We start from the raw sequence: 71,141 nt of genomic DNA, 5'->3' as shown, positions 1-71,141 counted from the left end.
TATACATTTCAGGTAATATCCCCAACAAAAGTTTTAACTCAATACGTTGTTTTATCACCTTTTCCAAACATATCTTTATTTTTGTCCAGTATTTCTTTGCTTCTCCACCTGTCCACCATGTATGATTGGTGACTTGGATGGAGCAAAGATACAAATTGGACTCTATCGACAAAGAAGAACAATTTTATGAGCAATATTTTGGATTACAAGAGGAAACTAGTATAAGTGATAAAGGAGAGGCAAAACGATGAGAGAAAAATCAACCTGTGCTCTAAGAGTGGGATTGGCCATGTTTATCAGCATGTCTAGATAGTTCAAAGAAGATAATTTCCATAAATTAGCAGCAAGCTCTGTTCTAACATTTGCTAGCCTTAAACCCCAACAAGGTTCTTAGTCCTTTGGCCAAATTAGGATCTGAGCCTAAAAGATAGATTAATCTATTTTTATTTATGTAAAGTCCTTGACTTATGACTACAACTGATCCCAACATTTCTGTTGCTAAGTGAGACATTTGTTAAGAGAGTTTCGCCCCATTTTATGACCTTTGTTGTTCTTAAGTGAATCATTACAGTTGTTAAATTAGTATCCCATTTGTTAAGTGAATTTTGCAGCATCCTCATGGACAAAATTCAGACGCTTGGCAACTGACACATATTTATGACAGTTAAAGTGTCCTGAGGTGATTTTTTGCAACCTTCTGAAAAGCAAAGTCAATGGAGAAACCAGATTCACTTAAAACTGTGTTAATAACTTAACAACTGTAGTGATTCACTTAACAATTGTGGCAAGAAAGATTATGAAATCTCACTTAACAACTCAGTTAGCAAAAGAAAGATGAGCGTTAATCAAAGATGCCTAGCTACTGAAAACGTTAGTCAAAGAGCCTCCCTTTTCCTGCCCCCTTCAAACTTTAGCTTATTTTACTGATTTTTATGCTTCTCCTGGAAATTCCTAGACTGGCTGAAGACCTGTGGACAAGAAGAGAGCAACTAAAGGCTGCAGTGTGCAAATGCCTTTAGACAAGAGTATTTTGCCTAGTAGTTAAGGTGTTGGCCTAGAAATCAGGAAAGCTTGAATTCTAGTCCCATCTGGCTGGGTGACTTTGGGTTAGTCACTCTCTCTTAGTCTGAGCCATTTGGACTAAGGGTTGAGGTCAGTGGTGGAACTCAAATTTTTTACTACTAATTCTGTGGGCATGGCTTGGTGGATGTGGTGTGGCTTGGTGGGTGTGGCTTAGTGGCCGTTGCAGGGGAAGATTACTGCAAAATCCCCATTTCCTCCCCATCAGCTGGGACTCTGGAGGCAGAGAATAGATGGGGGCAGGGCCAGTCAGAGGTGGTATTTACCAGTTCTCTGGCTGCTACCGGTTCTTCAGAACTGGTCAGAACCTGCTGGTTACCACCTCTGGTTGAGGTTGTGCAGGGGGAAAAAAGCAGGAAGGATTAGATACATTCACCACCTTGAATTGTTTATAAACAGTAACAGTAAAAATTCAAATAAGTAAATAAAAATAAATAATAAGATATTTTGGTTCCCAGTCACCAAACATTCGGTTGCCGGAGCATCCATATTCTGCAGGTACACATGATAATCAAGAGCCAACCAATAATGGAGCGGAGGGGAAAGTGAAGATTTATCACTTTATTTCTGATCAAAAGCAAAAACCTCTACTGAATTTAATAATAGCAAAACTGAAGAGCTAAAGAAAAGCACTGAGCAAGATTGGCATTCTATTTTCAGGTTACAGGTAATTCTAAGCATAGCAAAAGGCTTGGTTACAAGTTCCTTTTTCATCCTAGCACAGGTATAAGTAAGAATTGCTCAGTATGAATAGCACATATTCAAGTTGTGCTGTTTGGCTTAGAATAATATGTGTACATGTGCTGTTCAGGTATTTTTAGTATGACCTACATGACCTAGATTCTTGCTTGTCCCTCAGCCCAAGCTGCAACAAGCTTCTAGATACTGTTCTAACCACATCCTGTTCACCTAGCTATAGTTTCTTTGAAGGATCTGCTTTCAGCATTCTGTATCAAGCATGCAGATCTTGTTCTGTTCTAGCTAAGCTGCTGGAAGCTTCCTTTTCTGAGTTTCTATGCAGACAAGATGAAAGAAGGATGAGAAGACCCAAAGATGCTTTTTTTTCCAAGAGGTGTTTTTTATTTTTCTTGAAGAAGTTCCTTCCATTCCCTACCATCCAAGTCAGAGCTGAAAAAGCTTCTTGGATGAGAAGCGAAACGCCTTCAGAGAAAAAAAAACAAAGAAAGTCCAGTTGTGACTTGAAAAAAGCACCTTTGGGTCAACCGTGACCTGGATGCAAGCAAGGGTGGGCTTCAAAAATTTCAGCAACAGGTTCTCTGCTTGGTTGCTGGGTGGGCGTGGTCATAGTGGGCGTGGTCTAGTCAGCCTCCTGCATCATGGCAGAGGGGGCGTTTTCGCCTTCCCCAGGCTCCAGAAGCTTTCCTTGAGCCTCTGGGAGGACAAAAACTGCTTCCCCCGGGCTCCTGAGGCCCTCTGGAGGCCAGAAATGGGCCTCTTTCTGGTCTTCCAGAACTTACAGGAGGCCTGTTTCCCGCCTCCCTGAGCCTCCATGCGGTCCCTGCCTTACCGTAGTTTTCAGATTATAAGATGCACCTTTTTCCCTCAAAAAAGAGGGTGAAAATCTAGGTGTGTCTTATACACTGAGTACAGCATTTTTGGCCTCCTGAAACCCCACCCCTTTCATCAAAATGGGCATGCATAGCCTTTAGGAGGCTTTCAGAGTGCTCCTGGGGGCTGGGGAGGGCAGAAATGAGTGAAAAACCAGCCATTCTTTGCTCATTTTCCCCCCCGCAACCCTCAGAAACACTCTATAAACCTCCTAAATGCTATACATGCCCTTTTTTATGAAAAACAGGCCCATTTTTGTGAAAAATGGGCCATTTTGGGGAGGTCTGCAGAGTGCAAAAACTTTTTTTTTAAAAAAAAATTGCCTCTTCAAAATCTTGGTGCGTCTTCTACTCCAGTGCATCTTATACTCCAAAAAATACGGTACCTCCCATCCAAAACGGGCCAGGGTGGGCAGGGCCAGCTAGGGTTGGGATTTGAAGTGGCCATAACGTTAGCTGCAAGTTCTAAAAAACCCGGGCAAACCTGTAGCAACCCCCCCCCACTCCCCGCCTCGATGACTGAGAATCTCCATAGACAGATTGGGAAGAATTGAAAAAGATAGGTTGTTTGTTTTTTATATGCAATGCTTTGAAGATTGGGGTCTCAGAACCTCATACACTTCAAGAAACAACCATTTCTAGGAATTGCCCTATGTTTCATCCTTGATGGCAGAGGAGCCTGTCTCTGAAGAAAAGATGTTTTGGAGACTAATGAAGTGAATCCTTTGGGATACTTTCCCAAGAGAAACCAGATATATAAGAGAGATCCTCATGATCTAGACTCTTGTCCTTTCTTCTCCCCACTGAGTACATCCCATACACCAGCTGCTTTCATGTGCATGGAAGGGTGCACTGCAGCCAATGAAATACAGAAAGAGACAACAGAAGACGGGGGTGATAATGGACAAGCAATTATCTAAAGAGAAGAACTTGGCCAAATAGGTATTATTTAAATTCTTCCATGGCTTAAAACAGAAATGTGAACATAGGGGACCATTGTGTAGCCTTCTGCTTGCCACAGATACAAAAAAAAAAGGTTGTGTGATATCTATTCCTTTTTTCTTTTTTCTAATAAGGAGGATCAGGAAACTAAATAACACTAATAAATATTTATTTATTTTAGCATATTTACACAAGTGCTCCATGTCACAAACATGTGACTCTGGGCAGCATGCAACACAACAGTGAAAAACTCCATCACAAATCTAAATCTAAACAATCATCAAGTGTTTTGCACACACAAATACGGTTATGCTTGAAACAGACAAAATACTTTAGGAATGGTCTAGGCAGGAATTACTTGTGGTGAAATTTATAGAAGGGACGTAAATCACAAGTATGTATCTACAGTAGATATGGGATTCTTTAGTTATCCACCAATTTATAATTATGGTGAGTACTCTTTGGATTTTTTCATAGGGTCAACTTTCTGGAAATAAAGCTGGCTCAGGAAATCCTTTGGTTAAAGGAAAGAATATAAGTAGGTTTGTTTCCACATAGAGACACCGCTTATGAGTTTTGTCCTTGAAGTGGAAAAAAATAAAACGTTGATTTTTGTGTTTTACTGATTAGACTGATATGTTTTTATAGAAATAGTCAGTTTATATTATTAAGGAAAAACAAAACGTTGTGATGTTAATGCTTTATTTTACCGCAATAGTGGAAGTCAATGTTTCTTCTTTACTTTTCCCCCAGTTTTTCCTCATTTTTTTCTCTCCCTCCCCCCCCCCAACCACTGTGTCCTCCTATTTACTTTTGTATATTATCTTATAGCCTAATAAAAATGTTAAATGATGAGGAAATGTTTCTCCAAATCTTGACACATTTGTTGGATTTGACCAGACACTTGGCTTGATGCTCTATTCAAATGACGTTTCTCACAGATCTTAAGTGACGGATTCCCTCCTTTTCTGTCTCTCCTGGATTAATTTTAAAAAAAGTGAAAAAAAAGAAAAGATTACTATTTTCCTCATATTTGGGGCTAGAAAGGGGGAAAATTCTTGTCAACTTCACAAAGGATTTTTTTTAAAGGCTGTTCATTCAGTGTTCTAATTGCCAGTATAAAAAATGAACTTCTTGAGAAAAAAATGACAGTGGGGGACAAGAACCAGGGATCAGAGCAGTGGTGAAATTCAATTTTTTTTTTACTACTGGTTCTGTGGGCATGGCTTGATGGGCATGGTGTGGCTTGGTGGGCAGGGCAGGGGAAGGATACTGCAAAATCTCCATCCCCATCCCAATCTAGGGGAAATATACTGCAAAATCTGCATTCCCACCTCACTCTGGACCCAGCCAGATGTGGCATTTGCCAGTTATCTGAACTACTCAAAATTTCCGCTACCGGTTCTCCAGAACCTGTCAGAACCTGCTGGATTTCACCCCTGGATCAGAGGAGCTAGGATATTCCCGTAACATACAGTAACTGTTTGCCAGTTACTGACAAGGAACTGGAACACATTATACAAGCCAGATAGTATCAGTTGGGCAGGTGAAAGACAGGAAACCGCCTTTGAAAGACAAGTGGTACTGGCATTAGTTGCTGGTTTAATGTGTATTGATTGTAATAGCATGCATTCTCATTCTCCAGAAACCATGGGTGGCTCATGTTTTCATCAGGAGAAGCTGGAAGAAAGGAAATCAAGGCTTCCATAGGTTGAATCGTGGCTGCTGTCAAAGTTAATTCTACCCCAGAAGAATTTGGAATCTCTTTCTGGATAAGACTGCTTCATAGGCGTTTGGAGGGGAAAAATTGGACCATTGAGAGTTACAGATTCAGTAGCATCCATACAAAGGTCAAAATGAGGACCCAGTTGATGAGTTCTTAAAGATCTACCATTTTTCATCTTAAAACTCTGTTAAATCTTTAAAGTTAAAAGGAGTACTTTGCAGTGTAATTCCAACTCCGATCCTAACTCAGCTTTGAACTAGCAGATCAGCAAATTTTAATCCTGATAGGGAAAAAAATATATTTGTAGATCGGAGTAGAATTGTGGGGTCCTTGGTGCTCTCTGCAATTTGTAGTTTTCTGGCAAACATTTCATTACCAAACTAGGTAACATCATGAATGCTCTTTGCAGATGTTAGCTAGTTTGGTAATGAAACGTCTGTCAGAACAACCATCAAGCTCAGAGAGCACCAAGGATCCTACAAACTTTAGTCCATGTGACATTTCTCAGCAAAAAAAAAATTTTTATCTACAATAATATTGAGGGATGATATTCCAAACATTACAGAACTTGGGTATTCAGGTGTAAATTCTGCTATATGTACTATATGTTGAAAGATGGTGACAGCAAATAGCACCAAAGTCCAGGAATTCATTTTGGTGAGCTTTGGAGATGGGCAGAAGAAACGCTTCCTGCTCCTCGTTTTTTTCACTACTCTCTACATCCTTACTTTGGCTGAGAACATCATCATTATCACCGTGGTAGTACTGGACACCATCTTGGCCCGTCTTCCCATGTATATCCTCCTGAGCAACTTTTCCTGGCTAGAGATGTGTTACGTGAGCACAACAGTGCCTCGTATGATCTTGGATCTGACCTCACCAAACGGGACCATCTCCTTCCACGCCTGCTTCCTTCAGTTCTACATCTTCTTTAGTCTTGGGGCCACTGAGTGCTTTTTCCTCTCAACCATGGCCTTGGATCGCTATTTGGCTATCTGCCACCCACTACGCTACCCCTACATCATGTCTCCCCGTTCCTGCTATGGCCTGGTGGCTGTCTGTTGGATTCTTGGCTTTCTGTGGACTCTAATCCCAGTTGTTCTGATCTCCACGTTGGATTTCTGTGGTCCCAACATCATTGACCATTTGTTATGTGATCCTGGACCCATCATTTCCTTGGCCTGCTCTCCATTTGGAAATATGCTCCTTCGCTATCAATTTGCAATGAGCGCCCTGCTCATCTTACTCAACATGTTATTTGTTGTGTTATCCTACAGCGCTGTGGGTCTCACCTTAATAAAAGCCACTCACCAAAGTGGCAGTAAGAAGGCCTTCTCCACCATATCCTTCCATCTCATGGTGGTCACTCTTTTCTACGGTTCCGTAGCAGGAATGTATGTAGTCCCACCTGCAGAAAGCCAGTCAGATATCACAAAAATTGTCACTGTCTTCTATACTGCCATTACACCTTTTCTCAATCCCATGATCTACTGCCTGAGGAATGATCAGATGAAGGAGGCCCTGGGCAGAGTGAAAAGAAGTAAGGTAACTGTACTGAGATTTAACACAAATAAACGCTAGAAAACTATAAGAAAATAGAACAAATATAATTAACCACCAAGGCTATTGCTGGCCCACCTGAAAACCATCACAGATCCTCTATTATCCCCCTTGCAATTTGGCTACCAAGCTAATAGGTTCGAGGTTCGAGGTTCGAGGTTCATTTTATTTATATGCCGCCCTATTCCCAGCGGGACTCAGGGCGGCGCACAAACCCAAGGAGGGGAAGGAAAACACAAAAACTACAACAAAAAGTACAGGGCATTTAAAACAACCAACAGCCACACAATTCGAGAGGGGAAGGGAACTCATCGACCCCAGGCCTGCCGACACAGCCAGGTTTTAACAGCTTTTCGGAAGGCCTGGAGAGAGGTGAGGGTCCAAATCTCTGCGGGGAGCTCGTTCCAAAGGGCCGGAGCTGCCACAGAGAAGGCCCTCCCCCGGGTAGCGGCCAGATGTCATTGGCTAGTAGACGGAACCCAAAGGAGGCCTAATCTGTGTGATCTAATGGGTCTTTGGGAGGTAATTGGCAGCAGGCCAAAAGATGATGCTGATATGACTCTGCATTACATCCTATAACATCTTGAATCTCCAAAGACCTATGCAAAGGTCCCCTTTGTAGACTTCAGCTCAGCATTCATTACCATCATTCCAGATATTCTCCTAACTAAACTAAATCAGCTAGCGGTACCTGACCACACTTGTAAATGGACTATAAGCTTCCTAGCAGACAGGAAGCAGCAGGTGAAGCTAGGCAAAGTCACATCAAATACTGTACAATTAGCGCAAGAGCCCCCCACCCCACCCAAGGGCTGTGTGCTCTCTCCTCTTCTCTCTATATACCAATGACTGCATCTCAAATGATCCATTTGTTAAACTACTGAAGTTTGCAGATGATACAACAGTGATTGGTCTCATTTGAGACAACGGCGAATCTGCATACAGATGGGAGTTTGAACAATTAGACTTGTGGTGCACCCAGAACAATCTTGAACTAAACACACTCAAAACCATAGAAATGGTGGTAGGAGAAACCCTCCTATACTACCGCCTCTTACAATACGAGACAACACAGTATCAACAGTGGAGACCATCAAGTTTCTAGGATCTATCATATCTCAAGACTTAAAATGGACACCTAACATCAAAAATGTCATCAAAAATGCAGAACAAAGAATGTTCTTCCTGCGCCAACTCAGGAAGCTCAGACTGCCCAAAGAGCTGCTGATTCAGTGCTACAGAGGAATTATTGAGTCTGTCATCTGCACCTCTATAACTGTCTGGTTTGGCTCTGCAACCCAACAAGACAGACACAGCAAGGGATAATTAGAACTGCAGAAAAAATAACTGCTACCAACCTGCCTCCCATTAAGGACCTGTAGACTGCACGAGTCAAAAAGAGGACTGTGAAAATAGCTACAGGGCCCCTTATATCATGAACATAAATTGTTTCAACTTCTACCCTCAAAACGACACTACAGGGCACTGCACACCAGAACAACTAAAAACAAGGGCAGTTTTTTCCACCATGCCATCACTCTGCTAAACAACTAATTCCCACAACACTGTCAAACAATTTACTAAGTCTGCATTACTATTATTCTTCTCATCCTTCCTAGTACCTATCTCCCCAACTTATGACTGTAACTTTGTTCCTTGTATCTTTACAATTTAAATTGTTTTGTTTAGCTTTCTAGTATGATTTGATTGTTTATTTATTATCCTATGACTATCACTGAGTGTTGCACCTTATGATTCTTAATGAATGTATTTTTTATGTACACTGAGAGCATATGCACCACAAACAAATTCCTTGTATGTCCATTCACACTTGGCCAATAAAGAATTCTATTCATTCTATTCTAAAACAAATGTGGTTGCAGTTTGGAAAACAGGAGTATCATTTTCTCATGAAGACCTCATCCCCATCTCATCCATCTCTTCACTCTCTTAGTTTAGTAGAGTTTTTACTAATATTTTGAGGGGCACAATGGATCAGAAGTTAAAGATGATGAGCTTGACAGCTAACAGCACAGGTTTGAGACCAGAGCGCTGCACCACAGGGTGAGCTCCCATTCTTGCTCCCAGTTCCTACTCCTCCCCAGCAGTTTCAAAGCATGAAAAAACAAGTAGATAAATAGGTATCACTTTGGTGAGGAGATAAAGTGTTCCTTGCACCTTATTCCATAATCATGTTGACCACAGAAATAACTTCAGAAACACTGGCTCCCTCAGCTAAGAAACGAAGATGGGGACTCTCCCGCTAGAGTCCCGACATGACTCAAAGGAGAAACCTTTATTTTTACCTTTAGAATGTGTAGTTTTAGTGTTTTAACATTCTAATTATATTTTTACCTGTTTTATAACTTGTAAGCCACCCTTGTAAGGGAGATGTGCAGCATAAAAATTTAATAAATAAATGAAATAAATATTCTCATGAAGTATTTTTCATGGTCTAATGCAGGGGCCCTCAAACTTTTTAAACAGGGGGGCAATTCACGGTCCCTCAGACTGTCCCAGGGGGGGGGGGGCGGACTGGTCTTGTAGGTGTGGCTAGATGGTCATGTGACTGGGGGCATGGCTAGGTGGTCATGTGATTGGGTGGGTGTGGCTAGGTGGTCGTGTGACCGGATGGGAATGGCCAATTTAGAAGTCCATTTGGATGCTTGCTGGATGATAAGGCTGATGGTGAGGGGCGGGGCGAAGGGCAGGGATGAAGCCCACCACTTCGTGGGGCAGATATTTTGCATTGGTGGGCCATAGTTTGAGGATCAGTGGTCTAATGTAAAACCTTACTGAGAAATTAAAAGTGTATTTCTTTATGTTTTTAGGCAATCTTTCTTTTTTCAGAACTGATTTCTATTTCAGGTTGGTTTATAACCAAACTATAGAAAGTCTGATAGCCAAGATTCATTCATGCTTTTTATAAAACCCCTGATTATCTTTTTTTTTTTTGCTTTACCTTGTTGTGTTATGTCTGAAAGAGGGAGAACTGCTGATAAATAACCTATTATACATTCCTCTTCTCTCTGTCATTCAACTGTCACTTTCTCTTCCTGCAAGGATATGAAAAATTTATATGTATAAATGTATCTTAATGGTTGTGTAGCTCTGAAAATGGGTGCATTAAATCAAAAGCAAAGTATACTTAATATAAGTATAAAAATACTTTTAATTAAATGTGCAATATTCAGCTATGGACTTCTACATTTTGTGTTGCTCTTTCAAAATGCTTGCCTCTTTTTAATGAATTTATATATAGCTTGATTATCTTGGTGTGGAATAAATAAACTATTGTTATTGATGGTGACAATGATACTTCTTTTTCGTGTTTTCCTTTTGTGCCTTTTTTTTTTAGCTTGGAATTTTCTGTCTGCTGTTTTTAAAGTTTTCAATGATCGTCCATCAGTTAACCTGGGCCTATGCAATGACAGCCGTTAAAAGTTACGTCATTGCATTATCGAAGCATTGATGATGTTACGTAGTTGGGTAATGAAACGTCTCCAAGAAAATAACCAAGTTCAAAGAGCACCAAAGACTCCATAGTTCAACCCTGAACTACAAATATTCTATTCTATTCTCTTCCATACCCTCCATGACCAAACATGTAGTTTGATTTCAGGTTAGTTTATACCCCACCATTTACATCCCATAATATTATTACTTCTGAATATTAGGTATTGAGGATTATTTCAAAATATGTCTTTCTAGAGTAGAAGGAGATATGGCTAGTATTTTAGGTTTCTGAATTGAACTTTTCTTGCTATTCATCTTGTGGAAATATTTTGTCTTCATCAAAAGAAGAACTGAGAAATTGCGAAGATTGCAAACAGAAGATGATAGCAATAGAAATAGCACTTAGACTTATATACCTCTTCACAGTGCTTTCCAGCCCTCTCTAAGCAGTTTACACAGTCAGCATATTGCCCCCAACATTCTGGGTCCTCATTTTACCCACCTCAGAAGGATGGGAGCAGAGGTGGGTTGCTACCAGTTCTCACCTATTCGGTGGAACCGGTTCGTCAAATCTACCGAACCGGTTAGAAGAGGTTCCACCAGTGGATCCGGAAAGCAGGCCACACCTACAGAAGAGGTTCCAGAGAATTTTTGAAACCCACCACTGGTCCTTGGATATGATTATTCTACACTATCATGCTCATATTTATGAAACTCAGTGCCTCTGTGAAAGGTAAGGATGACTACTGCATTTGCGGTGCAATCAGAACATTGCGTGTGTTGAAGTTGTTTTAACGCAAACCAAAGATGCCTTTTAAAAAATAAATTTACATCATATTCTTATGCATGCCAGTGCTGTGTCTGAGGTAATTTAAGGTGGTTCTGACAAGTGTCGTTGGCATCTTCATATCCAGTCACATGGGTGGAAAGCCACTCCCATCCAGTCACATGGGCGGCAAGCCACACCCACAGAGTAGGTTCGAACAATTTTTGAAACCCACCACTGGATGGGAGGCTGAGTCAACCTTGAGCCTGGTGAGATTCGAACTGCCAAATTTGCAGTCAGCAGAAGTAGCCTTCAGTGCTGTATTCTAACCACTGCACCACCACAGCTCTTCTGATACAAAGGTCTAATACTAAGACCCCTCCTTACAATTCTTTTGAAGGGGAGGGAAAGGTTATTTTAATGATATATTCTAAAATACCTCAGGCATAAGGCCAGTAAACAGATTGCCCAGAGCTACCAAAAGCCAGTTTGATCTAGGCCTAGAGACTAAAACATATGAAAAACAGTTGCAGGGTTTGGGTTTGGTTGGTCTAGAGAAAAGAAAGACTAAGTAAATGTTCCAGTATTTGAGAGGCTGCCACAAAGAGGAGGGGGTCAATTTATTTCCCAAAGCACCTGAAGGCAGGATAAGAAACAATGGATGGAAACTAATCAAGGAGAGAAGCAACCTGGAGTTAAAGAGAACCTTCCTAACAGTGAGGGCAATTAACAGTGGGTTTCATCACTGGAGGTTTTTAAGAAGAGACTGGACAGCCACTTGTCTGAAACGGTATAGGGCAGAGATGGTATTCAGCCAGTTCTGACAGGTTCTGGAGAACTGGTAGCAGAAATTTTGAGTAGTTCAGAGAACCGGCAAATAGGCTGGCCCCGCCCCAGCTGCCTCCCTGCTGATCTTCTTCTGTTGCCCTGAACAGGAGAACAGAGCTAGAAAGCAGGTTAGTGGGGTGGGGAGGAAATGCGGATTTTGCAGTATCCTTGCCCTGCCACGCCTACCAAGCCGCACCACGTCCACCAAGCCATGCCCACAGAACTGGTAGTAAAAATGTTTGAATCCCACCCTGGTATAGGGTCTCCTACTTGAGCAGGAGGTTGGACTAGAAAACCCCCGAGATCCCTTCTAACATTACTCTGATTAAACTAGTGGTTAAGGCTCTGGGCTAGAGACCATGAGTTCTAATCCCACTTTAGCCATGAAAACCAGCTGTGTGACCAGTAATTTGGGCCATTCCCTCTCTCTCAGCCCAATTCACCTCATGGGTTTTTTGTTGTGGGAAAAATAAGAGGAGGAAAGTGTGCTGGGTATGTTCACCACCTTGAGTTATTCGTACAAATAATAAAAGTGGGATATAAATAAATAAACTTGCAGCAAATGTTCAGGCATTTTAATTTCAGCTAATGAAAAAGTACATATACATGGATATATGTGTGGCAAATCATAAATTGAACTGGACAATTTATATTTACATTTGATTATCTGCATATTTTATAATTTCCCAGCTATTATCAGAGTTCATACACTTTATTTAGCACTGAACATCTGGAATGGGAGCCATTGTTTATAACCATGGTTTATTGTAAAATGGTTCCTTTATGCATGCTAGCCCACGAATCACAGGGTTACAAACACACAATACAATACTCTAAAGCAGAGAAAAACACCTGATATGTTAGCATTGAGTAGGAGTTTGGTAACAGCAATTTGGTGACACCATCAGATGATTGCTGATCATATCTGAGTCATTCTAAAATCCCTCAATCTGAAATAGAATAACTACCCAATGGTTGCCTGCCTTCAGTCTGATTGATTAATAGCAATATATTGATGGACATTGTAAAAACGTCTTTCTAGTAAACAGATGGAGATGGAGAATCTGTAAATTATGAGGAGTAAAAGAAACTATGGACAAGATACAGTCCTATACCAATGGTGGGATTCAATTTTTTTTACTACTGGTTCTGTGGGCGTGGCCTGGTAGCCGTGGCAAGGAAAGGTTACTGCAAAATCCCCATTCCCTCCTGATCAGCTGGGATTCGGGAGGTGAAGAATAGATACCTAGCTACTGAAAATATTTGTCAAACAACCTCCCTTTTCCTGCTCCCATCAAATTTTAGCTTATTTTACTGATTTTTATGCTTCTCCTGAAAATTCCTAGAGTGGCGGAAGACCTGTGCACAAAAAGGGACCAACTAAAGGCTGCAGTGTGCAAATGCCTTTAGACAAGTGTATTTTGTCTAGTAATTAAGGTGTTGGCCTAGAAATCAGGAAAGCATGAATTCTAGTCCCATCTGGCTGGGTGACTTTGGGTTAGTCACTCTCTCTTAGTCTGAGCCATATAGACTAAAGGTTGAAGTCAGTGGTGGGATTCAAATTTTTTTATCACTGGTTCTCTGGGTGTGGCTTGATGGCCATGGCAGGGGAAGAATACTGCAAAATATCCATTCCCTCCCGATCATCTGGGACTCAGGAAGCAGAGAATAGATGGGGGCGGGGCCAGCCAGAGGTGGTATTTACCGGTTCTCCGAACTACTCAAAATTTCCACTACCGGTTCTCCGGAACAGGTCAGAACTTTCTGAATACCACCTCTGTCCTGTACCAAACAGTATCTCAAATAAAACTGACATTTCTGCTCCTTAAGCATGATAATTATATCCGATATTAGTAATTTAAACTTTCATTGTGCTCTAGTCCCTAATTGTTTTACTTATTTTTATACATGAAAATCAATAGCAATTGTGTAATTTTACATTTCAAAGATACTAGAAGGGGAAAGGGCCTGATCTCTTGACTAACGTCCAGACCAACCATCCACGAATCACCGTCCCTAATTTTCCTGGAATAGTGTCCTTTTTATAGCATCTTTCATCTCCTTGTTCCTCAAGCTGTAGATGAGTGGGTTGAGCAAAGGGGTCAACACTGAATAGAAAAGAGTCACCACTTTGTTGCTTCCTCCTGAAGCTTCCGGGGCTACATAGGTGACCATGATGGAGCCATAGAAGAGGCTTACCACCAGCATATGTGAGGTACATGTGGAAAATGCCTTCCGTCTCCCAGCGCTTGAAGGCAGCCTCATTACAGTCCGGAGAAGAGTAGCATAGGAACAAACAATGAAGAGGAAGGGGCCAAAAATAGCAATGGAGCTTAGGCTGTAGAAGGCCAGTTCTGTGCCTGGAGCTGGAGTGCATGAAGAAGCCAAGAGTGGCCCTGGGTCGCAGATAAAGTGATCGAGGACGTTGGAGCCACAGAAATGGAGCTGGGAAATCAAAATGATGGGGGCCAGAAACCAGAGAAAGCCAGAGGCCCAGCAGGAAGCTGCCAGGAAGCAGCAGAACCTTTGAGACATAAGCACTGGGTATCGCAAGGGGTGGCAGATGGCCAAGTATCGGTCCAAAGCCATGGCAGCAAGAAGGAAGCTTTCGGTGGTTCCCATGGAAAAGAAAAAATAGAACTGGAGGAAACAGCCATGGAAAGAGATGGCAGCTGGTAGAGGAGAGGTCAGATCGAAGAGCATCCTGGGTACCGTTGTGGTTACGTAGCACATCTCTAGGCCAGAGAAGTTTCCCAGGAGGATGTACATGGGCAGACGGCTGAGCCGAGAGTCCAAGAGCACAGCCCACACGATGCAGAGGTTCCCCAGCAAGGTGAAGGCATAGCAAACGGAAAGGAGGGAGCACAGGAGCAGCTGGAATGAGGGCGAAAGGGATGGGAAGCCCAGGAGGACAAATCCCGTCGTCACCCTGGTACGGTTGACTTGATCCAATGAGTTGTACCTCTGTTGATATGACAGTCACATCAGAAAAACAGTCAACATCTGAAAGAAACCATGCCCTGACCCACTTCCCCAACTTGGATATGTGGTCTTCCCAGTAATTGCCATAATAACTGCTCAATTCTGGGAGTTGAAGTCTACATTTAGATGTGGTCCAAAACCAGAGGTGACATTCAGCAGGTTTCGTTTCGTTTATTGGTTTTGTATGCCGCCCAATCCCGAAGGACTCCGGGCGGCTCACAATAAAATGGGGGAGGGGATAACTAAGACAATACAAACAATATTAAAATACACAACAGTCACAAATGGAGCGGGGCTGGATTTCAACAGCCCCCAGCCTGCCGGAACAGTCAGGACTTAGTAGATTTATGGAAGGCTGGGAGGGTAGTAAGGGTACGGATCTCAATGGGGAGCTCGTTCCAGAGGGCCGGAGCGGCAACAGAGAAGGCTCTCCCCCGGGGGGTCGCCAGCCGACATTGGCTGGCAGATGATTCAGACAGATTTTGGAGAACCGGTAGTGGACATTTTGAGTAGTTTGGAGAATCGGGCAAATATCACCTCTGGCTGGCCCCAGAATGAGGTGGGAATGGAGATTTTGTAATATCCTTTCCCCAGGAGTGGGGAGGAATGGAGATTTTGCAGTATTGTTCCCCTGTAGTGGGGTGGGAATGGAGATTTTGCAGTATCTTTCCTCTGCCATGCCCACCAAACCATGCCTACAGAACCACTAGTAAAAAAAAAAATTGAACTTCACCACTATCCAAGACCATTATGGATTAAGTATGACTTGGGGTTCACTGGCCTGAAAGCTCTCTGCTACTGTTCTCCATTTCTAAATTCAGATAGGCAATACCTTTTAAATTATCCACAAGGTTATTCATTAACTATCACTCAATGATCAATTTTTGCTATGAACATTAATGTCTCTGTCCCTGGCCAGGAATACACAAGAAATGGTAGAAAGATATAAAGAGATTATATAATGTATTAGTAGAAATTGACTCGGAAACAGAACTAGTTAAAGACTGTATGACAAAATGGGCCCAAAATGTTGAAGAACCAATAATGTTGGATACATGGGAAAAGATTTGGGTGAGAAATGTAAAATTTACACAAGCCCAAAACCTGAGAGAAAAATTTTATAAGATGTTTTATAGATGGCATTTAGATCCTTAAAAAATGGCTTCTATGTATCTGAACTTACAACCTAAATGCTGGAGATGTGATTGTGTGGACGCTACATATTTTCATATATGGTGGACTTGCAAAAAGGTTAAAGCATTTTGGATAAAAATATGGTGGATTATGCAAAATGTTCTTAAAAAAGGATAAAGTTTACCCCTCAGTTATTTTTGTTAGGCATAATTACTGATTGTACAGTTGTAGAGACTAATCTGATATTGCATTTAATAACTGCAGCTAGATTGTTGGTGGCGCAATACTGGAAGAAGGAAGATTTGCCTACTATTCAAGAATGGACATTGAAAGTAACAAACCTAGCCGAGATGGCCAAAATATCTGCATATCTTAAGGACCATTCAAACGAGAGATACAAACTGGAGTGGAAAAGATGGATTGACTATATTCAAAACAAATATGGGACTAAGAAATTCCAGATAGTTTATGATTAGAGATCAGGAATTATAAATTATCTAGAGTTAGTCCAGCAAGGAGGAGCTAAAGCTCAATGGAAATACATTATTAACTATCTTTTTTGGATTTTTTTTAACTGTACCTTAGATTCTCTTTGTTAAAGATTTATACCCTGTATTGGTTCTGGGAAGTCAGGGGGAGGGGGAAGGGGTGGGAACTAAATATTTGTAAAAGTTTGTTTTTTCAAAAATGCTCAATAAAAAAAAAGAAATGGTAGAAAGAAACGTTGGAGAATTCATAAAAGAAAACAACAAAGATTGAAGAATATATCATAGAAAGCAGAAAGACAGAACTGAGTTTCAGGATGATGAGGAATTTAAAGGTAAAGAGAAAATAAACAGAAAACTTAAAATTGGAAGGAAAATATTTTAAAATAATGCTTACTTTAATGCAGAAACCCTTCTTTAGTTGTCAAAAGTATACTAAGTGTAATATTTTTGATATTGAAAAAATAGTCAAATACACACTATGAGGTATTTTGATTTTAAATGATTGTAGAGTTATCAACATAAGTCTGTTTTAAGCTATTTTAACCTCAAATAACTTAGTTTACAGGAGCACAGCATCACATAGATCATTGAATCCAACTTCTGCTCATTTCAGGAATCTAAATTATGCACCCCCAGTCGAGGAATGTTGCTGATTCTTTCAATATCTCCAAATGAAGAACAGGCCATCATTTCAGGATGACAGTTTCCATCACTGAATTGTTCTTACCATTATTATTCAAACCCCGCCCCCTAAAATTTAATCCAAACCACTTCTCTATGACTTCAATCTGTCACTCTAAGTCCTATGCTGTGAAGCAAGAGGGAACAAATATGAATCTTTTAGAATGCTTCTAGAATGCTATCATATAGTCATATAGACATCATTTATCCAGGGTAAACATGGCCAGATCCTTCTGTCTTATAGAAATTGCTTCCTGAATCATCCTTATTAATCTTCTTTGGGCATTATCCTGTTACAGTTGTCCCATCACCCAAGTTTTCTAGGGTGTTCCCAAACTCATTTCCTAACTGTCACTGCAATATTATCAAAGAACATTCAAGAGTTCAATTCTGACCGGCTCAAGGTTTTCTCAGCCTTCCATCCTTCCAAGGTCAGTAAAATGAGGACCCAGATTGTTGGGGGCAATAGGCTGACTCTGTAAACTGCTAAGAGAGGGCTGTAAAGCACTGTGAAGAGGTATATAGGTCTAAGTGCTTTTGCTATTGCTACAAAGTTAGCTTCCCCTCATCCATTACTGTCCATTGATCTACAGCTTGCATGCAACACGTCCTACCAGTTTCACAACCATGAGATGTAGCCCACCACCTCTGTTTTGAAGAATCAGGATTGTTTCTTGAAGAGTCTTTAAAGTTTGTAAAATCAGAATTCCTTACCACAAATTTGGAGACATCCCAAGATGACATCTTCCATGCTAATTTCATCTGTCCAGGACTGGGGCACAAGGAAATTGGAGAAGAAGAGAAAAGAAGAGGCAGTCAACTGTACTGTAGATGCAGAAACACAGGGGTAACATCATACATGTATTGGTTCCCATGTTAAAATGTCTTTGATATAAACATGCTGATTATCTGCCATCAAGTCAGCATTGACTTCTAACAAACATGTAACCAAACCTTCTCCAGATGAATTAAATTTATTGCTTTACTGTATGTAACTTTAGCTCTACATGTGTTTTTCAAGTTTGCCAACAAGTGCAATGTTTGATATACTAAGTTTTGCTTTTCCTCTCTATTCCTTCTCCTAAACTCAAAGAAAGGTTAAAACTTCCTTTAAATCAAGGGTGAAGAGGATTCCTTCTTCAGCTCTAGAAGGAGAATTAACAGGTTAAAGAGTTGTGGTAATTTGAAAGTCCATCCACAGTTCCATTTATTTTATGAATTCAAGGATGGTAGGACAATTGGATTTACTGATCAGAACCTAAGAAGGTTAGTTAGTAGAAAAAATACCAGTGCAAACCTTACCTGATTTGAAAGCCTTCTCTGCAAAACCACCCAACTTCTCCATTATGAGGAGTTCAAAGTAAAAGAAACCTGACTTTGTATTTCCATTATTTAAGGTCTCGAGAGGGTCTTGTCCACAGAGAGTGATGAAGAGAAAGTGAACTTGGGATGTTTTAGCAGTAGCTGTGGTCAGATGCATGAGTCCTTCTGGCTGAGAACCCTTGTAGACCAGAATCAGAATAGAGCTGGAAGGGACCTTGGAGATCTTCTAGTCAAGAAGGAGATCCTATATCATCTCAGACAAGTGGCTGTCCAGTCTCTTCTTAAAAACCTCCAGTGATGAAGCACCCACAACCTCTGAAGGCCAGCTGTTCCACTGGTTAATTGTCCTCACTGTTAAGAAGTTTCTCCTAAGTTGCTTTTCTCCTTGATTAGTTTCTCTTCATTGTTTCTTATCCTGCCTTCAGATGCTTTGGTAAATGAGTTTACCCCCCTCCTCTTTGTGGCAGCCTCTCAAATACTGGAATACTGCTATCATATCCCCCTAGTCTTTCTTTTCTCTAGACTAGCCAAACCCAAATCTTGCCACATTCTTCATATGTTTTAGTCTCCATGCCTTTCATCGCCTTGTGTTTCTTTGCGCTCTTTCCAAAATCTCATCTTTTTTTATAATATGGTGACCAAAATTGGATGCACTGTTCTAGGTGTGATCTTACTAAGGCTTTATAAAGTGGTACTAACACCAAGAGGAAGGCAGGAGTCAGAGTAGCTCCCACCTTCGTTGCTATCCAGTTGGATTTCTGCAGTATATTTTATGCGGGGTTGCTTTTTAGCACTATTCAGAAACTTCAACAGGTCCAACATGTGAGGGCCATGTTCTTAACTGCCTTTTGGTATTGGGAACACAGAACACTGATGTTGTGGCCTGTGTAGCAGTTATGAAGGGGCCATGATGGCTCAGCAGTTTAAAGCACTGAGCTTCTCAGCTGGGAAGCTGACAGTCCAGGTTTTACACCCAAGCACTGCACAACGGGGATGGGCTCCCATTCCTTGGCCCACCTCCTGCTCACTCAGCAGTTTGAAAGCATGCAAATGCAGGCAGATTAAATAAGTACCACTTTGGTGGGAATGTAACAGCATTCCATGTACCTTCGCTGTATTGCTATGCTGGTGTTCTGACCCAGGCTTTCTTAAAAAGTATGAATCAGAGTCTTGGTCCTGGAAAAAAAAATCTTTTATTTACACAACTGTTAATTCCTTTCATTCACAGTCAGCGAGGCTTGGCAAACAGTCTTTCAGAGGAATATTTATCAACACGAACGTTATCTCACTCGGAGAGCTACCAGATAATTAGTTTCCAAATGCAGGAAAAGGCTATACTTGGCACAGAGTCTCTTATAGTCACAAACATAACTTTCCACTCTTGAACCGACCGAAGGAGATGAATTGTTTCCTGCAAAAGCCCAGTCCCCATTCGCTGCTCTTTTGTTTCCCATAAGAGGGGCCAATCACCTCCAAGGTATGGCTTTACTCCTAGGTTGACCTTCTTAGTTTCTTAGTTGCTTCCTGCTTTCTTAGTTGTTCTTGTCTTCTGGCAACTCTGCGCATGTGCACACTGGGAACAGGCTCCAGCTGTTCCTCTGCCTCACTGCTGCCTAGCTCCCTCTCTGCCTCAGACACAGAGCCCTCATCTAAGCTTTCCTCAACCCCCAAGACTGGTCCATGTTCCTCCCCAACCTCCTCACTGTTTGACTCTGCTGCCAGCTCTACTGGCCACCGGCAGGCCACAACAGCTGGCCACATGACCACAGAAATGTTTTCAGACAATGCTGGATCCTTTGGCCAAGAAACAGAGATGAATACCACCCCCCAGACTCGTACATGACTGGACAGGGAAACCTTCATCTTTACTACTAGTTAAGAACATGTACAGAGCCCTGTGTAACCTATTCCTGGTCCATCTAGTCCTGGAATCTGTTTCTCATAGCAGCCAAGCAATTGCAAGAAGCCCACAAATCTTCCAGCTGATGCGTTTCAGAGGCAGTCCCACTTCCATCCAGGCTAATAACCAATGATTCCCATGACTTCCATGAACTGGTCCACCCTTTTTCTAAAGCCAGCCTAGATAGTACCAGCACAACATCTCATGGTAGCAAATTCCCAATCTAAATTAATTGCCAATTGGTTTGGAGGTAAAACTTGAGCCATTTTTCAGGCCTGGAAGCCATTTTGTGCTATTGGATCTCAGGCCTGCCACATTTAATGCTGTGGGAAACTTGGAGGGTGGTGGTGGTGTGGAGCTGGTGAGATATATAGTCAAAATAATATTCCTTTCTCCAAGAGTCAAGCCCACTGGACCTAGAGGGGTGTGACTGGGAAGCATCTCCAGTTGGGATGGTGATTGATTGGGCTATGTAATGGATTTGTGGGTGCTGGGCAGGGGCTTTGGATGAGGAAAACCCAGACACTTTCAGATTCAGATTTTCCCAGATGTGCCAATATGACAGTTCTAATAAAATGGAGCTTTGAGGAAACTCAAGCCTCAAAGTCTTTTTTTATTAGGGCAGTGGTGGGATTCAAATTTTTTTCACTACCGGTTCTGAGTGCATGGCTTGGTGGGCGTGGCTTGGTGGGCATGGCTTGGTGGGCATAGCAGGGGAAGGATACTGTAAAATCTCCATTCCCTCCCAATCAGCTGGGACTCAGGAGGCAGAGAACAGTTTGGGATAGAGCCAGTCAGAGGTGGAATTTACCAGCTCTCCGGATTACTCAAAGCTTCTGCTACCGGTTACTGGTCAGAACCTGCTGAATGTCACCTCTGCTTTGGGGTGTTACTTGGTACCCTGACATCATTTGGGTTGAACCATAAAGCCCTTCATGGCTTGGTTGGAGGGATTTGCACATCAATCTGCTCTAAAATATTTGGTCCTCATCTTATTGAAGCAGTTGCTTGCAAGTTCCCCTCTGTACAGGAATGTAGAATGAGAAATTCTGGCACGTTCTCAACTTCAGTTATAAGATCTTACAAAAATAAAATAATATCACTATAATCCTTGAAATGCATGTTTCATTACCTGTCCTATCACAAATGGCCCCGTACACTTCCAGGATAAAAAGGGGAATGAAGTTTACCATAAAGTATCAACAACTTGTAAGGATGAGCCAAAACATATTTGTGGACTGTTGTGGCTCAGCAGGAGCCGTTGGAGTTGCAAATAGACTCCAACAGCGAGGGGGCTTATGAGTCGGCTCTGGAAGAGGTGGAGGACCCTGGACAGGGTTCCAACTCCAAGCAGGGTGCAGAGAGGCTGGTGTGTGTGTGTGTTTGTGTATGTGTGTGTGTGTGTGTGTTTGTTTTGCATTACACATTAGCAACCAAAATGTTGGCTCAGAAACTCTGGCATTTGAAGCACGCAAGTCTTAAAGCTGTCAAGTTACAAGATCCTTGCACCCCTAACACTTTAGAAAAAAAACACCAGGGATGTTCAAACTTGACAGCTTTAAGACTTGTGGACTTCAACTCCCTGAATTCCTCCTCCAGTCATATTGTCTCAGGAACTCTGGCATTTGAAGCACGCAAGTCTTAAAGCTGTCAAGTTACAAGACCCTTGCTCCCCTAACCCTTTAGAAAAAAACCCAGGGGTGTTCAAACTTGACAGCTTTAAGACTTGTGGACTTCAACTCCCAGAATTCCTCTTCCAGTCATGTTGGCTCAGGAGCTCTGGCATTGAAGTGTGCAAGTCTTAAAGCTGTCAAGTTACAAGGCCCTTGCTCCCCTAACCCTTTAGAAAAAAACCCAGGGGTGTTCAAACTTGACAGCTTTAAGACTTGTGGACTTCAACTCCCAGAATTCCTCCTCTCACTCTTCATCTTAATGAAGTCGCTACAGCTGCTGGGTAGGGATGGATGGAGGTAGACAGAGCGGCACCAAGGGCGCCCAGGCGGGCAAAACAGCAAGTGAGCAATGGAGGATCAGGCAGCCTGATCCACCCTCGCTCGCTCATTCGCTGGGCTGCTAAGGCTACATCAGTCCAGGTGCGGATGGACAGAGGTAGCCAGAGTGGCGCCAAGGTAACCCAAGCAGGCGAAAGAGCGAGCGAGCGATGGAGAAACAGGCAGGGCACTGAGGCCCCTTCGCCTCCCTTCGCTCCTACTTCATCTTGATGACACCACTGCAACTGCCGGATCAGGAGGGTCAGGTTGATGCCACCGAGCCGAGGTGGTGCAGTGGTTAAATGCAGCACTGCAGGCTACTTCAGCTGACTGCAGTTCTGCAGTTCGGCTGTTCAAATCTCACCAGCTCAGGGTTGACTCAGCCTTCCATCCTTCCGAGGTGGGTAAAATGAGGACCCGGATTGTTGGGGGCAATATGCTGACTCTGTAAACCTCTTAGAGAGGGCTGAAAGCCCTATGAAGCGGTATATAAGTCTAACTGCTATTGCTATTGCTATCCTCCATCGCTTGCTTGCTCTTTTGCCCACCCAGCCACCTTGGCGCTGCTATGGCTACCTCCGTCCATCCATACCCAGCAGCTGAAAGATGGAAGGTGAAGGGGCCTCAATGCCCTGCCTGATCCTCCATCGCTTGATTGCTCTTTCGCCCGCCCAGGCTGCCTCAGTGAAAGTCCTTTGCTGATGGCCAGACCTCCACTCCCTGGACTTGCTTTGCTGAGCACAGGGCAATGGGTGGTAGTTTGCATTGCCGGCACCTAGGAGGTAAGCTCCCACCGCCATCGCCACCCCCGCACCCGTGCTTGCTGGTGGCCAGACATCTTAGGCAAGCCCGGGGACCTTGCAAAGGCCTTGCCAAAGATGCCAGCCACACCACATAAGCTCTTGCAGCCATCCCCACCCCCGCACCCATGCTTGCTGGCAGCCAGGCGGCCCTGCTCTATAAGCGATCCCGGGATCCTCGCAAGGCCGCAAAAGGTCATCAGACTCGCTTATAGTGCAGGGCTGTGGCAGGCTGCTCCAGCTGGCCTGCCGCCATCACCCCCCTCCTGCCCCGCACTTAGTTGTAGCTTACTTACTTCCTCAGCAGGCAGCAATAGCAATAGCAATAGCAGTTAGACTTATATACCGCTTCATAGGGCTTTCAGCCCTCTCTAAGCGGTTTACAGAGTCAGCATATTGCCCCCAACAATCCGGGTCCTCATTTTACTCACCTCGGAAGGATGGAAGACTGAGTCAACCCTGAGCTGGTGAGATTTGAACAGCCGAACTGCAGAACTGCAGTCAGCTGAAGTAGCCTGCAGTGCTGCATTTAACCACTGCAGGAAAAAAGGTAAGTGGGTTTAGATAGGGCTCTTAGAGGCAGGCGGGGTGATTGGTGAGCCAGCCAATCAGTGAGTGGTGGGTGGGACAAGTGTGGTGCAGACAGGTGGGGGGAAGGAGCGAGGGGCCTGGGGCAGGTGCTGGAACCGGTTCTAAATGGCACGGTAGATTTGTGGAACCTCTTCTACTGAACCGGTTAGAACCGGCAGGAACCCACCCCTGCTGCACAAGCAAATATATTTCTGATTGATTCTATTAAATAGAGTTCTCCGGGCAAGTGACAATTGCAGTTATTATTTTGGGAGAGGCAAAACTTCTCCAAATGTTTTAAATAGCAATAGCACTTAGTACTTAGATTTATATACCGCTTCACAGGGCTTTACAGTCCTCTCAAAGCAGTCAGCATATTGCCCCCAACAATCTGAGTCCTTGTCAGAGATGGGTTGCTCCTGGTTCAGCCTGAATTGGCCAAACCAGTAGTGGCAGTGGTGGGAGGCTCTGCCCATCAGCCCGAACACTTCTGCACATGCACTGAAGTGTTGCGTGCAAGCCCACACACAAGCATGCACACAAGCACAAGCGAACTGATAGTGCCAGGATTTGAAACCCACTTCTGGTTCTCATACTGACTTTGGAAGGATAGAAGCAGTGGTGGGTTCCTCCCAATCCTGTACAGTACGGCTGTACTCGTAATAGCCAGGAGCAGCTGACAGTGTACTGGTACGGTATCTCATTTGGCTCACATGCCTGCCCGCGTTCTATATTTGTTTTTAAAGCAACCGGCCAATTGCGCACCTGCGTGAGTCCCAACAAGTAGCTGGTATCGCAGGGGTGGTGGATTGCGCATGCGTGCACAGCGCGTGTGCACGAATAGGACACGTGGCCCCATGAGCAGCATACTGGGAGCAACGGTAAGAGCAACCCACCACTAGATGGAAGGCTTAGTCAACCCTGAGTGGTCAGGATCAAATTCCTGGCAGTGAGCAGAGTCAGCCTGCAATACTGCATTCTAACCACTGCATCATCATGGCACCATGGTTAAAAGTACAAAACATATGGTAATTGGAATGTATTTAATTGGTTGGGTTTTTATCAGCAATATCTGATAAATATTTACAGTTGCTGCAAAGTTCTTCCTCTAATGAAAATCACTTACTAAATCAGGACTGTCTGTATATGAAATTGTTACAATAGAAATTTTTTCCCTCCCCTGCTATGAATGTGCTCACTCAGTTCCAATAGTTTGAAGCCACTCTAGGAACACCGAAGTTGACATCCATAATTTGATCCTGCATTGCAACATCGGTATAGTGGTCACAGGATCCCATTAATTTTCACTCACTATATAGTCCCCAAATATGTTTTGGTTCACCCTTACATGATGTTGATACTTTATGGTAAACTCTAGTTTGTTCAACTAGTTAGCTTGTTTACTAAGCCTCAGTGTAGCTTCTGTGGCTTACTAAACAAGGAGAGACCAAAGTAGAAACCAGATTTTATGTACATCAGTTCTTGAAGCCCAGCAAACTAAACTCAACAAGTCACAAATTAGCTGGCCCATTTGATAAGTTAAACCAAAAGTTACATTCAAGAGTACTTGCCATAGACTCCTCAGTTATAAGTTAGTTGTAAGATGTAAGTTATAAGGAGAGCTCTGTTATAAGGTAGTAATTTATGGAGATTGTTTTAGAAGATGTTGAATAAGAGAACCCAAGACAAAGCTGGGAAGACTTTAAACAATATACACAACTTTCTTTTCTTTCTTTCTTCTTTCTTCTTTCTTTCTTTCTTTCTTTCTTTCTTTCTATTAATTCTGTTAACTTTCTAAGCAGTTCGGAGAACCGGTTGTTGGAAGAAATCTCATTTTGTTTTTTTCCATTTTACAGGGCTAATCCTGTAAGGAAGGCAGGAAGGAAACATTCTGGTGGTGTTTCTAGCCTAGTCTTTATTGCCCTGATTACATAAACTGCCTCTCTGGTTAACCCTTATTACCTTGTAACAGCTAAGGCAAAGCGCCCATCGACGTGAATAACGTTGAGTTGGCCACACCCACCCAGTCCGAGCCCCACCTACCCAGATGGTCATTAGGGCAGAGAACAGGTTGTTAAATTATTTGAATCCCACCACTGTATTGGCCCAGTCTTTCTTTTCTTTTCTTTTTCTGCAAAAGTTTTTTTTATTTTTTGGTTTTCTATATACAATAACACGTATACATTCACATAGTTATTATTCTTTTTTACATTCATCATTCTTATACATTTATTATTCCATTTACAGTGTTATAATATACCATTTAGGTAGCTTTGTTTACCATTCCTTGCCTGTTTTAACACTACCTTCTTTTCCCTTTCTTTTCTTCCTCACTCCCTTCTCTACTTCCTTCTTTCCTCCTCTCCTTCCCCTTCCTTCTTCCCTTACCTCTCCCCTTCTCCTACTCTTCCTCTTCCCTTTCCTACACTCTCTCCTTCTCCCTTCCACCCTCCTCTCCTCACCTCTATCTTCCTCTCATCCCCTCTTGTCCTCCCTCCTTTTCTTTTTTCTATTGTTGTAGGTGTCTCTTCCAACTCTTAATTTTTATTTTCTTGGGGTGGTATTTTCGCAGACCCAAAAATAGTGGAATACCATTTCTTATTCCCTTTCCTTCTCAAATCTATCCTGATTGTATTCCTCCCACCCCTTTGTACCTTACTTAGGATCGGCCCAGTCTTTCTGAATGGATACAAAATCTGCATTTCTAAAGGAAAACCTTAGGAAGTCTGTGGCTGCTTTCTGCCTTTGTTAAGATTTTTCTCAATTTCTCCTTTGAGAAAATATAATATTCTGCCTCTTTTAATATTCCCCAAAATATTTCATTCTCTAGGAGGGGGGACTTCCCACAATGCAATGAGAATCAGTCAAGTCCAGTTCTTTATTTGTTTACACTCAATAGAATATTTTTTGGCACACTAATGTTATAACCCAATTTAATAGATATGCCCTGGGAAATTCTAGGGGTGGCTATCCTAGATTTTTTCCTCTCTTCCCCACCCATCTTTGGATTGTGCAGTTTGTTGTCTTGGGCTATTTTCTGGAATATGATGCCTCCTCCCTTGGAAGCCATGATGCTACTGATAACGCCCCCCTCCCCCCATTCCTTCTTCCATAATGCCTTTGGATGCTGCATAGCTTGAATGTGATGTTGTGGTATTTTATTTACTTATTTAGCAATTACTATGTAAGAAAGCTACACAGGAGGTAGGAGATATTTCATACACACGTATGTTGGGATTAGTAAAGACGCCATGTAAGAAGTTATGAGACGTTATGCTAGCAGTAATGTTGTTACCTAGTTGTGTAATAAACTGCAAGAAAAGCACCAAGGTCAGAGAGCACCAGGGGCACAACAGTTCATCCTTGAGATAAATGTTCCCTTCTATCAGTATTTGAAATAATGTGTGTGTGTGTGTGTGTGTGTGTGTTGCATTTGTGCTGATAAATAAATAAAGGGAGACTAGTATAGATCTATTTCAAGCTATTTAGCTCTCATCAGCTAGCCATACCCTTACTGGGATTCGAACCTGGGCTGTATTACATATTAGGCAGCTGTATTAGCCACTAGGCCACAAGGACATTGGAGCCACAGAAATGGAGCTGGGAAATCAAAATGATGGGGGCCAGAAACCAGAGAAAGCCAGAGGCCCAGCAGGAAGCTGCCAGGAAGCAGCAGAACCTTTGAGACATGAGCACTGGGTATCGCAAGGGGTGGCAGATGGCCAAGTATCGGTCCAAGGCCATGGCAGCAAGAAGGAAGCTTTCGGTGGTTCCCATGGAAAAGAAAAAATAGAACTGGAGGAAACAGCCATGGAAAGAGATGGCAGTCGGTAGAGGGGAGGTCAGATCGAAGAGCATCCTGGGTACCGTTGTGGTTACGTAGCACATCTCTAGGCCAGAGAAGTTTCCCAGGAGGATGTACATGGGCAGGCGGCTGAGCCGAGAGTCCAAGAGCACAGCCCACACGATGCAGAGGTTCCCCAGCAAGGTGAAGGCATAGCAAACGGAAAGGAGGGAGCACAGGAGCAGCTGGAATGAGGGCGAAAGGGATGGGAAGCCCAGGAGGACAAAGCCCGTCATCACCCTGGTACGGTTGACTTGATCCAATGAGTTGTACCTCTGTTGATGTGAGAATCACACATTGGGAAAACAATCAGCTTCAGAATGAAACCACGTTATGTCCCCCTTCCCCAACTTTATTAAAATGTTGAAACGAAAGAAAGAAATTAACAACTGTTTAGAAGAAAAGGAGAGAGAGGGGAGGGGGAGGGGAAGCGGGAAGGAAAGAAGGAAGGAAGGAAAGTGGGAAGGAAGGAAAGTGGGAAGGAAGGAAAGAAAGAAAGAGGGAAGGTAGGAAGGAAGGAAGGAAACAGGGAAGGAAGGAAGAAAGGAAGGAAGAAAAGAAGGAAGGAAGGAAACAGGGAAGGAAGTAAAGAAAGAAAGAGGAAAGGAAGGAAGGTAGGAAGGAAGGAAGGAAACAGGGAAGGAAGGAAGGTAGGAAGGAAGGAAAGAAGAAAGGAAGGAAACAGGGAAGGAAGGAAACAGGGAAGGAAGGAAACAGGGACAAATGGAAGGAAGGAAGGAAGGAAGGAAGGAAGAAAAGAAGAAAGGAAGGAAACAGGGAAGGAAGCAAAGAAAGAGGAAAGGAAGGAAGGTAGGAACGAAGGAAACAGGGAAGGAAGGTAGGAAGGAAGGAAAGAAGAAAGGAAGGAAACAGGGAAGGAAGGAAGGAAAGAAAGAAAGAGGAAAGGAAAGAAGGTAGGAACGAAGGAAACAGGGAAGGAAGGAAGGTAGGAAGGAAAGAAGAAAGGAAGGAAACAGGGAAGGAAGGAAACAGGGACAGAAGGAAGGAAGGAAGGAAGGAAGGAAGGAAGGAAGGAAGGAAGGAAGGAAGGAAGGAAGGAAGGAAGGAAGGAGCGAGGGAAGGCAAACCAAAATGGAGAAAAGAAAAAAAAATGCAACGAAATGATTTCTGATTTTTTTTAGCTGTTATAAGTATATAACCTGTTACTCTATTGTTATAACATTGCTTTCATTTTTTCTATAGTTTATTTTTTTGATCAAATCATCAAGGACATCATATTTTCATTTTTTTTCAGTTTCATACAAAAAGTTAATAAAGACTTTCCCATCCGAATGAAACTTACTTTCTTTTCTCTCAGTAAAGCTATCTATCAGGTCATCTCAGCAACTGCATCATCTTCACCACCTATTCCTCCATTAAATGCTACAGAGTCCATTTTTTCCAGTTATTTTCCCATGTACACCAAGCATGGGAAAATGATCTCAAATAAACCATGTTATGACCTCCTTAAAGGAACACGGTGGCTCAGTGGCTAAGACGCTGGGCTTGTCGATCAGGAAGGTCAGCAGCTCAATGGTTTGAATCCCTAGTGCCACGTAACAGAGTGAGCTCCAGTTACTTGTCCCAGCTTCTGCCAACCTAGTTTAAAAGCATGTAAAAAAATGCAAGTAGAAAAATAGGAACAACCTTTGGTGGGAAGGTAACAGAGTTCCGTGCGCCTTCGGCATTTAGTCATGCTGGCCACATGACCATGGAGACATCTTTGGACAGCGCTGGCTCTTCGGCTTTGAAACGGAAATGAGCACCGCTCCCTAGAGTCTGGAACGACTAGCACATATGTGCGAGGGAAACTTTTACCTTTTATCTTATGATCTCCTTCCCCAATTTGTGTGGCCTCTAGGCATATGGACTTATCCTTCAGATTTCTCAGTAATCGCCATAGCATCTGCCTAATTCTGGGAACTGAAGCCCATGTCTACATAAACTCCAAAACCACTATGGACTAATCCTGGCTGGAATGTATCCTCACTGGCCTGAAAACTCTTCGTTGCTTTTCTCCACTATTAAATCCAGATAGGCAATTCCTTTTGGCATTCCTACTGGCTGTTCATCTAACCATCACCAACAGACCTATTGGTGGTATGAACCTTAATGTCTCTATGCCAGGTAGCTACTCACAGGGTAGGAATACTTGTAAAAAAAGAAAGTTGGAGCATTTGGCAAAGATTTGAGAACATATCCCCAGAAAGGAAAGAGAGATTTCAGAGTGGTAAGGAACTTAAAGATGGACCTTATATTATATATTTGTGCCATCACCCAGGTTTTCTAAGATAGCTCCTAAACTCAATTCCAAACTGTCACTGAAGTATTATACATTCTACTCAAGCTGCCTTCCCCAAGCCCCTTACTATCTATGCATCAAACTACAGTTTGCAGCACATCCCACCAGGAACATCACTACCAGGAACTATAATCCAACCTCTCTATTTGATTGATTATTCCTGAATTAGTCAGTAGTGAAATTCATTTTTTTTTTACTACCAGTTCTGTGGGAGTGGCTTGGTGGGTGTGGCAGGGGAAGGATACTGCAAAATCCCCATTCCCACCCCGGCGCCAGCCAGAGGTGTTATTTTTCAGTTCTCTGAACTACTCAAAATTTCCGCTATCGGTTCTCCAGAACCTGTCATAACCTGCTGAATTTCACCCCTGGAATTAGCCCTTAAAATTTGTGAATCAGAATTCCTTACCACAGGTTCAGAGCCACCCCAGGATGGCATTTGTCATGCTAATTTCATCTGTCCAGATCTGGTGCACAGAAAAGAAGAGATGGGATGATGATATGAAATGAGGAGAGGGGAGGGGAGGGGAGGGGAGGAGAGAAGAGAAGAGAACTTTATTGTCATTTTTTTACTGCAAGCACACTGGCCCACATTAAAAATGAAATTATGTTGCCTGCTCTCAAGAGAAAGTTTATATCTACCCAAACACATGCATGATAAACACACCCACACACTGAGAGAGAGAGAGAGAGAGAGAGAGAGAGAGAGAGAGAGAGAGAGAGACAGAGACAGAGACAGAGAGACAGAGAGACAGAGAGACAGAGAGAGACAGAGAGAGACAGAGACAGAGAGAGACTGTAACTGAATCTACAACAAAACTGTGACTGAATCTAGCCATTCTGCTTTTTATATAGAAAACTCCTGGTATAACATCATATATAGGTTTTGGTTCCTATGTTCAAATGACTTTGATTTAAACCTACTGATTTATTATCTGCTGCCAAGTCAGAGTTGACTTCTAGTGCCCAGATAACTAGACTTTCTCCAGAAGAATCAAACCTGTTGCTTACAACATTGATCTTGTTTAAAAAAAATAATGACACTTACCTTTCCTCTCTTTTTCTCCTCCTAAACTTAAAGAAAAGTGAAAACTTCATTAAGAGTGAATTGAGGATTCCTTCTTCAGCTCAAAATAAGAATTAATAGATTATGGATGTGGGTTTATTTGAGAATACATTGACAGATCAGTGTTTTTTCATGACACAAGGATGAAAGGACTATTGGATTTAGTGATTAGAAGATAAGAAGGTTAGTTAGTGTTGTTGAGGGTAATATGCTGACTCTATAAACCTCTTAGAGTGGGCTATAAAGCACTGTGAAGTGGTATATAAATCTAAGTGCTGTTGCTATTGCTATAGTGATGGAAAAAAACAAAACACCAACACTGCAAATCTTACCAGATTTGGAAGAATTCATCTACAAATCCAGCCAACTTCTCCATAATGAAGAGCTCACCAATAAAAGCAATCAAACACCCTATTTTCATTATTCAAGGTCTCAGGAGAGTCCTGTCCACAGAGAGTGATAAAGTGAACTCCTTTTTTCCTCCTGTTTATTTGGCATTTCTATGGAGAAAAGATGAAGGGGAAAAGGAGTGAGAGGTAGCCTTTTCTACCACCTTCTAACTTAGTATTTCCCAGCTCAATTTGTTTTTCTTTAAGTGAGATTTGCCAGTTTAGCCCATAGGAAAAGACTAATTCTCCCTAGGCCATCCCACTCCGCCTATTAACTTTCACTGGATAGTTTTTAAAATGTTGTATTTTCAGTGAGTTTAAAGCAAACTGTCAAAAAATTTGTGTATGAGGTTTTTCAAAAAACAGTTTTCTCTCATTGGTTTCAGATTAGCACCATCCGAAGTTTCTAAAACCTTTTTTTTTAACTTTTAATAAAAGTAAAACTTTTTTTAAAAAAAATTAAAACTTTTTTTTTTACTTTTGTGTATTCTGTTGAATTCTTGCTCTTGTTCCGTTCATTTGCATTTGCTGGATGTCTTAATCAGGACAGCACTCAAAGTTCGCTTTCCCAAGCTTGATTCTCTACATTCCAACATTTAAAGTTAAATCCTTCTTTTAAATAAAGTTTTTCTCTCTATATCCCTTGTGAGATTGGTTCACATTCAATGGAAGTGGGAAGCATCAGACATAAGTGCAAAATTGCACAGTGAAATCTAATTGCACTCAGGTTTTATTTGCTTCTGTCTGATGGACAGAATCTTGCCAGATTAAAGTATAACATTTTAACATAATAGATACCAGTATGCCTTGGGAGATTCTAGGTTGTGGCTACCTTGATCTTTTTCCTCAATCCCTCATCCAATTCAGGACTATGCAGTCTATTGTCTTGAGCTCTGGAATATGTTACTTCCTCCCTGGAAAGCTGTAGTACTACCACTGACATCCTCCATTCCTTCTCCTTCTTCAGCTGCAAATTCCACCACAGAGAGATTGATACCATTTGATGCTATATTGCATGGGGAGGATGTACAGGCTTTCATTTATTTATTTACCGTGTTTTTCAGAGTATAAGACGCACTGGAGTATAAGACGCACCAAGATTTTGAAGAGGCAAATTTAAAAAAAAAGTTTTTGCACTCTACAGACCTCCCCAAAACAGCCTGTTTTTCACAAAAACAAGCCTGTTTTTATAAAAAAAAAAAAAGGCCATGCATAGGAGGCTTGTAGAGTGCTCCTGGAGGCTGGGGGGAGCAAAAATGAGCCAAAAACACAAACATTTCTGTCCTCTCCAGCACTCTACAGGGCTCCTAAAGGCTATGCACAGACATTTTTGCAAAGCAGGCAGGGTTTTGGGAGGCCAAAAATGCTGTATTCAGTGTATAAGATGCACCCAGATTTTCACCCTCTTTTTTGGGGGGGAAAGGTGTGTCTTATACTCTGAAAAATATCATATTTATTTACATAGCAATTACTAGGTAAGAACATAACCACAAATTTGAGACTCTTCTCTCAGACACATATGCTGGACTTAGAGGGTGCTAGATAAGAGTCAACAGAATTCAAGGGGAGGACAAACTTAGGTCTTTTGTGAGAGTGAAATGACTCCAAACTAATGACATGTTTGACTTGGTAAACTTGGTGTTTACAAGTCTGGCTCTGCTGGGTCATCTCCTATAATTGCAGCAGCTGGCACCTGTTTCTTTACAAAACAGATTAAACCTAAAACAAAATGTCAAGTTGATATCAGTATATTAAGAATTCAAAGGAGGCATACTCAAAGATCTTACAATACACACCAGAAGTTCAATGTAACATACAGCTGAGCCTTGAATACAAAGACAATAGGGCTTTGAAAGAACAAACAGGCAATTATTCTGTGAACACACAGGTAGTCCTCAGCTAATGAGGGTAATTGGTAAAATGCAAAAAGTCATGTGATCACGTGTTGGAATTCATTGTTGGAATGTATTTCTATGCAACAAGTACAGTAGTATTGAGCTGGAAGATGATGGTGTTTAACTAGTTTGAATCTATGATATATGCTCTATTCTCTTTTGTTCTAAGTAGAGTTTCCTGTTATAGTTGAACAGTTAAGCAGTAAAGCACATGGTGACTGTACTCTTTGTTTGGTCTGTGGTGCTATATATAAACAGGATTTCTAACACCATGTCACTTAGTGAAGGCAATACCTGTACTCACCATTGCCTCATTGGCTGAGAAAGGAGCATGGGTTGTTAAGCAAGTCCCAGGTTAACAAGCAGATAAGGCACAGAGCAAGAGACATCACAAACACAGGAGGGATGGTTTAGCTACTGCTGGTCAGAGAACAAGTGTCTTACGACGAATAAGCATATCAAAGCTGGACATGGCTGCTGATTGACAGGGGCTTGAGCTGGGGGCTGGACTAGAAGACCTCCAAGGTCTCTTCCAGTTCTATCCTGCTTCTGATTTTTACCCCAAATCATGTTTCTGCTGGATTTCCTACTGTTTTTTGGTAGCCAGAAGGAAAGGTCATAAATTATGATCCCCTGACCTTAGAGCAGTGTAACCACCATAAATATGAACCACTGAGATCATGATTACATAACTGTTTTGAGTGCTTGAACAGCAAGAGCTTTGAGGACCAATCTTAAATGCCACTTTTTCAGTGTCATCATAACTTTGAATGGGCAGTGAACAAGTGGTTGTTAAATAAGGACCACTTGCCGTTTCTTTCTTAGGGAATTTCTTTTGTTTTCTCAAAGTTCTGCTCATATTCTTTGCCCAGGATTACCAGCATTCTTTGCTCTTCCAACTGTTCTACAGCTAAGGTGTTTTTACAGTTTTCCTCCACTAGTGTTTTTGTAATAGGATATTTGCTCAATTTGATTCTACACAGCTGAGGCTAGACTTTGGCTTCTCTAGGAAGATGTATGTGGATTAGGGATTTTAATCCGACCCCACCAAAATCTCTTGCATTCATGATAAGAAGCAAATGAAAATCCCTTGCATGAATCCTTGCAAGGAAAACAAAATGGCAAGAAAATGGAACAAGCTATGCTTTCTGTCTCAAACTCTACTTTTCCATAGCAGAAAGTATTTTCATAGGATGAAAGGTGACCAAAATATTTGGAGGAAGATGGAAGGTTTTTTTTAAAAAGACTTTTAGGTCTTCACAAGTAACTCCTACATGATACACTATTATATTGGTTTGTTTCCTCTATATTAAGCTAAAAGCAAAGCCCAGCGGTTGGGGAATTACTTTTGGGAATAGTTCCCTAAATTAGAAGGAATTAATGATTTCCAAAGGGACGTAGCTTTGAGTTTGCATTTGATGGACCCAGTTCCAAATATTTAAAGTCAATCTTTAAGCATAATTTTAGACTCAGAATCATTTTGTCGTTGGATAACACCTTACATTCCTGCTTGCTACCCTAGCTAAACATATAATGAGTCATCATCTGTTCCTCCCACTATGATGCTGCATTTAGGACAATTCTTCAGCTAGATGTATCAACATTTTGCTTATGCATCAGACACTGGGAAGTGTCATCAATGTAAAGTTAGCTGGAGTCAAACTGGATGAGGTATCTTTGAATGAAAATCATTAGAAGTAAATGATCTTGACTTGAGATCCAAGAAAATGTGGATCTCGCTATATGGGAAACAAGAGGAGGAAATAAAATTATATTTTCCTTTATATTTTTATTTTTAATTTTTTTATTAGGTTGTGAAGTATTATAAAATAAAAAAGTAAATAAAAGATCAATGAGGGGTGGTGGGAAAGGGAAAAGAAACAGTGACTTCCGACTGTCTCTGTTTGCAGTAGAATAAGGCATTAGCATCAAATCACAGGTTTTTGTTTTTCCATAATAATATGTACAAGTCATTTCTTTCTATAAAGATCTATCAGTCTAATGATCTGTAAAACCCAGTCAGAGTTACATTCTTCTCCACATCAAGCATGAAGTTCAGAAGTGGTTTCCACATGGAAACAAACGTACGTATGTTCTTTTCTTTAATCAGAGTAGTCATAAAACAATTTTCCATTATAAGCATAGTTTGGAAAATCTGTAGAGGACAAAAATAATTTGTCCTCTAGGGTTCCAGGGACACAACTTCTAATACCATTACAAAGGCTGAGGACGGAAGATTGGGTACATTGACTTAGAATTCTCCAGTCGGGGTATTCACCTGGTTCACACCAGTTCAAAAGGACCAGTTCCTAATTTTTTTGTTGAATTCAGCAAACCAGCTCCGAAATAGACAGACTAGTGTGCATTTATGTGCATCCAACACACTTGCTTTCTGCAAAGCCAGATTGCAGGAAGCAAGAGATGGGAGGCATGTGAATCTAGTCTGGCCATTTTGGAGCCGGTTTGCCAAACTCAACAAAAAATTAGGAATCGGTGTTGCCGAACCGAGTGTTAAATTATTTGATTCTCACCACTGGAGTTCTCCAAGACAGTTCAGGAGATTCCCCATTCAGATGTCATATGGTGTGGTTGCTCAGGTTTTCCTTTCCGTGGAAACAGAAAGATGGAAAGAGGAGACTTTTTTTTGTGGTAGGTAACGAGGTTCTTTTTATTGCCTTCCAGATGGAGTTGGTCAATACGAGCAAAGTTCAAGAGTTTGTTTTGGTGGGCTTTGGAGATCAGCACCAGATACGTCACCTGCTTGTCGTTATTTTTGCTGTTCTCTACATCCTGACTTTGACAGAGAACATTGTCATTATCATGCTGGTGTTCCTAGATTCCCACTTGGCTCAACTTCCCATGTATGTCTTTCTGAGTAACTTCTCCTGGCTGGAGATGTGTTATGTGACTACAACCGTGCCTCGCATGCTTTATGACCTGGTAACTTCCAAGGGGAACATCTCTTTCCATGCCTGCTTCCTCCAGTTCTACATCTTCTTCTCCCTTGGCAGCACAGAATGCTTCTTCCTCTCAGCTATGGCTTTGGATCGCTACATAGCCATCTGCCATCCATTGCATTACCTGCAACTGATGTCCAAATTTATCTGCTCTGCCCTGGTGTCTGCCTGTTGGATCCTTGGCTTTCTGTGGTACATTGTCCCTGTGATATTAATATCCAAGTTGTCCTTCTGCGGCTCAAACATCATCAACCACTTATTATGTGACCCTGGACCAATTCTATCCTTGGCATGTCCACCCCTAGGAATGATTCCTTTTATTTGTCAAGTGTTCATGAATACCATGTTTGCAGTCAACCTAATCTTTGTTGTGCTTTCTTACGGAATGGTGATTCTCACACTGACAAAAAAATCTAGCCAAGGGCGCCAAAGGAAGACTTTCTCCACCATCTTGTTCCACCTAGTAGTAGTCACACTTTTCTATGGGTCAGTAGCAGGGGTTTACTTAACTCCCGGAGGAGAAAGTCAATCAGGTATCAACAGATTAGCAACCATCTTCTACACCATCATTACCCCACTTCTAAATCCCTTGATATACTGCCTGAGGAATGGCCAGGTGAAAGAGGCTTTGGGCAGGCTGCTGAAAAGAAAAATGAGGTTTATGTAAAACAAGAAAATATTTTGAAGCCGCTGGAGAGAGTTGAGGATGAGACACATCCTCAGTTGGTAGGAGACTCAAATGTTTAGACCAGAAGTCATCAATCATCCTGTTAACGTGGACACATTTGGAATTTTGTGGCAGGTCCAGTGTCACATAATAGTTTCCGTGATGGCCATGGATAATCCCCAAAATTATATAACAGAGGGCAAATTTGTTTCCAAATCCAGCACTTCGGAATATGCTACTGCTTCCATTTATCCTCGTATTTTTCTGTACTCTGGATAAATATATGGGGCTCAGAAGCAGTTAGCAATGGATGGAAACTAATCAAGGGAATAAACAATCTAGAATGAACGAAGGATTTCTTGCCAGCGAGAACAATTAATCAGTGGAACGACTTGCCTCCAGAAGTTGTGGGTGCTCCAATACTGAAGGCTTTTAAGAACAGATTGGATATCCATTTGTCTGAAATAGTAAAAGGTCCGCTGTCTATGCAAGGAGTTGGACAAGTCCCTCCCTCCCTCCCTCCCTCCCTCCCTCCCTCCCTCTCTCTCTCACACACACATAAACACACACACACACACCTATCAATATTCATCCATCTTTCTAGCTAGCAGGCTAGCTCTATTTATCTCTATCTATCTATCTATCTATCATCTATTTATTATATCTGTATCTATATATCTATATCTATATCATCTATATCTATATCTCTATATCTATCTATCTATCTATCTATCTATCTCTCTAGATCTATACCTATACCTATATCCTAATCTATCTATCTATCTATCTATCTATCTATCTATCTATCTATCTATCTATCTATCTCTATCTATCTATCTATCTATCTATCATCTCTCTCTCTATCTATCTATCTATCTATCTCTCTCTCTATCTCTCTAGATCTATACCTATACCTATACCCTAATCAATCTATCTATATCTATTTCTCTCTCTCTCTCTCTCTATCTATCTATCTATCTATCTATCTATCTATCTATCTATCTATCTATCTATCTATCTATAGCAATAGCAATAGCAGTAGACTTATATACCGCTTCATAGGCCTTTCAGGCCTCTCTAAGCGGTTTACAGAGAGTCAGCATATTGCCCCCAACAATCCGGGTCCTCATTTTACCCACCTCGGAAGGATGGAAGGCTGAGTTAACCCTGAGCCGGTGAGATTTGAACCGCTGACCTGCTGATCTAGCAGTAGCCTGCAGTGCTGCATTTAACCACTGCGCCACCTTGGCTCTTATCTATCTATCTATCTATCTATCTATCTATCTATCTATCTATCTATCTATCTATCTATCTATCATCTATCTATCCATATCCATATCCATCTAGATAGATAGATAGATAGATAGATAGATAGATAGATAGATAGATAGATAGATAGATAGATAGATAGAGATAGGTAGATAGGTAGGTAGGTAGGTAGGTAGGTAGATAGATAGATATAGATTTCTAGCTATGTATGTATGTATGTATGTATGTATGTATGTATGTATGTATGTATCATCTATCTATCTATCTATCTATCTATCTATCTATCTATCTATCTATCTATCTATCTATTTATCTATCTATCTATCTATCTATCTATCTATCTATCTATCTATCTATCTATCTAATCTGTCTATATAAAAGTGCACTATTCTATCAAAACGAATGGCTATAATTCTGGTCTAGACCTTGGTCATGAGAATAGGGCCTTTTTCCTTCTGGGTCTTTTAAATTTGAATGTAAATCGTTGGTTTTCACGTACAAAAATAAGCCAAACAGTTTGGAAGGAATAGAATACGGTGAAAGTATGCAGAATACACTGAAAGTAAAATACTACTGTGGGATATACAAAAGTAGGATCCTTAAAGAACAGAAATGTCAGTTGCATTTGAGATATTGTTTAACACACTACTACTACTATATCTCTTGTCCATCGTTTCTTTTACTGTTGTTTATAATTGTTCTTAATTTTCAGATTCTCCAGCTTGTTCTGTTTGTTAAAGACTTTTTTTAAAATTTCTGAAAAAAAATTGTTATTAATAAATTGACTTGAAGCCAAATAAACATCTGATGATTATTCTATTTTAGATTAAGAATTCTGATAGATAAAATGACAAGGTTATGATCAATAATCATCTCTTGGTATCATACTGTGACCAAATCCCTATTCGGTGCTAAACCACCATGTGCTTTTCTTTGTATTGATATATTTTGCACTTAAATCCATGTGATTTGTAGGCCATAGTTTTTGGGTTAACACGTAAAATAAACTAAATGTGTTTTTCAATACACCATAGTTTTAAACAATGACTTTCAATGGAGATGTTCAACTTGGTGTAAAATTCCAAAACCATCTTGGAGAATTGCTTCTGAACTGTAATTTTTAAGTGGCTAAACGAGAAAAGTATAAATACAGGATTGATCAAATGTAAATTGTGTTTTACAGAATTACACAACAATAAAAGTTGGAAGGGACCCTGGAGGTCTTCTAGTCCAAACCCTTGCTCAAGCAGGAAACCCTATACCATTTCAGACAAAAGGCTGTCCAATCTCTTTTAAAATAGTGATAGCAATTAGCAATTATATACTGCTTCATAGTGCTTTTACAGCCCCCTCTAAGCAGTTTACAGAGTCAGCATATTGCCTCAAACAATCTGGGTCTTCATTTTACCCACCTCGGAGGGATGGAAGGCTAAGTCAACCTTGAGCCTGTTGAGATTCCATCTGCCAAACTGCTGGCTGCCGGCAATCCCCAGAAGCAGCCTGCAGTACTGCACTCTGACCACTGCGCCATCGGGGCTAAAACCCTCCAGTGTTGGAGCATTCACAACTTCTGGAAGCAAATTGTTCCATTAATTAATTGTTCTAGCTGTCAGGGTTTTTTTCCCCTTAATTCTAGGTTGCTTCTCTCCTTGATTAGTTTCCATCTATTATTTCTTGCACTGCCTTCTGATGCTTTGGAGAATAGCTTGACACCCTTTTCTTCGGTTCGTAAATGTTTTGCAAGATCCAATCTGGGTTGGTCACCGGGACAAAAGGTTTTGTCTTCCGAGTTTTCAGACTCATGTAGGAGCCTATGTTCAAGGAACTTCTTTCGAAAGAAGACATATGAAACCTCTAGCTCCGGTGATCTACCCAAGTTAGATTTTGCAATATTATCCTGGGACACATATATTTGCCTTTATTCATATATGTTTTAGGCTCTGGCCAGAAAAAGTAGCAATCTTGCTTTAGGATATTATTTAGCAGATTTGTACAGGTTAGCCCTCAATTTTCAACCACAACTGAGCCCAAAATTTATGTTGCTAAGTGAGAAATTTTTCAAGTGAGCTTTGCCCCATTTTTACGACTTTTCTTTTCCACATTTGTTAAGTGAATCACTGCAGTTGTAAATTAGTAACACGGTTGTTAAGTGAATCTGGTTCCCCCATCGACTTTGCTTGTCAGAAGGTCGCAAAAGGGGATCATGTCATCCAGGGACACTGCAACCATCATAAATGTGAGTCAGTTGTCAAGCATCTGAATGTAAATCGGGTGATCGTAGGGATGCTGAAATGGTCATAAATGTGAAAAAATGGTCATCTCACTTTTTTCAGTTCTGTTGTAACAGAACCATTGTAACTCGAGGACCACCTGTTTGATAATGTAAAGTCACCAAGGCTTTGTCTCCTACCCAACAGAGGTGGAAGTTCGGAGGACCGGAAAATATCATCCCCCTCCCCCCTATATTCACTGCCTTCCGAGTCCCAGCTGATCGACTTCCGAGTCCCAGCTGATCGGGTGGGTCTTCTTTTGTTGCCTTGCACGGGAGAACTGAGCTGGAAAGCAAGTTAGTGGGGTGGGGAGGGAATGGAGATTTTACAGTATCCTTCCCCCAGGAGTGGGGAGGAAATGGAGATTTTGCAGTATCCTTCCCCCTGAAGTGCATAGGGAATGGAGATTTTGCATTATCCTTCCCCCAGAGTGGAGTAGAAATGGAGATTTTGCATTATCCTTCCACCAGGATGGAGAGGGAATGGGGATTTTGCAGTATCCTTCCCCCTGGAGTGGGGAGGGAATGGAAATTTTGCAATATCCTTTCCCCTGGAGTGAGGAGGGAATGGAGATTTTGCAGTATCCTTCCCCCCGAAGTGCATAGGGAATGGAGATTTTGCAATATCCTTCCCCCTGAAGTGCATAGGGAATGGAGATTTTGCATTATCCTTCCCCCAAGAGTGGAGTAGAAATGGAGATTTTGCATTATCCTTCCACCAGGATGGAGAGGGAATGGGGATTTTGCAGTATCCTTCCCCCTGGAGTGGGGAGGGAATGGAAATTTTGCAATATCCTTTCCCCTGGAGTGAGGAGGGAATGGAGATTTTGCAATATCCTTCCCCCTGAAGTGCATAGGGAATGGAGATTTTGCATTATCCTTCCACCAGGAGGGGGAGGAATGGAGATTTTGCAATATCCTTCCCCATGGAGTGGGGAGGGAATGGAGATTTTGCAGTATCCTTCCCCCTGAAGTGCAGAGGAAATGGAGATTTTGCATTATCCTTCCACCAGGAGTGGGGAGGGAATGGAGATTTTGCAGTATCCTTCCCTGCCATCCCTAAGCTGCACCACAACCACCAAGCCACGCCCACAGAATCAGTAGTAAAAACTTTTGAACCCCAGCACAGCTGCCCAAGTACAAGAACTGAGTTTATCCTTGGCAAAACACTACAAAGGTAGTTTTCATAAGCAAATTGTTAGTCATCTTTAATGCCAGGAAACAGGGAGTTATTCTGGTCTTCTTCCTAAAATAAAAATGTAGATAAGAGATTCAGAAATCTCCATTATTTTCCCCTGGCATTTACTTGTTACATTAGTCCAAACGCTGCCACTTTCTCAAGGGAGAGAAAAAGAAACAAGTTAAACTAATTAAAGAGAAAAAAGCATTTTGGCATCATTAAGCAGAAGTACATTTGAACGTGGGCCTTTGAGCTCTCCTTCGGGAGCCAATTAAAACTGCCAGCTTTGTACAGCAACTTATCATTTCCTACAGAAACAAGCCAAGCAATTAAACAGCAAACAGTGTTTGCATTTAAGAATTGCGGAAAGGTTATAGCAATGTTACCTTTCTCAACTGGAAAACATAGTTGAGGAGGAATCTGTTCATACACATCAGTGGTGGGTTTCCAATTTTTTTTAGAATCTATTCTGTGGGTGTGGCCTATTTTGTGGGTGTAGCTTGGCAGTCATGTGACCGGGCGGGTATGGACAACTTGACATCATTCATGCACACTCAATCATGTGACCACCACCCCAAGCCTTGTGGCATTTTTGGGTGGGGACTCCTATGAAAGGGGAGGAGGAAGAGAGGGGAAAACCTCCTAAAAATAGACAACTGGAGGATTAAGGGTCGAAATTAGGGAGATCGGAGAAGACAAGACAGAGGGGAATCCAGTAGAAAGCTATCACACGCTGGGGAAAGAACTTTGGGAGATCGGAGGAGACAGGCAGAGGGGAATCCAGGAAAAAACTCCTGAGCTTGCCGCTGCTGTCTGGTGGATTGTGCCGCTGGATCTCTCCATGCTTCTCTGTTCACCACCTCCACTCCCAGGTATGAGACTTGACACCGAATTGGGCTAGGATAGTGCGGACAGGCAGGGGGAGCGAGCGATGGAGTTGCTTCCGGACGGGCAGGGGTTAGCGAGCCAACGACAGGGCCGTGACAGGTGTTCCGGAAGTTACTTCTGGGTCCATCGGTCGAACCTTCTCTCACCGGATTGGTAAATTTCACCATCCAGTTCTCCCAAGCCGGTGTGAACCGGCAGAAACCCACCACTGATACATATGCCAGTTAAGGAATGGGTACTAGGCTGGATTTTACGTCAAATTAAACAGTGGAGACTCCGAATTTAGATGTTATACTAAACCATGGTTTGGTTAACCGTAATTTATTTATTAAATGTATGCCAACCACCTCGTGACTAAATAAGCAGTAAATGAATTTGCAAAGTAAACTGTATGTATATACAGAGTGCGCTGCTAAGGGTTCACTGTAGCATCATATGGGAGAACCCGTAGCTAACGTTATGACCGGTTTGAAGAACCTCTAAATCCCACCCCTGGTTGGCCCCACCCATCCCATTCTGTCCCACCCCATCCCAGGAGTCTCCATGTAGCCCATTTTGGAAGTGAGGTAAGCTCTGGGGAGAATGGGCCTCCCAAACGTTTCAGAGGACCAAAAACAGGCCCATTTATCAGCTCCAGAGGGTCTCCAGAACCTGTGGGAAGCGGCTTCCATTCTCCCAGAGGCTCGAGGAGCCTGAGGAAGGCGAAAATGCCCCCACTGCTATGGTGCGAAGGCCAAGTAGGCCACGCCCACTATGGCTACACCCATACACCCAATGCAACAATCACACAATTCGAGTGGGGCTATAATCTTAACCCCAGGCCAGCCGGGACAGCCAGATCTTTACAGCAGCGCGGAAGGATTGGAGGGTGGTGAGGGTCCGAATCTCCACGGGGAGTTCATTCCAAAGGGACGGAGCAGCCACCGAGAAGGCCCTCCTCCGGGTAGTTGCCAGTTTGCACTTGCTAGAAGATGGAATTAGGAGGAGGCCTAATCGATGCGATCTAATCGGTCTGGTGGAGATAATTGGCAGTAGGCGGTCTCTCAAGTACCCAGGCCCACTACCATGAAGGGCTTTATAGGTGATAAGTAGCACCTTGAAGCGCACCCGGAGATCAACAGGTAGCCAGCGCAGCTCGCGGAGGATAGGTGTTACGTGGGTGAACCGAGGTGCACCCACTATCGCTCGCGTGAACATTTATACAATGTTAATCAATTTGGCCATTGCACATATGATAGATCCATCCACCCACCTCCCACCTGCGATTAGCTTTGTTGCTTTTACATCAGGCATGTTAATCGATGCTCCTATTCCTTCCTCCCTTATCGAACACAGCTTGGGCTGTTCCTCCCTAGGGAATAACACTGAGCTGTCTGATGTTCATTTAACAGCATTCTCTCTGGCTTCCTCCCACACCTCCTCCCTCTTCTTCTGTCTCACAGGCACATCTAGTATATTAACCAGCTTCATTTGTTGTTTTGCCTGTGATCTTGTAACTGGCCCGGCTCATTCCTCATTGTTCACATCTATTATAGCTTGAGGTAATGTATGTATATATGTATGTATGTGGATTAGTATGGCAGGTAATTTTTAAAAAATATTAACATAAGACAGTCAATCTGACATACAGGTAGCCTTCGACCAGTGGTGGGTTTCAAAAAATTTTAGAACCTTTTCTGTAGGTGTGGCTTGCTTTGTGGGAGTGGCTTGGCAGCCATGTGACTGGGTAGGAGTGGCTTGGTGGCCATGTGACCAAGTGGGAGTGGCTTGGCAGTCATGTGACAGGGTGGACATGGTCAACTTGTAAAATGTGGTGAAACTCACTTAACTCTTGCTTAGCAATCAAAATGTTGGCTCAGAAACTCTGGCATTTAAAGCATGCAAGCCTTAAAGCTGTCAAGTTACAAGACCCTTGCACCCCTAACCCTTCAGAAAAAAAACCCCAGGGGTGTTCAAACTTGACAACTTTAAGACTTGTGAGAATTCCTCCTCTCGCTCTTCATCTTGATGATGTGTGGACGGGCAGGGGGAGAGAGCTGGAACCGGTTCTAAACGGCACTGTAGATTTGTGGAACCTCTTCTATAGAAGAGGTTAGAACTGGCAGAAACCCACCCCTGCCCTCGATCTACAACCACAATGGAGCCCCAAATATACGTTGCTAAACAGGAGGGTTGTTAAGTGAGTTTCATCCATTTTACAGTGTTTCTTGCCACAGTTGTTAAGTGAACACGTAAAGTTGTTAAGTAAATTGTTCAATCATTAAACAAAGCTGATTCTCCGCATCGACTTTGCTCGGCTGGACAGATTACGAACGGTGGTCACATGACTTTGGGACAGTGCCACTGTCATAAATGTGAGTCAGCTGCCAAGTATCTAAATTTTGATCACGTGGATGCTGCAAGTCATAAGTGTGAAAAATGTTCATAAATCACTTGTTTTCAGTGCCGTTGTAACTTTTGAATAAACAACTGGTTGTAAGTCGAGGACTTCCCGTATTTGAAATTCTATTGTAATTCCCTTTTATAAAAGACAGATGAAGTCACTGGAGTTTTATTACAGGATCTAATGAACCTAAGACGCGTTGGCTCAGTGGCTAACACACTGAGCTTGGTCAGCAGATCAGCAGTTCAACGGTTCAAATCCCTAGCACCACGTAACAGAGTGAGCTCCCATTACTTGTCCCAGCTTCTGCGAACCTAGCAGTTCGAAAGCATGTAAAAATGCAAGTAAAAAAATAGGGACCACCTTTGGTGGGATGGTAACAGCATTCCATGAGCCTTCGGTGTTTAGTTATGCCGGCCACATGACCACAGAGACGTCTTCGGACAGCGCTGGCTCTTTGGCTTTGAAACGGAGATGAGCACCGCCCCCTAGAGTTGGGAACGACTAGCACGCAGCTTTACCTTAATGAACCTAATTCTTCATCACTTCCTTTAAATTGGCAACTTTAAGAAACAGTTTTAGACTGAAAATAAAAATAAAAACCCAAGGTAATTATTTGCACATCATTGCCAAGGAAACTGCATCCATTTATGCCAGCATGAGTTGAAGCTCTATTTGAAGATGTCACTATCATTAACTCTTCTTTACATATGCTTATTATACATATAAAACGGCTGGATTCATGTTATAGACCCTTAAAGAAATCAAATTTGTACCGGAAATCAAAGTGTACAGGTTTCCTATGTTTTACAATTTAATTTTGTATTTATAAGGGTAACCATGGGCTGATGTTTAACAATTTCTTGATCCCAGCTTGATAAAACCAGCAGGCACTGAATAAAATTACTTGCCGTAAGAAGACAAGATTCATTCCCCATTACATTTTTTGCCCATTCTTTAGAAATTAATTGGTTCTACTATCACAAGGAACCCAGAGGTTGATGAACACTTGTCCACTATAAGGTAAAGGTTCCCCTCGCACATATGTGCTAGTCGTTCCTGACTCTAGGGGGCGGTGCTCATCTGTTTCAAAGCCAAAGAGCCAACGCTGTTCAAAGACATCTCCGTGGTCACGTGGCCGGCATGACTAAACGCCAAAGGCGCACGGGACACTGTTACCTTCCCACCAAAGTCCCTATTTTTCTACTTGCATTTTTACATGTTTTCGAACTGCTAGGTTGGTAGAAGCTGGGACAAGTAACGGGAGCTCACTCCATTATGCAGTGCTAGGGATTCGAACAGCTGAACTGTCGGCCTTTCTGATCGACAAGCTCAGCATCTTAGCCACTGAGCCACCGTGTCTCAATCAATTATATATAATATATAATATTCTGTTCTATTCCATATTTTCTATTCTATTTTTTCTGTTTCGTTTCATATTTTCTATTCTATTCTATTCCATTCCACTTTCTCTATTCTATTTTAATTCTAATTCCACTTTACTTCAATTCAGTTGTAATTCTAATTCTATTCCTGTCCTGTTCCATTCCCTTCTAGTCTAGTCTCAGCCGTATGAGATAACACAGTAGTTCTATGCAATGTTAAGTGAAACATTTGTTTTACCATTCTCTATAAAGAGAAATTTTACACAATATTATGAACTCATTTTATTGGATTGGAAGGGGGGGAAAAATCAGGAATCTGGCAGGAAAAATATATAAAAATTACAAAAAAAAACCCCATCTCAAAATAATATAAAATAAATACAGAAAGCATCTCTTCTATTTACACAGAAATAACCAGTTGGATGTAGAGGTGATCATACTGACTTCATAAGACGGTGGGATTTAGGACAGTCATGCTAACCTAAGTCCCACTGGCTTCATTAACACACGGGTTGTGGAAGAGCCACACTTGACTCTTATGCGACCCCTGTGAAAGGGTCATTCGACCCCCAAAGAGGTCACGACCCACAGGTTGAGAACTGCTGATCTAAACTGACCGACGGCCCAACCTTAAATGTGATCCAAGCAAAGATGAAGGAAGAAGTCAGAAAAGGGGGAAGAAAATTAAGAGATGGGGAAGAAAAATGAGCAGCCCCCAGATTTTCTGTAGACACTCATTTTAGTACTACTGAAAGTAAAACTGGTGTCTATGGAAAATAAATTTGAGAGTGGGGTGGAACCAAAACAGACAAGAATTAAGCACAAGAATTAAGCACTTGCAATTCTCTTTTTTGTCTCGCTCCTTCACTTAACGGCTGGATGGTATTTCTACGAATCAGTCCAATCTCTCTAAACTACTGAAAAAGATACGAGGAGAGGGGGCTGATGTAGCTTAAAAAATGCAATCATCCCTGGGAGATTTTGTCTTTTCTCATTCACTTTGTGCCTGGTAGGCAACAGTCGAAGCAGCCTGGTTTTGGGATCCTTGAACTTTGCCGTTCACGACGAGAAGCAGGGGAGACTCTACCCGGAGACCAGAAAAAGTAAAACTCTGAAAAGCAAAGGGACAGGGGGGAAGAACGAGCACAAAGAATTTTAGGTCATGTGAGTTGTTTTAAAAGAACATCAGCATAAGTATCATTATTTATTTGTTACACGCATTTGCTGCCCATTTCACTACAGAGCTACTCTAGGCAGCTTAAATAATAAAAGGAAAAGAAAAATGAGAAGCAAAGCTACTCCTCAACTTACAACCAAAATTCAGCCCAATATTTCCATTGCTAAGCGAGACAGTAGTTAAAGATAAGATCATCATCATCTCCTTTTAATGAGCCCATAATCCTTTATGGAGTGGAATTGGGGTAACTGATTGAAGCAGAGTGTTTATTGGCCCAGATGCCCTTCCTGTCGCCAATGCGGAATTTTATTCAGCAGATCACGTGAATGGTGATCACTGGCGATCACCAGTTGTAATTTGCCTTTCAACAAGCAAAGTCAATGGAGGAAGCTGGGAAGTTTGCATGATTCACTTAACCGCAGTGATTCATTTAATGACTATGGTTAAAAAAAAAAGAAAAAGTTGTAAAATCAGGCATGGCTCATTTAACAACTGCCTTGCTTAGCATCAGAAATTCTAGCCCTAATTGTGGCCATAAATTGAGGACTGTCGCTAATTCCCATTATTCTAAGTTTGAATGATGTTCAAACTTAATCGGAGCCTTCCAGAAATAACCTAAAACTTGTTTTTAGATTATTTGTGGAAGGCTCCGATTAAGTTTGAACATTATTCCTGGCACGACATAGGACAGACAAAGGGAGAAGTGGGGATCGACTCACTTTGTTCCGGTGTTGGATGTGATGGTGCCGAAGATGAGGTTCAGGGATGGCCACCGAGTCCCCAATTAGGACCCCCCAGCTTTGAACCATGTTGTAAACAGTAACAGCAAAACAGGGGCCTTCAAGAGAGTCCACCAATCCAAAGGTGCTATTGGAGAACAGAAAGTGGAAAAATTGAAATAAATTAATTATTGGCCCGTTGTACAAGTCAAGTCAGATGTATTCAATACAGATCTAGCATGGAATATACACTGTGCATTCCAGAAGTTACTAAGTCATAGTTTCTGACTTCTTTGATTTAAAAAAAAAGCCAATATCTATGTTTATTGCTTACTAGAAACCCCTTATGGACTTTATGCATAAAAACAACAAATAAACTTAGGATGTATTTTCTGTTGTATGCATAAAGCCCATAAGGGGTTTCCAGTGAGCAATAAACATAAATACTGCCTTTTTCTGATCAAAGAAGTCAGAAACTATGATCAAGCCTGAAGTTCAACACTGCCTAATAGACATAGGCTGTGAAAGCCAACACCACAAGTTGATGATATTAAGGCAAACAAGGTTCAGAATACAATTCTATACTCACAAAGGCACTTTTTCCTCAGTAGTCAGGCTGAACAACACCTTCCCCAAGATCACTGTACCCGTGTTAACACCAGGTTGCAAGGCACTGAGGGATCGTCTCTGTAGTTCTACCTTCTGACCTGAAGGCCCCTGATAATGTCCATCACCCCAAGGGCCCAGGTGGGAGGGACGCAAGCTTCCCAACATGCTTTGCAGCTTCTTGCCTTTCACCTTGCCCTAGGAGAGGAAAGAAGCAGGAACAAGACTTGTCAGCAGATGCGGCATTACCTAATAGAGGGAGGGGTGGGATTGAAAAATTTTAGCAATCGGTTCTCTGTCCGGTGGCTGGGTGGGCGTGGTCATTGGGGCACTGCCTAGTCGGCTTCCTGCACCACAGCAGGGGGTGGGGAGTGAGTTTTCGCCCTCTTTCCTCAAGCCTCCGAGAAGGTGAAAACGAACTCATCTGCGCTCGAGGCCCTCTAGAGGCCAGAAATGGATCTGTTTCCCGACCTCCGGTACTTCCAATAGGCCCATTTTTTGCCTTCCCCAGGAGTCAGAGGTTTTTTTTGAGCCTCCGGGAGGGCAAAAACGGCCTCGCCCAGTCTCCGGAGGCCCTCCAGAGGCTGGAAACGGACCCATTTCCAGATCTCCAGTACTTTCGGAAGGGCCACTTTTTGCCCTCCCAGAGCTTCCATGCCAACCCTGCACTTACTTGCCATCCAAAACAGGCCGCGTGGAGACTCCTTTGGGGGGGGGGGGTGGACAGGGTGAGCCAGTCCTTGAAACTACCGGTTCAGGAATCAGATTAAAATTAACATCCGGTTTGCCTGAACCAATCCGAATTGGCTGAATCCCACCCCTGGACAGAAGACACAAAAATCCCAAACTCTGCCGCCATACTACCTTGTTTTCAAGGAGTCCAGTTAGTCTCTCAAGGAAATCCATGAGTTGCTGCTCTCGTTGTTGAGGTTCCAGCCAAGTCGGGTCAAGGGTTACGGCCCGTGAAAACCCCTCCAAGGCTTCCATGTAATTTTCTTCATACTTAGAAAGCTGCGCAAAAAAGCATGTAAAAACCATGGATTCAATTTGGGGCCAAAGTGATTAAAGCCCTTCATGGTATCGGACCTGGGTACTTGAGAGACCGCCTTCTGCCAATTACCACCTCACGACCAATTAGATCCCACAGATTAGGCCTCCTCCGGATTCCATCAACTAGCCAGTGTCGATTGTCGACCCCCCGGGGGAGGGCCTTCTCTGTGGTTGCTCCGGCCCTCTGGAACGATCTCCCCATGGAGATTCGGACCCTCGCCACCCTTCAGGCTTTCAGCAAAGCCGTTAAAACCTGGCTGTTCCGGCAGGCCTGGGGCTGATGAGTTCCCAGCCCCACTCGAATTGTTGCGGCTGTTGATGAGTTTTTAATCTGTTTTGTATTTGTCTGTCTTTTCGTTTTTTGTATTTCCCCTTTTCCCTATTTAGTTTGTTAACCGCCCTGAGTCCCCTCGGGGAATAGGGCGGCATACAAGTTCAATAAAACTAAACTAAACTAACTAAACTGTCTCTAGCATCCGAAAACTCAGCATCCTAATCCTAATAGCATCCTAATAGCTTTCAAGTCCAAATCAGATCAGCAGGTGACATCATGTCCAGATACTGAGATATTAGAACAAAGATCCACCCCTCCAAAAAAATTTAAAAAAAAAATTACAATCAACATCTTAGCCACAATAGCCTTGGATCCCATTACATTTAGGAATCGCAAACTATGATCCTAAAGCTTTTCTTGATGGATCATTCATACATTAGCCAACTTTATGTGGGCTTCTCTATTCAATGTCCTTACCGTGGCTCGATTGAGATGCAAATCTGGATTACAAGAAGCAGTGGGATCCACCTTTTCCTATTACAAATAAATAAATAAATAAATAAATAAATAAATATAAAGTATGCATAATCAGCACTGCCAGGTAGATAAAAAACTACCGTATTTTTCAGAGTATAAAAAGCACCTTTTTCCCTTTAAAAGTGGGTGAAAATCTGGGTGCATCTTATACACTGAATACAGCATTTTTGGCCTCCCAAAACCCTGCCCCCACCTTGCAAAAATGGCCATGCATGACCTTTAGGAGGCTTCCAGAGTGCTCCTGGGGGCTGGGGAGGGCAAAAATGAGTGGAAAGCAGACTGTTTTTACTTGTTTTTGCCCTCCCCAAGCCCCCAGGAGCACTCTATAAGTCTCCTAAAGATTCTGTATGCCCTTTTATTGACAAAAAAATGGGCTGTTTTTTGCTCTTTTGGGGGGGGGCAGCCCCTAGGAGCACTCTACAAATCTCCTAAAGGCTATGCATGCCCTTTTTTGACAAAAAAACAGGCCCCTTTCACGAAAAACGGGCCATTTTTGGGAGGTCTGCAGAGTGCAAAAACCTTTTTTTTAAATTTGCCTCTTCAAAATCTTGGTGCCTCTTATACTCTGAAAAATACGGTAATTCATTAGCAAAGAATATTCTATCTCTCTCAAAAAGAGGGGGCCAGCCTATTCTGCAAATTATCTGAAGGCAGAACAAGAAGCAATGGATGGAGACTAATCAAGGAGAGAACCAACCTAGAACTAAGGAGAAATTTCTTGAGAGAAGAAATAACCAGTGGAACAGCTGGCCTTCAGAAATTGTGGGTATTCCAATACTGGAGGTTTTTAAGAAGAGATTGGACAGCCTTTTGCCTGAAATGGTATTCGGTCTCCTGCTTGAGCAAGGGGTTAGACTAGGCCGCCTTCGAGGTCCCTTCCATCTCTAATATTCTGTTATCCCAAAACAAACATTCATTCATATTTGCAAGACTGTGAGTAGATATCAACAGCCATTTTATATGGCAAGAAAGAACCCACATGAATTCTTAATTTAAAATGTGACCAATTGGACTCATCTTTGCAACAATTAAATTAGAATTTTCCAATGAAGTCAACAGAATGCGTGTTTTTTTTTAATTTCCCCAAACTATATTACAGGTAGTCCTTGACTTATGACTGGTTGTTTGGTGACTATTCAAAGTTACAGACCTCTTTCCCACGCATTATAATCCTCTGTGTTGTTCCCTCCCCTATCTAGCAAATGGATGTTTTATAAAATCTCTCGTAGTCAATGAATTCATAAGAATGTCATTATCAAGCAAGAATCACACTAGAAAGGCTTTCCTAAGGGAACTGTGATCTAAACCCCAGAATTATCATAATTTCCCGAACTGTTTACCATCTCAAAATAAACCCTTTTATCAGGTATCAAGGACCTGACAATCATAAATATTTCTGCAATGCTTGTGAACCTTTTGTGAACTTAGGATGTATTTCCCATTTTATGTATAAAGTCCATAAGAGGTCTCCAAGTGAGCAATAAACATAAATGCTGCTTTTTTCTGATCAAAGAAGTCAGAAACTATGATCCAAAAATGCTTGGGAATTTGTAGCACTCTGACACATTAGCTATCAATAGACACATAAACAGTATCTGTTCTGTAGTATCGTCCCACACCAACACACAACTCCGAGCCAAAGATAAGTTACGGCATTTAATTAACAGACAGGTCCTTGGCAGCAAACCGGCACAGACAAGCTTGGGCAGCAATAAACACAGATAAGGCTTTGCAGCAATGCAGCCTGCCAAGCTCACAGTAATGTCCTCCGACATTCAATCCTGCGTTGACTTCTGCAAAGAGGGGCGTGTTCACAAGGAGTCTTTTTATAGTCTGGAGAGGAGCCTAATGACCACCAGCTGAGTGCAATTACCTCCTGTAACTGCGTAACTGTTCCTGACGCCTATTAGCTCTTTGATGACATGCATCCAGGAACAACTCACTACTGGCGTCTGGTTCACTCTCCCTTGTCTCCTCCCCACTGGTCCAAGGCTCAGGTGCCTCCTGGTGGCCAACCAGCCTCTGCGCCCTGCTCGTAGTCGGAACCCTGTCCAGGGTCCTCTACATCCTCCAGAGCCGATTCATAGAGCCCCTCGCTGTCAGAATCTGGTGGCAGCTCCAATGGCTTCTGCTGGGCCACAACAGTATCTACATACTATGCAGAAAAGACAATCAACAAGCCAAAAAGGAACAAAAAGACCAATGCACCTTCCCGCCAGCAATCAGCATCCAGAAAGAGCATTAAATTAATTCCAATATTAACGTAAAACCAACAAGTCAAGTGAACAATATCCAAATGAAGGAATTGCCAAACAGTAAACAGCCCAGCCAAAGACTCTCTAAGACCATCCTCACCAACGCTGACAGGACATGATGCTAGAATAGTGATGGCGAACATTTTTGGTACTGAGTGCCGCAAATGGGCCACTTTGCCCGTGCGCTCATCTGGACTGTGACCAGGAAGAAAAACTGCCCAAGGGGCATGTGCGCACCCAGAAATGTACTTCCGGTTTCTGGCGCACACATGGGCACCAGCCAGCAAATCTGGTTACTTCCGTGCACATGCATGCACCGATCAGCTGGCCGGCGTGTATGCTCAGTGGAAAATGGAAGACCAGCCCTTCTGGTTTCCCGCACTGCCACACACACAAATACCAGCTAATTGGCACATGCACACCAGAAACCCAGAAGAGGAACAGGCGATGCCACACATGCTAGCCGACATGGCTTTGTGTGCCATTTTGGGCACGTGTACCATAGGTTCGTCATCACAGTGCTAGAATATAAGATGAGAGCAAACCCCACTCCTTACTAGCACTGATGATGTTATCTAGTTTGGTAATGAAACGTCTGCAAGAAAACAACCAAGCTCAGAGAACACCAAGAACCCCTTCAAATAAGAAGTTAATTTAGTCATCTCAACAAGTTCTGTCATCTTCACCAACCACCCTTCCATTTAGGGTAATTTAAAAAAAAATCTATTTTACTGCTGCTGAATTAATGGAATATCAATATAGCACCGTATTTCAAATCTTATTTTAGGGAACTCTTTAGGCCTCTTAACAGCAAAAAGGAAGTCTGGACAACTGGAGGATGATGCATACTATGTAACACAATGAGTTAACAGAATTTTATGCATTTTAAAATACTGTTCCAATTCCATCTTCCTCATAAGTGCAAAACTAGTGCCATTAAATAAAAGTTCTAGCCAGATAACTCCAGGAATGTAAGTTTTCTGCTTGCAAGGAAAGCTGTGTTCATAAATAATTTTCTCCCTAACAGCCTGAAGTTTCATGGTGCATTTTATTATTTCTAGACACTGTCATTCATTCATGCATATTAGTAGACAAGATTGTTAAGAGTTTGCAGCAATCCAACCAGAAACACAAGTAAATAATTCAGCAGGATTCATTTATATAAGAAATTTCTTTATATACACAAAGAAGCGCGAAAAACCAGCCTTATGGGCAAATCGAAAGTTCAGGAAGATACTTCCGGTTTGCTAGTAGGGCCGTTTTTCGTCCTTTGGAGGCTCCGGAGGGCAAAAAAATGACCCTAGGCGGAAGTCACTTCCAGTTTGCTCGTAGGGTTGTTTTTTGCCCGCCAGAGCCTTCAGGGAAGCCTCCTGAAAGCCCCTGAAGGCAAAAAACAGCCCTACGAACAAACCAGCAGTCCATTCCGAAACTCCTGGTTTGCCCATAGGGCTGATTTTTCATGCTCCGGAGGCTTCAGGGAGGCTCCTGAAGCCTCTGGAGGATCTCTGGAGGGCGGGGGAGGCTATTTTCAGCTTCCCCAGGCTCCTATAAAGCCTCTGGAGCCTGGGGAAGGTGAAAAAAGCACACCAAAAATGTTGTGCGTGCATGCACGCTGGGATCACGCACATACCATTATGCATGTGGCACACCTGCACACGACCTCCCTGCATTCCCCCCACTTTTGGCATGCAAGCCAAAAAAAGGTTCGCCATCACTGCCCTATATACTGACAAAGATGTAAGAATATACAATTAGGAGAAGAACAAACAGGTAGGTCTCAGCTTACAACCAGCCACTTGGTGACTTCAAAATGAGGCTGGATTTCTCCAAACCTACTTACAATCTGAATCTGAAGTTTCAACATCAATCTCCTGCAGTCACAGATTTACAGCTGTTTGCAGCATCCTCTAATAATGTGTCCATGATGGACGATGCTTCCAGTTTTCCTCAAAAAACACCCATTGCGGACAATTATTTCGCTTAACAATAGAAATAATAACAAAACCTACATGCTGCTTCTGTAATAATTCAGCCAGCCCTCTGATTACAGAGTCAGCATACTGCCCCCCAACAGTCCGGGTCCTCGTATTAAGAATCTTGGAAGGATGGAAAGCTGAATCAACCTTGAGTTGGGTCAAGATCAAACTTCTGGCTATGGGCAGAAGAGTTAACCTGCAATATTGCTGGATTCTAACCACTGCACCACCACGACTCTCATTTAAAGATCACTGCATTCATTTAATTACCATCACAAAAAAAAACTTGCAAAAATCAGGTTTGGTCACATGGTGCCCTGCTTAACAACTGGTATGAATTTACAACCGTAATTCTGGGCTGAATTATGGTCGCAAGTCAAGGACTACCTGTAATGTATATTCTGGATCTAAGTCAGAATTTGAATTCAAATCTTCCAATATCCATACTAACTGTCGCACAGAATTTACTCTTCTCACCTGATCCCCTACAGCAGGGGTCCCCAACCTGCGGGCAGTGGCCCACTCCTGGGCCATGACCCATTCGGAACCGGGCTGCAGAATCAGTGGGTGAGCAAGCGCACATGTGAAGCTCCACTTGCGTGAGCAATGAGCAAGTGTGCATGTAGACACTTTATCTGTGCTGCTCACGTAAATGGAGCTGCACACACATGTGTGCTCGCCCTCCGCTTGGAGGTCGCTGCTCTAGAATTTTACTAGAGGGGGCTTAACTTGAACCACCATCCCTTCCTCCCCCTACCACAGTTTTGTCTCGGTTCCCCCTCCAGCACCTACTGCTTGTGCATAGGCACCCAGTGCTTGCTGGGAGATCTTGGGGTTCTGTCCCGTATTGAAGAACAAGGAGAGGTAGGCATTGCCCAGCACATCTGTGGAATGCAGAAAAAAAAAATTAGCCAGTTTTGCGTATCCCATTCCCTTTCCCCCCCCCGCTATCCCCTGCTTGGGTTACGTTGTGATTCGTCCACTGCCAGCTCCGCAGAATTAGATGAGGCAGAGGAGGCAGAGGGAGTCCCTGGGTTACCATCAGAGCCTCCGGAAGCAGAAGGACTCAGAGCCAGATGCAGGCCCCTCTACTCACACTCAGGTGGAGAGACAGCTGCTTCCGGGGGCTGAGCAACTGGGAGGAACAGCTGGGGCCCATTCCAGATGTGCATATGCGCAGAGAACAGGCGGAGAGGAAAGCAATATAGGTCTGAGGACTAGCTATCCAGGAAACGAAGGAGACATTGGCAAGCCTCTCTCTGGCTGGGGATAAGCAGGACGGATGTGGGAAGCGCAGTTGTCGGAAACAATCGTTCATGCTTCAGGAGACTCCCCTCCGGCTGATTGCTTGGTAAGGATTTCTTGCTACAACCCAGGTTGTGGGGATTGAAATGCTAACCGAAGCGCCCTAACCCTTTCTAAATAAAAATGGGTTTCTCCTCATGAGTAGGCTGTTGAGTCAGGGATGAGATTCAGCCAGTTGGGACCGGTTTGGGCGAACTGGATGCTAATTTTACATCTGGTTTGCCGAATCAGTAGTTGCAAGAAGTGGCTGGCTCCTCCCACCCTGCCCCTCCCCTCACAGGAATCTCCACGCAGTCTGTTTTGGGTGCCAAATAAGTTTCAAGTTCAACTTTCAAGTTTATTAGGATTTGTATGCTGCCCACTCCCGTAGGGACTCTGCAGAGTGCAGAGACCACACGGAAGCTCTGGAAGGGCAAAAACAGGCCTCCCGAAAGTTGTGTAAGTCCAGAAACAGGGCCTTTGGAGCTTTGGGAGGCCATTTTCACCCTCCGAGAGGCTCAAGGAAAGCCTCCAGAGCTTGAGGAGAGGGAAAAATGGGCCTCCCAAAAGTTCCAGAAATGGGCTCGTTTCTGGCCTCCGGAGCCTGGGGGAGGCCATTTTCACCCTCCCAGAGGCTCGAGGAAAGCCTCTGGAGCCTGGGGAGGGCAAAAACACCACCACCCCCATTGTGCAGGAGGCTGAGTAGGCCACGCCCACGCAGCAACTGGGCAAAGAACCGGTTGCTAAAAAAAATGGAATCCCACCCGTGATTTGAGTGATGCTCACAAAGGCTGGGTCAGAACAGGCTAATAGATTACATAGTAGAACTCACACCAAGAGCGTCCATCGCGCATGTCCATCTGCACAGCCAGCTTGGCTTGCCGCACACTGTCCATCACATTTTGTGCATGTTCATCGGGAGAAGCTGAGCGCAACTGCCGTAACACCATGGAGAGGTTCTGCAAGGAGACTTTGTTCTTACGCTGAGGGTGGAAAGGAAAAATAAGTTTGGCTGCAGGATGAGATTTCTGTATAAAAAGAGGAGTTTTAATAAACTAGTGTTTTTTTGCATTTGGGTCCCCAAAAAAAATTTGGTCTCCAAAGCACCCATTTCTCTGACTGCCCCGTCAGGATTTTTCCTCTTCTGGGTGCAAAAACACTCGATTTTTAAATACCATTTTTAAGCACGAAATTCCACCCCAAATCTCGTCCCGTCATCATTTTTGCATTTTGGCTCAAAAAAAAATTGGCCTCAAAGAGGCATCCTTTTTTCTGATCACGGCACCCATTTTTCTGACAGTAACATCAGGATTTTTCCTTTTCTGGGTGCATAAATGTTCGATTTTTAATAAGAGCAATACATACCATTTTTAAGCATGAAAGTCATCCCCGAATCTCGTCCCATCATCTGTTTTTGAATTTGTGCTCAAAAAAACTTGGGCCTCCAAAGAACCCATTTTCCTGACCATGGCATCAGGATTTTTCACTCTTCTGGGTGCAAAAATGCTCGATTTTTAAAAAACAGCAAGAAATACTATTTTTAAGCATGAAATTCCAACCCGAATTTTGGGGAGTTAAAAAAAAAATTAGTCTCCAAGGCACCTGTTTTTTCTGACCATTCATTTAGCAATTGTTTGGAATTACAGAGCATTGGGGGGGGGGGGGGAGAGAAATGGCTTATGACCCCGTCCTCGCATTTACAACCGTTGCATCCCCACTGTCACCCGTCACGTGATCAAAATTCAAGTGCTTGGCAACTGGCATGTAATTACAATACAGGTAGCTCCTCGACTTAGGACCGCAATTGAGTCCCAAATTTCTGTTGCAAAGGGAAACATTCGCGAAGTGAGTTTTGTCCCATTTTGCGACCTTCCTTGCCACGGTTGTTAAGACAATCGCTGCAAATAACTGTTAAGTTAGTCTCACGGTTGTTAAATGAATCCGGCTTCCCCATTGATTTTGCTTCTCAGAACCTCGCAAAAGTTTATCATGCGACCCCAGGACACTGCAACCGTCATGAATATGAACTAGTCGCCAAGCGTTTGAATTTTGATCACCTGATGATGGAGGAGGCTGCAACGGGTTGTTAAGTGTGAAAAATGATCATGTCACTTTTTTTTGCAATGCCCTTGTAATTTTGAATGGTCACTAAATGAACTGTTTTGAGTGGTGTAGTGGCCTAAAGGTGGAACTCACAATCAGGAGGCTTTGAGTTCGATCCTAAGTAGAGGCTGAAATATATCTGTTGCAAACTCCGCATCGGCAACAGGAAGGGCAGTAAACACTCAGTTCCATTCAATTGCCTGGACTCCACCCCGCAAAGGATTATGGAGTCATTAAGCGACTAAATGAACTGTTTTAAGCTGAGGACTGTCTGTAGTTGTAGCCTCATGTGGTTGCCATCTGTGACATTCCCAACAAGCAAGCCAATGGGGAAGTTGGATTGTCGCATGATTCACTTAACGTGATTCACTTAACACTACGGTGATTTGCTTAGGAACGATGGCAAGAAAGGTTACAAAATTTCCTGTGACTCATTTAACAATCACCATGCTTAGCAATGGAAATTCCTGTCTCAATTCTGGTTCTAAGTCGGGGACTACTATCCATGTGTACCCAAATTATTGTTTGCAACATAGATAGTCCTAGATTTGCAAGCAATTCTTCGAAGTTACAATAGCAGTGAAAAGTGACCCATACTTATGGCCATCACAACATCCCCTTTGTCACATGATCAAAACTCGGATACTTGGCAAATGGTTCCTATTTATGACGGTTACAATGTCCCGGGGTCATGGGACCTTCCAACAAGCAAAAGTCCATGGGGAAGCCGGATTCACTTAATAACTGTTTTATTAACTGAACAACTGCAGTGATTACCTTCTTGGCAGCTATAAAGTGTTAAAATGGTGTAAAACTCACTTAAGCATTGTATTGCTTAGCGACAGACATTTGGGGCTTATCACGGTCATATTTTTTTCTTCTGAATGGTATTTTATTTGATCTACAGAATAGCAATAGCAATTAGACTTATGTATCGCTTCATAGTGTTTTTACAGCCCCCCTCCCCCAAGTGGTTTACATAGTCAGCCTTTTGCCCCCAAGAATCTGGGACCTCATTTTACCCACCTGGGAAGGATGGAAGGCTGAGTCAACCTTGAGCCTGGTGGGATTTGAGCTGCTCAATTGCAGTCAGCTGGCAGTCAGCAGAAGCATCCCGCAGTACTGCACTCTAATCACTGCACCACTGCGGCTCTTATGCCATTAGAACAGCCAGTGTTTTCCAAACAATCCTTCACACAAAAGAACGATTTGATAGCAAGAGAACTTAGGGGGAACCTTACGTGTCCGAGTGCTCCAGAGAAGCAAGTATGTGCTGCAGAGACATCACCCTTTTTCCAGTAAACCTCGCCTAATTGATTCCACGCCTCCACCAATTCCGGGTCCAGCTTGACCGCTTTGGAAAGCAATTCTTCAGACTGGGCGTTGTAGTCTGCTGATACATTCAAAGCTTTCCCCTTAAGCATCAAAATGTAAGATCTCCCTTCTGATAAACCTAGAAGTGGAGGAGAAAGAGAGAAATTTCATCCATATGTTTTGCATGCACGCACTGGCTAGCTTAGTTCAGCCTTTTTTAAAGCTATTTTTCGCCTCCCCAGGCTCCAGAGACTTTATAGGATCCTGGGAAGGACGAAAAGAGCCTCCCTCCTCCCCCACACCTGAGGCCCTCCGGAAGCTTCTGGAGTTTCCCTGAAGCCTCCGGAGCACAAACAACCAGCCCCAAGGGCAAACCAGAAGTGCGGGAACAGACTTCCGGTTTGCTTTTAGGGTCGGTTTAAGCCCCCCAGAGGCTTCAGAGACCTTCAGGAGGCTTCCCTGAAGCCTCCGGAGGACTAAAAACGACCCTACGAGCAAACCGTAAGTCACTTCCGGTTTATTCATAGGGTCCCTGAAGCCTCCAGAGGGCTTAAACCAGCCCTATGAGCAAACCGGAAGTGACTTCCGGTTTGCTCGTAGGGTCCTTTTCAGTCCTCCGGAGGCTTCAGGGAAGCCTCCTGAAGGTCTCTGAAGCCTCCGGAGGCCTTAAACTGACCCTACAAGCTCCGCAGGGCCTCGGGGGGGGGGGGGGCAAGGGAGGCTTTTTTCATCCATCCCAGGCTCCTATAAACCCTCGGGAGCTTGGGGAGGGCGAAAAAAGCATGCAAAAAATGGGGGGGGAGCGTCTCTCATGCACACATGCATACTGGGGAGGTCACACGTTGCATTATGGGTGTGGCATGCCCACGCACGCCCCCCCCGCGCTCCCCCCCTTATGGCACGTGAGCCCAAAAAGGTTCGCCATCGCTGTTCTATGGTTTTTATGCTTTTTCCTGTCATTCTGGGTGCCCAGAGTTCTTTCAAGAAGGGGGGGGCACACACATTTTTTAAAATAAATAATTAAAATAAACAAACAACAAAGACTTCTGGTAGCAAATAATGAAGAATCGCAATATCAAAATGCTGAAATGAACACAACTTTGGTATCTTGGGAGTGGATTTTTTTTTGGGGGGGGGGGAAGGATTATACTATAATTATTTGTCAGATCTACTTGTGTCAAGTGTAAAGAATCAGGACCATTCATGTAGACTGCTGAATAAATTATTTATTGAAGTCTATAAACCAGAATCTGGTCAGCACTATATTGACACTAGATAAGGGTCAGCGGAATTCCCGGAGGGCTGGATTTGGATATCTTGAGACAACGCAAAGATTCTAAACTGATGATGCATTTAACTCCACCCACAGTTCTGCCTGGTCTGTTCCTACAACTTCCCCTTTTCTCAAGGTAATAAACCAGGAATGTCACGTGCTAGCCACGCCCACCCATTTTAGTGAAGGAGAAAAAGTCGTGATGTGTCACGTGACCACGTGAGTTGGATACTCCTATACTAGACTCAAACATTTTCAATTCTATGAACGCATCCCTCATAAGTACTGGGACAGATCAGTATATTTGGGAGAATCTAGAAATGAAACAAAATGCATGTCTTAAGATGGAGATGCAAAAATTAAAGTCATGTGTGAATTACCATCAATGGCTTCCATTTTTTGAAGAGTCTTCTCCATCTCTTCCTGAACATCCTGTTGCTTTTTCCCAGCATCTTCCACACTGTGATTCTCGAAATAGTGATCTCGGAAATGATAGAGGTGGTCGACCAATTCCTATTCATAGATGGGTAAATACTATCAGATCTCCCAATTTTGCTGATACAAAATGCACTGACATTTGCGATGCAATTGCCAAACTGGCAAACCCAGGTTGCATACCATTTTGTTGCTGTTAGTTGTGAAGTTGTGTCCAATCCATTGCGACCCCATGGACAATGTTCCTCCAGGAATACTATACACATACTATAAATATACCATAAATTGCATAGCATAAACAAAGCATTTATCAGCCTCTAAGCTAAAATGTAATTGCCCAATTTGAAATGTATTGTGCCCATTCCACACAAACTTGGCAGCACCACTGATAACATACTTAAAACTATGTTGACAGATAAATATATATGAAAATTCAAAATACAATCAGGTAAATCGAAATTTAATGTTCTTTACTCAGCCAATCATAAATTGTTTTTGAGGAAGGAGAAAAGTTAATTTAAACTATGGTCTGCAGCACACAGAACCACTATTTTTAGGTAGCAAAGCTAACCAACATTTAATCTCTCTTCATGGAATAGTCACAGATTAATCCAGAAATCTTTGCTCCCAATGATCGCCAGGCTTGAAACGACGGCTCACTCCCGACGCAGCAATTAAAAGTAGATTTCTCGTATAATTCTAACATCTTGGAAATCTAAGAAAAAACTAGGAAGATCTACAAATATCTGCAAGCAAAGCGGGAGTGCATACACACCTGCAAATCCCTTTCTACGTCTATTTCAACTTCTAAACCACTCTGCCTACTTCACCCACTGCCAACTACACCCACATTGTCTAAATTTACTAAACCAGGAAAAGGCATAAATGGCGTCAATTTAGATGAAGCTTCTTTTTTCTTTTGTTCGTCCGCGGCTTCTTAAAACGCCACTTAGGTTTGCGCGCCCAACTCGCTTACTTTTACCTGCCTGCATAAATCGGGGAAAGCTCTGGAACTTTGCTCCATCCCTTCCCCAGAACAGAGGCGCGGGCATTTTTTTAATCATCATTATTATTATTTAAATCGCGGCTTTAAAACGCAGAAGGGAAGAGAATAACCTCTTTTAGTCGTCGTCATACCTGCAAACGTTGCCGGGCTTGCGAGTTTTCTTCTTCGTCCTCGGCCATGATCGCTGCAGCCTCCGCCCTCCCTTTCCTGTTTTTTCTCCCTCTCTCTTTCCGCCTTGCAAGCACGGAGGGAGGTAGAGGCCTCTAAAGGCCCGGAGGACTCGGAGCAAACCAGAAGGAGCGGGGAGGAAGAGCCTTTCGGCCTTAATGGGAGACAATCGCTTACCAGTTTTATTTTTTTCATAAGAAGAATAACAGAGTTGGAAGGGACCTTAGAGGTCGTGTAGTCCGACCCCGCTGCTCAGACTAATGATAACAGCCGTGAAAAAAGTCACTTGTAAATGGTCCAACACTTATCGGCATTAAAGTACCCCCCCCCCCTTATTTGATCAAAATCTGAGCGCTTGGCATGTATTTAGAAGGATCGAAACATCCCGGGGTCATCTGATCGCCATTTGTTGGCTTCTGAACGAGCAAAGTCAATGGATTTGCTTAATGATAGCATTGATTCACTTAGCAACCATGGGAAAATCCTTAGCCTACTTTTTCAAGTAGAATAAGGAAAATAATGGAATGAGAATATGAAATAGAACAGAATAGAATAGAATACAGAGTTGGAAGGGTCCTTGGAGGTCTTCTAGTCCAATCCCCTGCTTAGGCAAGAGGCCCTACCATTTCTGACAAATGGTTGTCCAATCTCCCTCTTAAAAACCTCCAACGCTGGAGCACTCACAAACTTCCAGAGGGTATTTCTAACCAAAGATCCTACTTAGATCGGCGTTTCTTAACCTCTGCAGTTTGAGTGGACTTCAACTCCAAAAATTCTTTAAAAAAAAAACACACATCCCTAGAGGTTTTTAAAAAGAGAATTGGATAGCAATTTGTCTGAAATGGTATAGATAGGAGCTCCTGCTTGAACAAGGGGGTTATTTAATAACCCCTTCAATTAATAAAGTTGGAATTAATAAAGTTGGAATACAAATAGCTACATTAATAAAATTGGAATACAAATGTGTGTGTGTGTGTGTGTTCACCACTTGCTTGTAAAATAATAAAGGCAGGATACAAATATCTAAATAAATTCCCTCACTGTCCATGTCTCCATGTCCATATGCACAGCCCACTCTTGTGAGATTTCATTTTAAGCAGTAAATGCTTTTTATTGTCCATTTTACCCATCTTAACTTTCCTTTGATCGGGGTGATTCTAGAAATGTAAGTACAAAGTGATGTAATGAAATAGAATGAGATCAAAATTTGCATTTATGGATTGCATAAATCCATTAAAATAAATGAATTTAATAATCATTACTAATTTAAGGCCCATTTGGGATGTTCTACATGTTACAATTCAACATAGAGAAAATCATATGGACGATTGTAATCCAATGATCTGATTTATCAAACAGATGAAGTTTTGAAGCAACATAGTCTTCATAATTTAGGTCCACTTAAAGAAATTAATAAAATGATTCTCCCTCGACATCCAAGCGGTAAAAGAGGAAGAGAAGGAGGAGGATTATTTTTTTGAGGACCAGAAAAGCACTTAATGCTTAATCACAAAACAGAAAAAGGATACCCACAGATATTTATACCAATGATACCAAAGGTAATATCTTCCCTTCCATATGATTTCGTTTACAAGTAGCAATGAACAAAAGAAACAAATCCTTGCAAATATATTTATGCACCCATTGAAGAAAACATGCTACTATAAGATGTGAGAGTTGAAAACAGTCATCAATGGGTTAAAACATTATAACACATTTGTTAGAATAAGCAATTTGAGCACTAATTAAACTGAATCATAATGCACAATAATTAAATCACTGAGAATGTATCGGAACGATTGTGTTTACAAGGAGGTTGCTATGTGACACAACAATGACAAGAATGTAACGAACTCATGTACATGTAAACTACAGTAACCCGTTGTACTATCTAACCATTCCCAAAAAAATATTGACTTTGCGAGGTGTCCCTCACTTGCTTTAACGCATGACATGGCTTGGAAAATATTTGACATTCACTGATGTAATGAAAATCTGGTTTCGAGCATTGACATTTTGTTTATATTGAAACTTCGGGCCCATAAATACGGAACTGGGTTTTCAGGAGGTTCTGCAATGAAATTGAAATGCATGTTAGGGTTTACATTCTCTTAATTTTATAAGCTCTGCTGCCTCCTGTGTGGTGTTCCAAATCATTGTCCGGAGAGGTAAAGGAAAAGAAGCTCTTGGCAGACTCAGCCATGGGTGGAGAGGAGGCAAAGATGGGTTTGAAATTGAAGTCCCCTTCACCACACCGGCCCTGGATAGGTGTAGTGTTCCTAGAGAGCCTGGCTGAGTTACCTAGAAGATGTAAGTGAAAGTCTTGGTATTAGAGAAGGGTTTAAATTTCCTCCCCTGTAAAAAAAAATGTTAGCTACATACATGCCCATAATAAAGGCTAGATTACACTTAAATCGGAGATTCTTAATCAGAATCTCTCTTATTTTTAAAGTAAACCATATTACAGCTACAGGTGGCAGGAATCAGAACTGTGATGCTAGGGAGAAGTTGCAGAAATCTTTCTTCACAGTTTTCCAATTTAAATTAAACTCTCAAAGCAATTTGCTCTGTAAGAGAAAATATGCAAATATCAATTGGCAACATATTTATTCTGGAAACACTTAGTATTCAGATTGTTTAAAAATAGCTTAGATTCAAAATAATATTTGCTAGGAAAGCCAGATACGTTTGGTAAGTTATTAATAGCATAACATTGTATACAATACTTGCTACATATTTGTCTAATGTCTAGCATCCTTAGCGGTCCCGTGTCATTTTAATAATTCTGTGTGTGCATGGATTACATCCAAGCATTATTCACCATGGCAATAGCAACAGCACTTAAACTTATATACTGCTTCAGAGTGCTTTACAAACCTCTCTAAGCAGTTTATAGAGTCAGAGAGGATGTAAGGCTGAGTCAACCTTGAGCCTGGTGAAATTTGAACTGCCAAATTGCAGGCAGCTGGTAGTCAGCAGACGTAGCCTGCAGTATTGCACTCTAACCACTGCGCCACCGCGGCTCATGAAGTGCTTGTGAAGGATCATATTAAAAGTCGCCATTCTTACCCAGAGGGAAACCAAAGACACCAGGCGGAGGCATCATGGGAGGCTCTTGGCCTGCCTCCTGATTGGCCAGAGCAATATTCCGTAATCTCAGGCTGTCATACAAGCCCTGCAGTTTTTGATACTGACGATTACGCTCCATGAGTTTCTCTGAGAGCTCGGTGAATTTCTTTTTGTATTCCTCCAATACTTTCTTTAAGGAAGAGACTTCGCTCTTCATAGACGTCAGCTCCATATCTTTGCTCTGGAGTTGCTGGGTGTAGACTGTCTCCATTTGCTTCAGACAGCCCTCTGCTTTGCTGTAGGTGTATTCTTGATACAAACGCTCTTGGTGGACCTACATAGGTATTAAAGAATAAGTAGAGGTAGACCTGGACTTACGATCACAATTGCACTCAAAATTTATGCTGCTAAGTGAGACGTGGGTTAAGCGAGTTTTGCCCCATTCTATGACCTTTCCTGCCACAGTTGCTAGGTGAATCACTGCAGATGTCAAATGAGTGGTGGTATTTAGGTGAATTTGGCTTCCCCATTGATTTTGCTTGTCAGAAGGTCGCAAAGGGGAATTATGTCATCTTGGGACATGGCCAAGTGTCTGGATTTTGTTTACATGATTAAGAGGATGCTGCAAAGCTTGTAATCGTGAAAAATGGTCATAAGTCACTTTTTCTGTGCTATTGTAACTTTGAAGAGTCATTAAAAAAACTGTTGTAAGTCGAGGACTACCTGTAGAAAGGAGTAAGCCTTGGGCAAATTTGGATGAAATTACTTTTGTAATACAGCATTACAATACAGCATTCTATGTCTCTATGGAGATTCTCAATCCTACATCTATCTATCTATCTATCTATCTATCTATCTATCTATCTATCTATCTTTTTCCATTTCTACAGCCATCTATCTCAATCAATGACTCTGCTTGGTTTACAATTAAAAACAAAAGTGTGTTTGCGTTTGTGTATTACAATTAAAAATACTGAAAACCTTTAAAAACAATAAAAATGATACAAACATTCAGACTAAATATACTTAGGAGCGAGATACCCAGCTAGTGTTTTAAGTAAAGAATTCTTTCTGACTCAAACTGCCATTACTGGATACAATTTACCTGATATGTCCAGAAAGCCAAAGCCCTAGAACTGATATCCAGAATAATTTCTGGGCGCAAGCCAGCTAATACCATGGCTTTATATTCTTCTGAAGGACTGAGCTCTATCCGAACAATGTCCAATTTGCCAGACAAGGCACTGGCACAAGCGGGACAGACTGCTGGCGATCGACTGAACTCTCCACTGCCATGTTGGTCACAGAAGATATGTGAGCAGGCCGTGACCCACGCATAGCCTGAAAGTGTGATTCGACATTTGCGATAATTGCAAAGAAGCATATCTTCACAGACAGACATGTTGCTGAAGCCAAATGTATCACAAAGGATTCCTGTGGAACAGTTACATAGCATTCACTATACAGTATCACATTGATAGGGAAAAAATATATTACTGTCAATGTTTTTAGATTTCTTATATGGTTTAGCCTCAGCGCAGACCTAAATTTAGAAAAAAAATTATGATCAGTTGATCAGATTCAGAGCTGGCATTCAGAAGGGCTTAAAACAGTGGGTTTCAACTTTTCTAATGCCGCAATGCTTTAATACAGTTTCTCCTCATGTTGTGGTGACCTCCAATCATAAAATTATTTTATGTTTTCTGTATTTTTTTTGAAAACGTGTTTTCCGATGGTCTAAGGCGACCCCTGTGAAAGGGTCGTTCGACCCCCAAAGGGGTCCCAACCCACAGGTTGAGAACCACTGACTTAAAACCATTTTCCCCCTTCAAATGCAAACACTTTTGCTATCACAGTACAAGACTGGAGCCCACATAATCCTTCTGAACTACATTTCCCAGCATCCCTTATGGCAGCTAATAAATTTGTAACATCTGAACAATCAAAGAATTATAAATGGATATGGTGAATCAAAAAAAAAAAATGAAGCAAAACAATCTGTCTCAAACAAGCCCAGTTGCCTTTCAAATTCTATTGAAATACTGTTTTTGTAATTCCCAAGCAGTTTGGCCATAAGAGCTGATCCAATATATCTGAAAGAATGAATTTGGTGAAAACAGAAATAACAAAGAAATACTTTAGCCTCCAGAGTATTGTTTCAAAGCAAGGTTCCAAAAGTATGGCTAAGAAGATAGCAATAGCAGTAGCACTTATTAAGTGTTATTCAGTGCCTCTCTAAGCAGCTCACAAAGTCAGTCTATTGTCCCCAACAATCTGGGTTCTCGTTTTACCGACCTTGGAAGGATGAAAGGCTGAATCAATCTTGAGCTGTTGAGAATCGAACTGCTGGCAACCAGCAGAATTAGCCTGCAATACTGCATTCTAACCATTGTGTCACCACAGCTCATATAAACCTTGTGCCCCCCCCAACCCACCCCTTTGTTGTGGGATTTTTAGAATGAGGGACAATGTCTTAAACTTTGCAGAGTTTTAAGGCACCAATTTCATCTCTTTAATTCCCTAATGTTCCATCACCATCATGACTGTCTCTCTAGCCCATTATTGATTAAAGGGCTAAACTTTGTCACCCTGGATAATTCCTTCAAACAAGTGCATAAGCAGCAATACAGAAACAGTACCCTTATTATAGTTGCTTCCAAGAGCATACTAAGAGCATACTGCTTCTGAACATGGAAGATCCACTTGATTGTCACAGCTTACCACTTCGGAAAACTTGAGCTTCTTGGTAATTATTTTGCCCTATCCTTCCTAAAAGCCCTCAAAAACAGTGGTTCTAACTATAAAGCCTTGCAGTAATCAATAAAATAAATCATGGCTTTATAGAACATTTTCTCTAACCTCCCAGGCTTAGAACAGAGGGATCTGGGTGACTCTAGAAAATTATGATGACTTATTTAAGGGAATGAAAACCAAGTCAGCTTAGAAAAATCAAAAAAATATTATTAACAGTCATCCTAAAGGTGCTTTTTCCCCAAAAGCTAGCTGGACTTTCTAGATTTTTCTTTCCTCTTTGAAAGTGTTTTTAAGAACTGAATTAGTTTTTGGGTGGAGAAGCAAAATGTTTTCAAAGAGAAAGAAGCAAGAAAGTCCAGTGGCCTTTTGGGAGGGAAGAAGGGAATAGCACCTTTGAGTCCACCATTACCTGAATGATTGAGAATGGTGCACTTTATATTAATGAGAAGAAGTGTCTTTTCATAATGTTGATGGACATTATTAATATAGACATTATTAACAGCCATTTCTTCTTTCCATTAATAAGTGCAAAAAATACATTCAGCTTTAAAAACACTTGAAAATGCTTGCCATGTTATCCAAGTCTGTAACAATCCCAAGTCCAACAAGCCAGGATTCCCCTACAAAGTGTACCATTCTCATGTGTCAATTTGAGGCATATGTTATTTTCATAGATTTATACCTGACAGAAACGCAATACATTAACCCTGTTCTTCTTTTTCCCCATATTGACCCTCATTTTCAAGCGCTGTCTTTTTAATAAATGTTTATTTTTATTTTACCCGCTTAAAATGACTGGAAAGTGTGGGACTTAATGCCAGCTCCTTGTAATTTTTTTATATAGCAGTACTGAAGTGGGGAAAGGAAGCGAGGGCTACTCAGGCCTCCTGTCTTAATATGGGGGGCAAGGAGGATGGCAAATTTCTGCAAGATAAAGCAAAGAGGCGCAGCTCTGGTAGAAATAGATAAGGAGACTCCTAGAGATTCTCCCGCCTGGCCCAGCAGTGCTTATAGCAGAGCAACGCCCAGACAAAAAACACTTTTTATCCCTCAGCCATCTTGTAAAATGGGCCAATTCTTGTAGGACGCAGTTGAGCCCTTCAAGGCCATTTAGGCCTTTGCATATGGTGGTTTTTTTTGGGGGGGCAGGTTGGATTAGGTTGCCATGGAGACCTGAGTCTTGAAGGGACAGTCTTTCTCTCGCTCTCTATAGAAAAGAGCAGCAATGAAAAGGCGGGAAAAGGAGAGCAGGAAGTGGCCGGTGCTCAAGTCCCACCTCTTCCTCCTCCCTGGGAGCCATTCATTGGCCCTGCCTGCATTTTGCTTAATTGGGCTATAAAGAATAGAGAAATTTGCTTTGCAACTATCAACCTTACATATTATGGTCAGGGTTATATATTTTGTAGATTATTAATCATGCAAAAGCATAATGATGCAACTACCTCTCTATTTATGGTAAATAGACTGGAGAGGAGCAACCCAGAGGAAGAAGCATTGATGTCATTTTGTTTATTTTCTCTTGTTTGCTGACGTCCGATAACACTTGACCCAACACAATTAAAAGCAAAAAAGTAGAGAGAGGTTAACAAAATTATAGTTTGTTAGCTGTGTTGCCCATGAGAGGACCTTGTGGTTGCAAATAATAGACACAATACAGATACAGGGAGTCCTTGACTTAAAATCTTTGGTTTAGTCACTTTTCAAAGTTACAATGGCATCCAAAAAAAGTGATTTATGACCATTTTTCACACATACAACTGTTGCAGCAGCCAGTGATCATGTGATCAAAATTTGGCTGTTTGCAATGGACTCGTAATGGTTTTAGTGTCCCGATGCCATGTAATCACTTTTTGCAAACTTCTGACAAGCAAAGTTAATAGGGAAACCAGATTCACTTTAGAACCATGTTGCACTGCAGTGATTCATTTAACAATGGTAGCAAGAAAGGTTGTAAAACGAAGCAAAACCCACTTAACAGCTGTTCTTGCTTAGAAACAGAAATATTGGGCTTAATTATGGTTGTAAGTGGAAGCAAAGCAGTTGTGAGTCACAACTTTATGATATTTTTGGCATGGCTGTTAAGTGAATCCCACACTTGTTAAATGAATCCAGATTCCCTCATTGACTTTGCTTGGTAGAAGCAGTCTGGGAAGGTCACACATGGTGATCACTTGACCCCAGGATCCTGCAGCTGATAAATATATGCTAGTTTCCAAGAGCCTGAATTTTGATCATGTCCAGTATGGAATCTGCACTGGTCATAAGTAGAGAACTGATCACATCACTTTTTTCAACACTAAATGAATGATTGTCAATTGAAGACTACCTGAATGTTACAGAAATAATCAGGTTGTTGATGAAGGGACCGCAAGAAAAGGAAACTATTTGAACCATCTCTTGACTCAACCTGTCTCAAAGGATTATTGTAAGAAAAAATATTTAAGCAATGGTATTGTTATCTCTTGGAGAAAAACCAGGGTAGAAATAAATAATAAATAATTTTAATGAGACTAAGTGCATCCTTTAATATTGTCTAAACTTCTAAATATGATTAGAATCTTTTGTATATAGTATTTAATCATCCATGTGACTCTTCGCAGGCTTTTCAATTAATTTTGTATATTTCTTTTGGCATATAGCAATAGCAATAGCAGTAGACTTATATACCGCTTCATAGGCCTTTCAGGCCTCTCTAAGCGGTTTACAGAGAGTCAGCATATTGCCCCCAACAATCTGGGTCCTCATTTTACCCACCTCGGAAGGATGGAAGGCTGAGTCAACCCTGAGCCGGTGAGATTTGAACCGCTGACCTGCTGATCTAGCAGTAGCCTGCAGTGCTGCATTTAACCACTGCG

At 42.2% G+C, this 71,141-nt stretch overlaps 5 protein-coding genes across 5 annotated transcripts; 2 read left to right on the top strand and 3 right to left on the bottom strand.

Moving 5' to 3' along the window:
* The first annotated feature begins 5,931 nt into the window (after positions 1 to 5,931).
* Positions 5,932 to 6,897, top strand: LOC116521675 (olfactory receptor 11G2-like). Its single transcript, XM_032236332.1, has one exon. It carries the CDS (start codon positions 5,932 to 5,934, stop codon positions 6,895 to 6,897), a length of 966 nt encoding a protein of 321 aa, XP_032092223.1.
* A 7,045-nt stretch (positions 6,898 to 13,942) lies between these two features.
* Positions 13,943 to 27,875, bottom strand: LOC116521674 (olfactory receptor 11G2-like). Its single transcript, XM_032236331.1, has 2 exons — positions 27,663 to 27,875; positions 13,943 to 14,890 (listed from the first exon to the last, which is right to left on the bottom strand). The coding sequence occupies exons 1-2, from the start codon at positions 27,873 to 27,875 to the stop codon at positions 13,943 to 13,945; spliced, it is 1,161 nt and encodes a 386-aa protein (XP_032092222.1).
* Positions 27,876 to 35,970: 8,095 nt separating this feature from the next.
* Positions 35,971 to 37,063, top strand: LOC116521673 (olfactory receptor 11G2-like). Its single transcript, XM_032236330.1, has 2 exons — positions 35,971 to 36,908; positions 37,048 to 37,063. The coding sequence occupies exons 1-2, from the start codon at positions 35,971 to 35,973 to the stop codon at positions 37,061 to 37,063; spliced, it is 954 nt and encodes a 317-aa protein (XP_032092221.1).
* A 9,489-nt stretch (positions 37,064 to 46,552) lies between these two features.
* TTC5 (tetratricopeptide repeat domain 5) lies at positions 46,553 to 62,531 on the bottom strand. The gene is made up of 10 exons (XM_032237135.1): positions 62,427 to 62,531; positions 61,235 to 61,367; positions 59,509 to 59,720; positions 56,997 to 57,147; positions 55,673 to 55,764; positions 50,590 to 50,646; positions 49,653 to 49,799; positions 48,772 to 48,986; positions 48,183 to 48,330; positions 46,553 to 47,397 (listed from the first exon to the last, which is right to left on the bottom strand). Exons 1-10 carry the CDS (start codon positions 62,472 to 62,474, stop codon positions 47,278 to 47,280), a joined length of 1,323 nt encoding a protein of 440 aa, XP_032093026.1. The 5' UTR covers positions 62,475 to 62,531; the 3' UTR covers positions 46,553 to 47,277.
* Positions 62,532 to 64,564: 2,033 nt separating this feature from the next.
* Positions 64,565 to 66,934, bottom strand: CCNB1IP1 (cyclin B1 interacting protein 1). Its single transcript, XM_032235072.1, has 3 exons — positions 66,638 to 66,934; positions 65,533 to 65,866; positions 64,565 to 64,764 (listed from the first exon to the last, which is right to left on the bottom strand). Exons 1-3 carry the CDS (start codon positions 66,932 to 66,934, stop codon positions 64,565 to 64,567), a joined length of 831 nt encoding a protein of 276 aa, XP_032090963.1.
* Positions 66,935 to 71,141: the final 4,207 nt, after the last annotated feature.

Source organism: Thamnophis elegans, chromosome Z, assembly GCF_009769535.1.
Source record: "Thamnophis elegans isolate rThaEle1 chromosome Z, rThaEle1.pri, whole genome shotgun sequence".
Lineage (NCBI taxonomy): Eukaryota > Metazoa > Chordata > Lepidosauria > Squamata > Colubridae > Thamnophis > Thamnophis elegans.
Note: the sequence above shows the minus strand (reverse complement) of the source record. Positions and strands in the feature narration are given on the sequence as shown.

Excerpts from the sequence above, each read along its gene's own strand:
- LOC116521675 (XM_032236332.1), top strand. The coding sequence starts at position 5,932 with ATGGTGACAGCAAATAGCACCAAAGTCCAGGAATTCATTTTGGTGAGC.
- LOC116521674 (XM_032236331.1), bottom strand. The coding sequence starts at position 27,875 with ATGACGGGCTTTGTCCTCCTGGGCTTCCCATCCCTTTCGCCCTCATTC. Across the intron at positions 14,891-27,662 it reads TGTGCTACGTAACCACAACG|AGGTACAACTCATTGGATCA; the intron begins GTACCCAGGATG and ends TCATATCAACAG.
- LOC116521673 (XM_032236330.1), top strand. The coding sequence starts at position 35,971 with ATGGAGTTGGTCAATACGAGCAAAGTTCAAGAGTTTGTTTTGGTGGGC.
- TTC5 (XM_032237135.1), bottom strand. The coding sequence starts at position 62,474 with ATGGCCGAGGACGAAGAAGAAAACTCGCAAGCCCGGCAACGTTTGCAG. Across the intron at positions 61,368-62,426 it reads AAGCCCGGCAACGTTTGCAG|GAATTGGTCGACCACCTCTA; the intron begins GTATGACGACGA and ends ATCTATGAATAG. Across the intron at positions 49,800-50,589 it reads TGCATCTCAATCGAGCCACG|CTTTCTAAGTATGAAGAAAA; the intron begins GTAAGGACATTG and ends TTTTTTGCGCAG.
- CCNB1IP1 (XM_032235072.1), bottom strand. The coding sequence starts at position 66,934 with ATGTCTGTCTGTGAAGATATGCTTCTTTGCAATTATCGCAAATGTCGA. Across the intron at positions 65,867-66,637 it reads TGGCTTTCTGGACATATCAG|GTCCACCAAGAGCGTTTGTA; the intron begins GTAAATTGTATC and ends ATACCTATGTAG. Across the intron at positions 64,765-65,532 it reads TGTCTTTGGTTTCCCTCTGG|GTAACTCAGCCAGGCTCTCT; the intron begins GTAAGAATGGCG and ends TACATCTTCTAG.